This window comes from Peromyscus eremicus, chromosome X (assembly GCF_949786415.1).
Source record: "Peromyscus eremicus chromosome X, PerEre_H2_v1, whole genome shotgun sequence".
In the NCBI taxonomy this organism is placed as follows: domain Eukaryota; kingdom Metazoa; phylum Chordata; class Mammalia; order Rodentia; family Cricetidae; genus Peromyscus; species Peromyscus eremicus.
In genome coordinates this window covers 20,762,123-20,834,211 of record NC_081439.1, presented here as the reverse complement: position 1 = coordinate 20,834,211, position 72,089 = coordinate 20,762,123, and the positions used below count along the sequence as shown (strand labels likewise).

The window sequence follows — 72,089 nt, the reverse complement described above, 5'->3', positions numbered from 1 at the left end:
AATGGAGTGTGCTTGTGATTTCTCTCCCTTGCTAAGGAATTTTAAGATTTATCTACCAAATGAAATATGCCAGTGCCAGAAGCAGCCCTAGTAGAATAAAAATACAAATGTTACCATATTTAATGCAAAGTGGAGCCATAGTCAGTCATCTGTAGCTCATGTTGAGCTTGGGGAGATATTGTCCAATAGTTCCTTGAACTCTCATTTAAGAGATCCATTTTCTCATATTAGTTGCTATAAATACTGCAATCTAAGCAGGTGTTTATATATAACTCAGTGGAAGTGTCAATGGAAATTTTAGTCTGTAGTGAACTTTGAATTATGGAAATAAACATAAAATGCATTGTCACTTCAAATACAGTATCGATTTTATAATGGCTAAGTAGTCAGAGACTGTTTTTCTCTTTGTGTATATATGTGGATGTCAAAGATTGACATCAAGTGTCTTCCTTTATTGCTCTCCATCCACCTTTATTTTGAGGGACAGGGCCTTTCATCATTTGGAGCTCATGGAATAGGCTAGGCTGGCTAGCCAGTAAACCCCAGGGATTCTCCTGTCTTGCTTCCCCAAAGCTGAGAGTACAGGTATATGCACAGCCAGGTATTTGTGTTTATGAAGCTAGGACTTTAACAACTTAATCATTTTCCAGTCCCTATTATTAATTTTCTAGTAAGAAAATTTTCCAAGTTTCTGATCTCACTTTTCCTTTTCTATTAACTATACATAGAGGAACAACTCGGATCTGACATTAAAATTGACATCACGTGGTTGGCTCCATAGCTGAGGGGTTAGAGCACTGACCTTGTAAAATTGACATCACAAGAAAGAGAAATATTATAGCTTGAAATCTCCTTTATCATGGGGAAGAATATTACAATTTCAATAATCATAGTAATGATTTTGGCCCTGTAGATTTAATTCTCACTACTCTTTATAAAATGGTGTTTAAATACTGTAATTTTATGTAAATTGAAACAAAGGTCCTTCTGAAAGGTTGAAGTAATGAAAGAAAAATTGAAATACACTCAATTAGGAAAAGAAGATGCACTATTCAATCTCTTCCTATTTCCTAATACTTATCCTGATTTTTCTACAGGTAGCACGGTGTTTTATAATAGTAAATGCAGTTGAATTGCTTTTGGCAATTACAACTGACAAATGCATAGTATGGGCTGCATCCTTGGCCCATAGAATTTAATCTGGCTAAGAGATAATTAAACATCTGTGAACAGTCAGTTGTTTGTCACCAATTCTCAGGCAAAAGGCTTGCCCTTTTTTTGCCTATGGATCTGCCCCAAACTTGATGGCCATTTCTACACGTACCTAACACTTTACAGTTTAGCACATTCAAGTGCTATTTTAAGGTACATATCATAAGGTTTCTCTACTCACTTCTCTGTGGTGTTTATCTAAATAGGTACTCATTTACATTCAGCTTTAAAAAATGGGGAAATGGCAGGGATGTACTGGATCAAATGGGAAAGAGAACACAAAATGCACTCTGGCGATTAGGATAATGGCAATTTCAACTACCATCATTTAAAAAATTATTTACGGTGGATGGGGAAAGTAGTATTTTATATTTAGTATCTCATTTAATCCTTACATCATAAAATTGAGATAGATGTTTTTGTTTCGATTCCTTAAAGTTTGTACTGAAAATAACCGATGACATTAAGTTTTGACCTCAATGATGAGACTTCAAGTCACTTAGTGCTTGAGGGATAGTACATCATGATACGTGGGATCTAAGACATAGCTAAGTCAGAGAACATACCAGACACTACTCAATGTGTGGCCCCGAGACTAGCTGCAGCAGTTCTTCATTCCAGACCTGTTGAACAGAAAAGGAATTTCTCTTGGCACCATAAGCACACTGGGATTTAAAAAGCACAATTCTAGATTTCCTGGTAAGTCATCTGAAGAGACATAGAAATAGTTTTTCGTCATAAAGGAGACTGGGAAGCAAGATAAACAGGAACTATCACAATGCTCTACAGACAAGGAGGATTTCCCTACTCCTGAAATCCATATTTCAAACTTGGTGGAGAGATTTGGGCAGGAAGTGATAATGAAGTCCTATTTGGTGAAAATTTATCAAAGAACACGATTCAGTAGTCTTTAAAAAGTCTGAAAGTAGATAGATGGGAACTCAAAAGCTTACAAATTTTAAAGGGTGACAATTACATTTTGTTATTTTTGGGTTTTTTGTTTGTTTTTTAGGGGTTTTTTGGGGGTTTTTCAAGACAGGGTTTCTCTGTGTAGCTTTTGGAGCTTGTTCTGGGACTCATTTTGTAAAGCAGGCTGGCCTTGAACTCACAGAGATTCACCTGCCTCTGCCTCTCGAGTTCTGGGATTAAAGATGTGCACCACCACTTCCCGACAATATTTTGTTATTTTACTATGCAAATGTTTACTAAATCCTTTCCTTCTTTGCTATGTATTTTATAGGGTACAAGGACAGAGATAGACAGGATAGAATATAGGAGTATAAGTTCAAGCAAAGCAGGTTACACATGTCTTGTCTGATGGTATAGATTTCAGAAGTTTCCATATTTGGGAGTATTTGCATAGACTTTTTAAAGCCCAGAGCATTCTGTGATTTAAGATTTTCTGAATAGCAATGCCCAACATGTGTTAGGAAACATTATTACAGAATAGTAGTTAACCTAATGGAAACCATACATCATGTGAGCATCTGGGTTCTATTTGTATCCTGTGTCATTGGAAATGACATAATATTTTTAAATGTACAAACTTTTTGAAGTAAAGAATTCTGTCTATATTCCTTTGTATCACATTTTAATGTCTAAGACTTTAAGGAAGTCATTTGTTTCAAAATGTGTACACTTGAATTGAGAAATAGCTACTCAGTCTTTATTTTAAATTATAGAAATAATTCCATGATCAGTAGGTAGTACCACACTAATAAAAGCAAGGACAAAGAAAAAAATCTTATGGTTAATTTATATTATTGTAGGCAATTCACTTCTCATGGCTTTCCACTAGTGTGTAAAATATGTGTATGTTGTTGCTTTTAATATAACACTTTTAAAAAATAAGGCATAAAAAGCAATTTGTACATACAAGCTACAGAGAACTGTTTAATCCATGTGCTTCAGAGATATTTTTTAAAAAAGCTCAGAGACATCTACATGGGTAAAAATTCATAATGTAAAATAAAGTGTTGTATATAATATCTGTAAATGATTATGAAATTCATTATTTCAATTCAATAAATAAAATATTAACATACTTTGTTCTATAATTTCCAAAGAAATCCCAACATATTTAGCTTAAAACCAGAAATATTAAAGCCAGTGTTAAGAACCATGTTCTTAGAGTAACAACCTGATTGCACTTCTAGTAGAATGTAAAAACTTTAAGACGACGTTAAATGAATTCCTAGATGTATCCTAATATGGTAACAAGGCAAATTGAAAAGTTAATAATGAAGGGATGAGAATGTAAATTAGAAGCAATGTCACAATATACTTGTCCTCTCTTATATTGCACTTGGATCTTCTGACAGGTTTGGAAGCCTGAACCAAATGGGCATAGTAAAAATTGGAACACATGTTAGTTTGGGCACTCATCAGCCTTTGTGGATTTTAGAATGAAGTATTTATTCTGAGGCTTTGTTTCCTCTGAGCTGTACCTCGTAAATGAAAAGTACAACATGTGCATCTTCCATGCTGAGAAATAAACAGCAACCTCACCCTCTGTAAACAGTAATCCAATATGCTGAGCAAGATTTACAGATGCATCCGTTTAGATAAACAGTAAGAGGCCTTACTAATGATTAGTCCCGTGTAAGAACTGTGGCATTGGTACTACATGGAAAAGGTTTTCTGTCACTACTACACTTTCTTCAGAGCCCAGGCAGTGTCTAACACACAGGAGGAGGCCAGTTAAGGTTTGTGAGTGAATGAATCAGAGGGCATTCTGGAGGTTTAGAAAGAAGAACTCCCAACGGCTCCTGCTTTAGTTCTTTCTGCAGTGTGCAGAATCTCTACAAGTCAGGTCATGTAGCTCAGTCCAGGTCTCTGCAGGAAGCCAGGAAGGAGAGGCCAAGGCTTGACCTTGTGACTTTGCCAGCCGACCCTCTATTCTGGCTTTGTTTCCTTCATGTGGAGAAGCAGATGTGCCTGCTTGATAGGGCAGATGCCTGGCAGCCCCATGGTCCGGAGGAGGTAACATCCTGGTCTCTCATGTTTCCTGGGTGATTCATTAACCAGCCATGAGTACAAGATCTGTCAGTCACTTCCAGAAGCTCAGCCCTATCAATGCTCTTGTGATAATGAGTTCAAGATCCAGAGAGAGCAAAACTCATAACAAATTATAAATAATAATAATAATAATAATAATAATAATAATCTTAGTACATACATTTTTGTAAAGTTAAGGCAAGCTTATTTAAAGCCTTACTATAACATTCTTTTAGTTGCACATGAACATACGGGGTCAGCTTATTCTTTTGCTAAAATATTTATCATGCATGAATCAATTACAGGGACCATAGATCTCATTTCCTCCTATCTCAGAGGCAAACCTATCTTTTTTATCCAAATTTTAAATAGTACTCTTCATTTTGGGGCCACTACAGAGTACGTCATCCGACTACACCCATTGCTTTGAATTTGTTTTTCTGTACAGTTATCTCGTGTTAAGTTTCTGCCTTGGCAAAAACGCTTCTAAAAGCCATTCCTGTTTACAGCTAAAAATCCAATGAGGATGGGTCATTACTCACCTCTGTCTATTCCTCAACCCTCTGCCAAGTAGCGTCTATCCAATCACTCTTCCAAGTCTCTTTTTTCTATAGTTTACATGAGCCATCACCTCTAAATCCATAAGGTGAGTTCTGACTGCTTTTAACCTCTTTTAGATTTTTATCTCCACAGCTCCTTTGTATTTCTACTCTTGTCGGTGATTCTCACCCTTCCTAATGCTGTGACCCTTTAATGCAGTTCTTCATGTTGTGACTCCAACCATAAAATTATTTCATTGCTACTTTATAACTGTAATTTTACTACTGTTATGAATCGTAATGTAAATATCTGATATGTAGGATACCTGATATGCAACCCCCAGAGGTGCTGTAAACACTATATCTTGCTCTTCCCTGGAAGTCTTGAATCTCTCATCTGTTCCTTAAGCACATTTACATCACAAATCCCCTCTCTTGTCACTGTAGATTCATTCATTTCACCCTGTGATTGACTACAGCTTCAATACTATAGTCAAGCTTTCTTATTTAGGGCAGACCAACATCATTGTAAAAATTACAAGGGAAAGAATGTAAGAGGAAAATCACGTTTTAGCCTTTGTGAAAACTGAAATACCATTGCATGCAGTACTCCAAGGCACCAATAACTACAAAATAGAACTCTTTCACAGTACCTGGCTATAGACACAACTTTTTAAATCTCTCCCCTCCGACTTCACTCTAGACTACTTTTCCCCTTTCTTTCATGGTTTCTGTTCAGTTATGTCATCTGTTTTGTCTTGGTTTCTGCTTTATAGTTCCTTGGTATGTACCCTTTATTCTCTAGCTTAGAAACCTACTGTAGCTTTCATGTTGCCTTTAGTGGTTTTGAAATTAGGAGGCTTATGTATATATCTAACTGAAATGATGAACATTTCAGCCATATACTTTGACTTCTTCTTTGTGTTCTCAATGGTTGCTAGTAACACAACCACTGCCAGTTATTGAGTAAAATGCTGTAACTTCTACCATTACACAATTTACATAGTCTTTAACCTTGACATACCCCTTAGAAAAGATGATGTTAGGAGCTAAATTCTTGTGCATCTTCCTGGGTTTCTGTGTGGAATTCTGTCCCTGAATGTGATGGCATTTTAGATGGGGACTTGGGCAGGTGATTCAGTTTAGCTGAGGTAGGGAGGGTGGGACCATGATGAGTTGAGTGTTGTTAGAAGAAAGCAGGGTTTATTCTGCCATGTGAAGATACAGAGAAAAGGTAGCCATCTACAAATCAGGAAGTGTCTTCACTAGAACTAGACTATGCTGATATCTGATCTCAGGTTTCAAGTTTACAGAAAACATTGAGAAGTCAATGTCTGCTACTTAAGCCAAGCCAGTCATTCAATGTTATTTTGTTGTGGCAGCCTAAGAAGATTATGGCAAAGGGTATATCTCCTTCTTTATTATATTTCTACTTTTTCAATACTGTATTTTTAATTATGTGTAGGTGTGTCTATCTATGTGTAGGTATGTATATATGAGTGAATGTGTCCACAGAGGCCAGAAGCATCAGATCTTCCTGAGCTGACATTGCAGGTGGTTTTGAGCTACCCAGTATGGGTGCTGGGAACCAATCTTGAGTCTTCTACAACAGCAGTATATGCTCTCAACTACTGACTTATCTATCCAGCTTCTTGCTCCTAATATAAAAAGAAGCTGATTTGTTCAAAGTGAATTGCTTGCTTTATTTCACAGTTCCAGTGGGTGTCAAAACCAGGCATCAAAAACTATTGTTATCATTTATTTCGGATACTTAATGAACAAATGCAATGTGGGTTTCTGCATTCAATGTAAATGAACAATTGTCTTTTAGTGCTTGTGAGCCCAATATATACAATGAATTTTGTAATTATTTTTCTACTTTTTATTTGGGGATGGAGGATAACAATATATCACTTTAGTAATACCCATTGCTTAATATTCCAAAGACAGTCATTGAGATTTGTTTTGCGTAGAGTGAATAAAATAATAATTGGGAGCTAGTGAGGTGCTCCCATAGGTAAAAGTGCTTGCTGTGCAAGCCTAACAATCTGAGTTTGATCCCTGGAATCCATGGTGGAAGGAGAGAACTGACTCCAAAAAATTGTCCTGTGACCTCCAAGAGTATACAGTAGCCCACATGTACCCTGCACTTACACACACACACACACACACACACACACACACACACACGTTGGTCTTTCAGGATTCTAATAAAATTAACTTGTAGAAGCATATACCAAGGGGGAAATTTTTGGAAGGTTGATTAGATGGGTCAAATGAATTAGAAGCTATTTGGCTGCAAACAAGAGAACATTCCTCCCTCTTGGGAGATTAAGCAGCCTCATAATTGTAATGTAACATAAAAGAAAGTCCAGCATGTCGGAAGATCCATATATAGGCCTCGTTCCAGAATCCATCCTGTTCTGTGTGCTGTTCAATCTACTTTCTGGCTGGTGGCATGATGGGCTGTATTAGTTTCAAACAACCACACTGAGATGTGAGAGTGAACAGAGGAAGATGTACAGGTCATCCCTTCCTTTTTCTTTCTTTCCTTAGGAGAATTCTGCAAGCTTCTTTACCTTCCTTTGATTGTGGCTGGGAAATAGACTGTGGCAGTGACTGCTACTTGCCCTCTCTTCTCCATGCATACTTTTTACTGCCTTCTAGATAGCTTGAGACTAAATCTCCATCAGTGTGTAATTCCTGCTGCCTAAAGTACAGATAAGTCTGTCTGGAGCTTTAGCAATGGTTTTGGCACTGAGAGCCCCATCCCTCAAATGGAGGAAGCATAGGCTATTGGAAACTTCTTCTCTCATGCATCACAGTGTCTCAGATTGCAGAACACCTGGATTCTTTATCCAGCAGTGAATTTTACTTGTGTCTGATTTAAAAACTGTTGTTGTGTTTGATTTGTTGCCCTTTTCCTAAATGTCATGCAACCAACCTTAATCTGAAATGCATTTAAAGCATATTGAATGATATAACCACCAATTAAAAATGATGAAACTCTATTTTTGGAGCTAGGATGGATCATCTACTCTTGACGACAGGGGAAGACTGACTAGCCAGGCATCAGAAATCTGGAAGGAGGGTGGAAAGGCAAGTGCCTACAGTGGACAACAGACTGAGGCTATTCATAAAGTTAGTTTTTGTAGAGGTGACAGAGATATTCATGGGTGGAAAATTATTCCAAGTCAGGTTGTCTGGACAAATCTGTTCAGTGGACAAATCTTTGTAAGACTTAGTCAACAATTTGTTGATAAGAAAATTTATATATATATGAGTGTGTGTGTGTGTGTGTGTGTGTGTGTGTGTGTGTGTGTGTGTGTGATAATAATGGCAGTTGGACATGTATTGCTTCATTAAATCCTTCATCCCAACATGCAAATGACTAGTGGCTTCTTCTATTTGGCAAGAATCCTTTACATAAATGTTACCCTCACTTTGAATAAAGAGTGGAGAGAAAGCCATCTCAAAGTTATATATTTGGCTATGGGTAATGATGTGAGAAAATTTGCTTTGCTAATGTTTGTATGAGCTAAAAATTGAAATAGCATGCATTTGCCCCAACAAGGGCCAGTCTCTTAAACAAGCCGTAGTGCAGCATGCATGTGGGTTTTCTTGTTAATCATATGGGTGCTGACCCTAGAAGTTTCACTTCCCTTTACAGACTGTGGCTCCTTTAGAAGACAGGGCTCAGCATGTTGGCTTCAAAGTGCTTTGGTTCAAGCACTTTGATTGGCCTCATTATTGTAGAACTTAGTAGCTATCTCAGAAAAGCAAACAATGGGCTGCAGAGATGGCTCATTAATTAGTAGGACATACTACTCTTCCAAAGGACATGAGTTCAATTTCTAACACCCATATTGGGTAATTTATAATGGCCTATAACTCCAGCTCCAAGGGCTCCTCTCCTGCCCTCCATGGACACTGCCCTCAAATGCATATACCAAGACATATACATACCTACACATAACTTTAAAAAAATAATGAAAAAATCAAACTAACAAGAATGGAAAATTCTCTTTTATATGGTTTCAATTTTTCTTGTTTCACCAAGGTCTTTAAGTAAGATATCCAAGGGAAATGGTGACTCTATCATTCATATATATATATATATATATATATATATATATATATATATAATTGTATAGAATTCAATGGCAAATAATATCCATGTGTCTGAATGGTAAATAGCCAACTGAATTTCACAGAACAGTTTCACGGATGCTGAAGGAAGCAAGAGAAAGAAGACAAATTTGAGGCCTGTAAGATCCATGGAGGGCCATATTAGGGACAAGGAAGGGGATGTATTTTTAAGTGGGAAGCCAACACAATATAGAAATGCACGGTTTAACATAAATTGTGCTAATTTAATCAGAACTTCTGAATTGGGATATAGTGATAAGAAACTTGATACTGATATATATATGTTCATAAATCGTATTGTAGATTTAAAAAGATATTGACAAAATGTATAAGCTGCCGGGCTGAGGCAGGCAGATCTCTGTGAGTTCAAGGCCAGTGTGAAAACCACAGAATATTTGCCGGGCAGTGGTGGTGCACGCCTTTAATCCCAGCACTTGGGAGGCAGAGGCAGGTGGATCTTTGTGAGTTCAAGACCAGCCTAGTCTGCAGAGCAAGATCCAGGAAAGGCGCAAAGCTACACAGAGAAACCCTGTCTTGAAAAACCAAAAAAAAAAATGTATAAGCAAAGCAAAAACAGTTTGGGTTACCTTCAGTCTTTCTAAGACTGCAGTATAATTTACAGGATTAATATGCCAATTAAACATAATTTCCTTTTCCTCTTATGGTTTAATGAAATCTCTTCTTCTCTTGGGTAAACTGAGTAATTATACATTCCAAAATGGAAAAATGTTTTCTCAGAAATGTTTTTCTGACATCACTAATTTAGTCAGTCTCTTTGATGCAAGGTGGGGTTGAAATTACCACATTCTTACAATTATGTATAGATGATCCAGTCTTTCTATGTGTGGGTCTATATTTTATAGGCCAATTGAAAGATTATCCTCAGGCATTTATTTTAAGGAATCCCTTAAATCTTCTGTGACTTCATTTCAGGTTTCCTATGAGTCCTGAACTATTTTATACTTGGAAATAATTTAGTAAGAAAGCTAGAATACAAAGCTAAAGTGTCATCGATTCAGTACTCTGGGCTCTAGCGATTTTTGTGCTGTCTTTAAATTAATATGGGTGACTTTGTCCTGCTTCTGAAGAATGCACTGAAGGTTTCCTACATATGACTGATTCACTATGTCCATTGCTTGACTTGCCTTAATTAATTAACAGTGCTATTTTCAGTTTCCTACAGAATTATAATCTGCTACTGTAAAATTAGTATCATCTCTGACTTATTATTATTATTATTGTTTGTGCATGAAAACTATTGGAATCTGCAGTTCACCACCTTGTACTAAACAACCTATTTGCTATTGATGAGAACAATATTCTTTGTACACACTCATCCCATGCAATAAGGAAGACTTTTACATTAGATTAGTCTCTCGGCTGATTTAAATATTATGTTCCTGAGGCCCCAGACCAATGTTGGTTACAACTTTTTCACTTCCTGCCCCATGGCTGAACGCCTCCAAGTTTTATCAGGTTATTGCACAGATGTCTTTTGAGTCTGAGGAGAACCAATTGAGAATGTAGCTCAATGAGTATAAATCAACCTCCAGAAGAGAATAAAAGTTAAAGCACAGAAGTGGGGCCTAGGTCATAGTTGATCTTTTTTTTTTAACAACAAAAGAAAGCAATTCTCCATTAATGACAGCACATTTGCATGAGGCATCATATGATGAAGTGTTTGTTTGTGCATAGTGTGTGTGTGTGTGCACACATGTGTGTGTAGCCAATCTATTGATATATTAACGTCAGTAAAATATACCCATTCTTTGCCATGGAGCATATTGTTGCGTTGAGTTTCAGGTTGCTTTATGCTTGTCTGTGTTATTTTGCTGTAATGATTACCCAAACATTTCCAGAAAAGAAAGGTGAGGATTGATTTGTCAATGCCTGAGGCACTTCCCAACTTGTGGCTGAAAACCATGTTTGACAGTGAGTTGTTTGGGCCTTGAAAGGAATTTTCCCACAGAAAGGATGTTCTAACTGGCAGGCTCCCAGGACCGCCCACAAATCCATTTAACCATAACAGAGCTGACCAACACTGTCAGGGCTAGAGCTAGTTTCCAAGTGGGAAGTCTGCCTAGTATTAATAGCACAGTTCCAGCTGAACTGCGGGCCCAGTGGACTTCTGATGTGCCGGCCTGGGAACCAAGGCAGTCTTTGTAACACTTATGGGAAATAGATTCCTTGGTGAGAATGGTGGGAAGTGAGGACCATGACTTCCCATTTTTTGTTTTCACTCTAATCATGACCAACTCCAGTATCCAGTCGGAAGAGACCAGGATGGCTCCTAGGGGAATCCTTCTCTCAACCTGAAGTCTGATCTGATTGTGTTGGATTGACTGTTCCCATGTACAGGATATTTGTAAGTTGGGTGTTTCTAGGTCACTTGTATTTAATTATGTGATATGGATGTTTACTTTACAATAGTATCTCTTTGTTTAGGCAATATATATATATTAGAATTTAAGTCTGGTGTTGTTTTAGATTTTTAAAATTCATTTTGATTCATTTCAGCTTAAATTGCTCTTGTGATTCTTTAATGGTTTAACACTATTATTTTTGTGCAAATAGGAAGGGTGTGCACAGTTGCTGCAAAAGGTCCCATTCTCCTTATGTGGGAGGAACTTGGACAAGTGGGTGGTGTCTCTCTCTCTCTCTCTCTCTCTCTCTCTCTCTCTGTCTCTCTGTCTCTCTCTGTCTGTCTGTCTCTCTCTCTCTCTGTCTCTCTCTCTCTCTGTCTCTCTCTCTCTCTGTCTCTCTCTCTCTCTCTCCTCATTTTCTCTCGGAGATGTGCTGTTCACATCAAGATATGCTTTTAGAAATGAAAAATTATATTTGTACTTGGGAGGTAATTTCTTTTTACCTACTCATTTAGAAATATTTTAAACTATGTATAAAGGAGAATGAGAATGAAAAGATTTTTTTTTCAAGGAACTCATCATTTTTATTTTGACTTTAGTGGTGCTGGAGACTCACACATGCTAGGCAAGTATTCTACCACTATGCCACATCCCCAACCTCAGTAGGTCTTTTATTTGTCCTTAAAATTCTGTAAAAAATATTTTTTAAAGTGGCAACTAGCAAATTATTTTAGACTAATTACAAATAAATTCCTCTGTAATATAAGAGCTGCATTAAAGTTGCTTTATAGGGTGCATAATAATGAAATATTTTTCCTTTTTTCATGAGTTATGCATTATGGAATTAATCCTGTCTGGGGAAATAAAAATGCAGGAATTTATAAATGAATAATGAATTTAAAATATACAACATCACCTAAAGCGCTGACTTGTTTAGAGTTCTCTTCATGTTTCTAAAATACACTTTCTTTTCTAGGACTTTATTTTGGGACATAGTCATAAACACAAAAGGACCATCAGCATGAAATTAAATTTGTCTTTAAAACACTTTATTTCTTCAACTCTGCCTTCCACACCATTCTTTTGAGCCCTGTGTTATCCCTATTATACTAAACAAAACAGGAATACGAGGAGTTCCACGTGGATCTAAGGGCAATAAAGTGAAAGCACAAAACAATCAAAGCGCTTGGTCTATTGTTCCCAAATATTTCATCCACAGGAGGTGGTGGACTGTCAGTAATACTGAAATTACCACCCAGACCCACAGGCTTGTTATTTCATTGGTTCAGCAAATGATGTATTAAGTTCCTATGCTGAGTCAGGCTACTGAGGTGGATAGAAGAGATTCTGCAGAGCCTCCCATGACATGATTTCTGGTCTAGGAGCTTCCAGAAGAAACTGATACAGAATCTTTGAATCTAACTCAACATTTATTCCCCTACCCCATGCCTGGGAGTCTCCTCTCTTTTCCAGGATCTCAGAAGGAAGAGAATGTAGTTCTCATTTATGTTTATACTTCCCCTCTTCGTGCTTCACATTTAAATGGGGGCTACATGAGCTGGCCTGGGTACCCAAACCACCACATGTTGTTGTTTCTGTGGGAAAGTGTGCATGGACTCTCCACTATTGAACCATCTTTACATACTTTTAGAATTGAGGGGTTACTGAGTTAGCCAAAATCATTTAGGGCTCAGTGTGACTACCTTTCCTACCAATCTCCAAGATATTGACCAATTCCTGTGGTTGGGGGTAGGAGGGAAGTCCCTTCAGTCCTGCAGGTAGCATGAAATTATACAAATTATTGAAGAGACTTCTTCAAATGTGTATGGAAAATGATCTTTTCTTCAGGTCATAAATACTCACCATTTTATTCACAAAAATGATAGTTCATAGAGTGCCCATACTGAATTGTTCATTATTATTCTGAGGCCAAGGTCTTTATCAGAGGATTGCAGTCCATTTAACCTGTGTTTACTGCATGATCTCTGGGCAGAACTCATTAATGCTGTAGTTAACACAGTTGCCATAAAGGCAGATATCAATTTTTTTCCTTGAGCCTCTAGGCATTATTTCCCCATATCTCTTCCATAATCTGAATGTTGTAGGTGCTGTGGGTATCGTTCTGTATAAGTAAAACACTGATTGGCCAGTGGCCAGGCAGGAAGTATAGGCGGGACAAGGAGAGAGGAGAATTCTGGGAAGTGGAAGGCTGAGTCAGGGAGACACTGCCAGCCGCCACCATGACAAGCAGCATGTGAAGATGCCCGTAAGCCACGAGCCACGTGGCAAGGTATAGATTTATAGAAATGGATTAATTTAAGATGTAAGAATTAGATAGCTAGAAGCCTGAGCCATTAGGCCAAACAGTTTAAACAACATAAGTCTCTGTGTTTACTTGTTTGAGTCTGAGCAGCTGTGGGGCTGGCGGGTGACAGAGATTTGTCCTGACTGTGGGCCAGGCAGGAAAACTCTAGCTACATGTAGGTACTTTGTTTTCACCTCCATTTTCACCTGCTTGATAAGGGTGAAACTGGTGTGTACAATAAGGACGTTGAACATATATAAGCTTCCTAAGGAAACATGAACTTGAATTGAACTGCAGTAGCTGCTCTACCACAGTTTAAAGGAAATATGATTATGGTTACCTTAGCAACCATAGCTCCGCACTTGCTTTGTTTTATTACTTACTGTTTTCTTATTTTAGTATCATTTGGAAGAGAAACAAAGGGGAAAATATCATTAGAGTATCACTTTCAAATTATGATGTATTGAGGCAGCTGGGAATGACATAATTTTTTATAGTTAAAAAACCATCTCCTTTTCTTAAATTTTCCTGAAATACTGGAACACTCAGATATAAGAAGTGAAGTAAAATAGGCTAAATATTCTTGCTAACTATAGAGTTAGTTTTTAAAGATTACAAAAAGATATTTATTTATATTTATTTATTTATTTATATTTTCTTGGGCATACAAGTAAGGACTTTATTGTTCTTTAAAGTGGGAAAGACTTTTGGTCAATAAATTTTGTAAGTACTTTTGTTTATAATACAGTTATTCAGTACAGTTATTCAGTACAAATATATGTATACCCAAAATGGGTTCATTCTAGTAAAGTACTAGTTGATAGATTGTCAGTGATATTTAAATATTATTTTCTATGTTAGTTACTTGTTTCATCACTGGGACCAAAATAACTGATATAAATAACTTAAGGGAAGAAAGGTTTATTTTTATTTTTATTTATTTATTTATTTATTTATTTATTCATTCATTTATTTATTTATTTATTTATTTATTTATTTTGGTTTTTTGAGACCTGTGTAACAAGTCTGTGTAACAGCCTTGGCTATCCTGGAACCTGATCTGTAGACCAGACTGGCTTTGAACTCACAGAGAGCCACCTGCTTCTGCCTCCTGAGTGCTGGGATTAAAGGCCCAGAAAGAGTTATTTTGGCTCCTGGCTTCAGAAGGTCACAGTCCATCATGGCAAGGAGGGTGTGTAGTGGAAGAAACTCCGTCCATGGCAGTGTGGGTGTAAGGCAGATAGACAGCATGCTAAAAAAAAACAGGAGTGGATGTAATTTTCAAGTTTTTCCCTACTGACCTACTTCTATCGTCCAGCTCCCAACTCCTGAAGGCTTCACAGCCTTTAAAGTAATAGAAAAAAAGAAAACAAAATAAACAATCAAAAAACAAATTTGGAATTGAGTACTAAGAATACCATCTTTTAAAAAATTATTTTTAATTTTTTTCTTTTGTTAAAAACAGACTTTTTTTTCTCACATTTATCCTGATTATGGTTTCCCCGCCCTCTACTCCTCCCAGTTCCACTCCACCTGCCTTCCCATTGGGAACCACTCTCTTTCTGTTCTCATTAGAAACAAACAGGCAGCTGGGATGTAAAATAAATAAATAAAATTATTTTAAAAGAAAAAACAAATAGGCTTCTAAGGGATAATGAGCAAATATAATATAATATAATAGGATAAAATAAAAACTAACACATTGGAATTGGACAAAAGAAACAAGCAGAAGAGACAGAGCCCAAGAGAAGGCACAAGAGACCCACTCATTTGGTTTGCACACTCAGGAATCCCATAAAAACACTGAAGTAGAGGCCATAATATATATGCAGAGGAACTGGTGCAGACCTGTGCAGGGCCTGTGCATGCTGCTTCAGTCCCTCTGAATTCATATGAACTTTGCTCATTTAAATCATATGCTGATTTAAAGGGCCTTACTCTCCTGGTGTCCTCCATCTCCTCTGGCTCCTACTTTCTATTTCCTCTTCTGTCGGGTTCCTATAGTTCCTATAGTCCTGTAGTCCTATAGGGGAGGGATTCGATGGAGACAACCCCTTCAGAATTGAGTGTTCCACAGTCTCTCATTCTCTCCATACTGTCTGGCTGTGGGTCTCTGCATTTGTTCCCATCTGCTGCAGGAGGAAACTTCTCTGATGATGGCTGAATAAGCCACTGATTTATGAGTAGAGCAGAATATCATTAGGAGTAATTTTACTACTATATTGTTTTGTTTTGAAAGAACAGTGGCATTTTGTTTTACCTTAGGTCCCTGAGTATCTGGTATCAGGATTTTGGTCACCCAAACAGTGTTAGGTATGGGTTCTATCTGTGGAGTGGGCCTTAAGTCAAATCAGATATTTCTTCATTACTCCCACAAGTTTGTGCCACTATTGCCCTAGCATATCTTACAGGCTGGACACCATTATTGATCCAATAGTCTGTGGTTGGGTTGATGTTTACATTTCTCTTTTAAGAGCATGCAGAGTACCTTCCTGTACCAAAGACATGAGATCATAGGAGTGAAGGCTATTTGTACACACTGGCTCGATTTCTCCATGTCCAGTGAGTTGTGTAGATGTTGTCTTTAGCAATGGGGCCTTGCCATCAGTTTGTGGAAAGCAACCTATATTCTTTGAAACAGCCGGGGTTGTTTGGAGATTCCTAAGGGAACCTTTTGGCCAACAACTCAATTAGATGTAATCTAATCCTGGGGTTGGAAGCTTCATTTGGTGACAAGAGATGGCTAGTTGGGGCTAGATGATGGTAGTTGGTTTGCTTAATCTGCCCATACCCTTTTCCCCTCATAGAAGTGTAGAGTTATAAGCAAATGGATTTTTTGAAAACTTGTGCCTGAAAGACTATCTTCTCACATTGCCTTTAGTGGAAAATGTTCCATTTGATACCATAATGCTTTCTAATGGAGAAAAATGCAGGGGTTGTGCACTTGCTTGACTTATTAAGTAGAAAGGCAGTATTTCACAAGGTTCTTCATTTAAAAGCTGTTAGAATATATGAAAAATCTAGTTGTAAGATTTCCTTTAAAGAGGGGAAAGTTAGAACAGTTCTTGGGTGTCAGGGGCCCAGTGCCCTTCCTACATAAGCCCACAGCATAAATTGAAGAAAATATTATGGAATAGCTTTGCTCCTATGAACTCTTCATTCCTATAGGGACCAATGGTCACTTCAAACAAATGAGGATAATTACTTCTTCCTGTGGTATATTCTCTTGTGTTTTATTCAAGCTGATTTCAATATCCTAAGTTTTAATCAAATATTACAAGAGAAGAAAAATATAGGAAAACTAATATAAAAAAATCTATGCATTGGTTACTCAGACTGAATCATGATTAACATTTGCTATTGTTTGCCTTGGGTATTTTCATGCTTTTGTAAAAAAATATAAGTATATTATAGACACAGATGAAACCTTTGATATGTAAGAAGTTTTCCTATTATAATAATTTATTCAGTCTATTTCTTGTCTTTTCCACTTACTAGCATGAATTGTTGAGAACCAAAAGATAATAATTAATTATATTTCATATTTTTATATATCCAGAGTATTTTTGTTGTTTAGTGTAGCTGATTTGATATTATTTGTATGACTTTCTTTCATCAAGGTTTAAATATTACCATGACCTCACACTCAAGAGAGCCTTTGAAAATGCCCTGTATCTCCTCCATATTGGGATGGCATGTTCTTTTATGACAGAGTGAATACAAATCATCCTAATTCATAATAAAGGGCTAAATACAGCTTTTTAAAAATTTCCATGGCAACTTTAAAACGATGCATTCTTTTCTCTGCTACCTTTAACACAGTCATTAGTTTGTTATTCAGGTGCTTTCCAGAATGTTGTCTCTATTCATCCTGCATGGTGGTTAGAACAAGTGGTATTACAACTATCTCCCACGTAAGGAAATTAGAGGACTATGGTGTCAGTACATTTCTTGTCAATCTTAAATTCACCTTTGCACCTCCCAACGAGCTTCACAAAAGTACTATTCTTAAGCTCCACAGAGAGTTGATACAAATCAACTGTGCTGAGATAGACCGTGAGCATCAGTATTTTTAAATGATTCTACTGTGAAGCTAAGGTTGAAGACCTCCCAATGAATCAGTAGACCCTTGTCCAAATCACTCAACTGGAGGCTACTTGTCCCAGGAATAAAAAATTGGACATTTTGATTGTCCCAAATGATAGAAGGGAGCTACAGACATCTATTAGGGAGAAGCCAGGGATGCTGATAAGTACACTATTGTACCAGGCTTTTTGTTTTGGGCTACCAATCAGCTCCAAAATCATGACATAGAGACTTATTACTTTTGAATGCTCAGCCTAGCTTAGGCTCATTTCTAGATACCTCTTTTAAATTAACCTGTTTATCTACCTTTATCTACCTTTTACCTCAGGGTTTTTTACTTTTCTTTCCTTCTGTTTATCTTACTTTCACTGCTTCCTCCAGTGTGACTGCCTGGTTTCTGGCCTCGGGCATCTCTCTCTCTTTCCCCCTCATTCTCTTCTCTCGTTCTTTTTTTATTCTTCTAGATTCCTCCTTCTATTCATTCTCTCTGTCTGCCAGCCCTGCCTATCCTTTCTCCTGCCTAGCTACTAGCTGTTCAGCTCTTTATTAGACCAATCAGGTGCCTTAGGAGGCAAGGTGAAACAAATGCTACACATCTTTACATAATTAAACACACATTCTTACATCATTAAACAAATGCAGCATAAACAAATGCAACACACCTTTACACAGTTAAACATTTCCTAGCATAAACAAATGTAACACATCTTTGCCTAGTTAAAATAATATTCCACAACACCCTATGGCATCATTGAATTATCGGGACCCAAGACTCAAGGATACTGCAGCTGAGAAACTCTAATTTGGCTGATAAGTGATAGACTGAATTTTTCCAACAATATATGCAAATTAGTTGTGATCTTATTGATACTGCTAACGAAATGAATTTTAAGCAGGTTGCTCTTTAAATCTAAAATGTTTACAGTGACTGTTCAGTTTACCAGTACTCATGTGATATTATAACCATAGGATGATTACCAGACATTTGCATATTAAATATTTTTGTTACCCTTGTCCAACTATTAAAAGTAACACAAAACAACAAAACAAAGGCAGCAATATCAAGAAGAAAAGTTTTCATTTTCAACTTAAATATATATATATATATGTATATATATATGCGATTCTTTAAAAAAAAAAAACTCCATTGAAAGCTCCTGCAGGGCTTGTGGAAACCACTGCCTACTGGCCCCATCCTGAACATCCAGTCAGTGAACCTGGGTTGGAATTCAAGCATATGTATTTTTATACTTTCTAGATAGGTCCTGCCTTGGGGACCACACTTTGAGAATCAGTGATACAGAGAATGTATCCATGGTAGATTTTTAAGGTGATATTAACCCCAGGAAGCATTTGTGAACACTGCAAGTTAATAGAATACAAAACTTTATCATAGTACAGGAACAACTTGAAATATGATTCTTCAAAGGGGAGTACAAAGGTGGTGAAATGGTGGAATTGTAATCAGAAAACTCACTTGGTATCAAGCTTTTTGCTCTAATGTCTAAGAACAACTTGAGTTGCCACTTATAAGTTTTGTGAAGAACAAGTCCAGTATTGAAAATGGATGGCTTCCCTCCTCATCAGGAATGGGAAGATGCTAGTTTAATGAGACGCTTGCAGTTTAATGAGAAAGATGTTATTTTTTATAGTACTGAATAGGTATTATGCATACTATAAGTAGATACTCAATTAAGAAATGATCCACACAAAACCTGCCTAAGGTTTGAATTGATTAACATATGGCTGTCAAATGATAGATGGTATATCTAAATTTCAGTGAAATGCTTTACCTCTTTTAAACATATCAAATTTTCAATGAATTGAATTGTTGGCTACGGTGGAGGAATAATAGTAAAACATTAAGTCTGAAACTTGTGTACGGCATTTCAAAAACAAGTCAATTGACCAATGACAAGTAACAGACAATAGTGACTGTGATGGTGTTTTATGAAAGGGAGTTAGTGTCCTCATATTTTGGTCTTTGCACCAGTCACTTTTCTCATTGCTGTGACAAAGTACCTCGTAGAAGATAGTATACAAAGGAGTGGCTTTCTTTGGCTCATAGTTTGAGGGTACAGTCTCTCATAGTGGAGAGGTGATAAGTATGGCTCTAGGTGAGGTGGCAGCAGCATTAAGTAACTGATGGTATTTCTACTATTTGTTCAATCTGAGACTCCAGAATATGGCATGGTTCCACCTGCATCTTCCCTCCTCAGTTAAACGTTTCTGAAACAGACTTATAGACACAGCTAGGGGTATCTTCTAGGTGATTATCCAGTAAATTAGTACCCACCCATTATTCCTAAAGCAAGAAGAGTATGGGGGAAACTATAGTTTATTTTTATCTCTGATTCTGAAATGCTTTCAAAATACCCCAATAATAACAGTTTTGTCACTCCCTTCTACAACTTTACATTTCTTACTCAATATCAAATAATAATTGTATTTTGTCAGAACCTACTTAAATAACTGCTATGGTTTGAGTGTTATAAAAGTTCATGTTTTAGAAATTTAATTCTCACATTTATGTGTCAATGTTATTTGAAGCTGGAGTAACAGTGATAGCATTAGTGTCTTTACAAGAAGAAAATGAAAGATCTCAGCTGAACCAAAACTCTTGCAATGATAATCATGAGTGAAATAAATCTCATTCATTATAAATTACCCTGTTCTGGGTATCGTGTCATAGAAACAGAAAAGGCACTAACTAGAGATAAATACTAAGTCTATGTATTTCTACAGTCCATGAATTTGAAATCATATATTACATTCCCATTTAAAGTTAGGAGCAGGAGCTAGAGAGGTAGCTCTTGTTGCTTTTCCTGAGGACACGTATTTAAATCCCAGCACCCACATGTTAGTTCACAACCATCCTTAACTTCAGTTACAGAGTACCTAGCGCCATTTTTTACCTTCACAGGCATCAGGCACATACAGACATGCTGGTAAAACACTCATATATATAAAATAAATAAAAAGATCAGTAGGTCTCAAAGAACTACAGACAACTAAGGAATGCCAAAAGTGGGAAAAATAGTTTTCCCTAGGGAAGAGCACAGCAATTAGCCATCCAATACCAAATGTTCAGCCCTCAAAACACTGTGTGTGTGTGTGTGTGTGTGTGTGTGTGTGTGTGTGTGTGTGTGTGTGTGTGTGTGTATGCATTTTCAAATACTTACAGACCAAGTAGATTATATTTAGGAATGTATAGACATATACATATATACATGTAACAACAATTAGTGAAAAAAGAGGCCAAGAATTTGAAAGAGAGCAAGGAGAAGTATATAAGAGATTTGGGAGGGAAAAAAGGGAAGACATGTTGTAATTTTATTATATTCTCAAAATAAAAGAAGTAATAAAAAACACACAGAAATAAATATTTTGAAATTAATAAAAATAAAGTTAGCATCATTATAGAGATAATCCAAATTATACTGCCCACTGTGCAAACTTTTAGCTCTGAGTTTAGGGGTTGAGAATAAAGAAATAAACTACCAAGAGAATTTTGACACCTAACTAAGCCTTTCTGTTGTGTTGATGATATAGATGACAGTCATCAAGAAGTCTTCCAAAGAAGAACTAAATGACCCTGTATTGTAAAAATATGGTATAGAATTTAAACTGCTCAGAGAAGTTAAATCTTAGAATTAAAAAAAAATAAAACAAGTGCCTGTGAATGCAGTTCTACTACTGTGTGTTTAAGAGGAAGCCCAGAGGTTGCTATGGTATTACTTCTGCGTGCATGGCAACAGAGTGAACTTAGTGATTCAGCTTGATAAAAGAGGAAATTAGCTCACCATTTCCCTTTCCCTAAATCAGAGTCAGATATCCAAATATTTCATTTTGAAATGGTATATCCATCAACATGTTCTAATGGATGAAAGTCAGTGGTGGGGGTGGGTGGGGGAGAGTCATAAGATGAAATATGTATATCATGTGCTTACCAGAGACAATGCAACTTGTGTTTAAAGAATCTAATAATGTCTCTGCATCCTTCTTTCTCCTGATAGGATGGGGTTTCTCAGTGGCATATGTTGGGAGAATATACAGTGATGAGTAATACTTTGGCAAAGGACAGCAATTTATCAGCCCATATAACTTTGTTCTAATGAAAGCTGATCATGATGCATTTTGAGAAAAAAAAAAAAAACACTGTTAGGCTATGAAACTCTAATTCCCTATGTATAACAGCCCTCCAGGGAAGGGATAGATTTTGCCAGCATACTATGTGAAGTTTAGTCATTAGCAACCACACAAAGCAGAGGTCAGCTGTGGGTGTATCTGTGGGAGGCACCGTTATGAAATCAACCATCAGCCACTGCAGCAGTGAGGTGATCCAACACAAACAGAGCCAAATGTCACAAATAAATGCTGACATTTTATCACATGGCAATTTTCATTATTATTTTACCACTGTGTCTTTTCTTACGTTGTTTATCTTCCACATCTTTATTTTGTCTCCCATTTCCTTTCTTTTAACCGATAAATGAAAAATGGGGAAGTAAGGTTTGAGTCAGTACTTGACCACGAATACAGGAAGTTAACTGAATCCACCCCCACCCTGTCCTCCTCCCCCCAAAACATACAAAAGCTAAACCCATGAAGATAGATTCTACATTTATTTGGGGTTGACATGAGTTTCAGCACATAACAATTTTATTTATTTGTTTTTAAAATTGAGGCTTTTGAAGAGTACAATCCCATGATTTTGAAAGAAATTTTTACTACATTCATTTTTGTGTGTATATATGCATGTGTGTGTGCACATCATGGTGGATGTGAAAGGTTATAAAACAACTTGTGTGATATGGTTCTCTCCTACCAGTTTGTCTGGCTTGGCAGCAATTGCTGAAGCATCTTACTGTCTCCATTCTATGACTTTTTTTTTTTTTTTTTGGTTTTTCAAGACAGGGATTCTCTGTGTAGCTTTGCACCTTTCCTGGAACTTTCTTTGTAGACTAGGCTGGTCTCGAACTCACAGAGAACCGCCTGTCTCTGCCTCCTGAGTGCTGGGATTAAAAGCATGCACCACCACCGCCCGGCTCCATTCTATGATTTTTAATAAATACATAAAATTCGTACTACTCACCACCACGGGTCAGAAATAATAAGAGTTCTATCATAGACTCCAAATTCCCTCATGATGCCTTTTTATTGTCATCCCTCACTCCTTTTGGGCCCCTGGCAATCACTGAGCTGTTAGAATGATCTTAAAATAGCTTTAACTATTTTCTCCACTGAACTCATTCATGTAATTGCTAGTCATTGATACTCTGCTATATGCAGGTCTAGGGAGAAATGGTAAACAAAATGAAATGTGGCTTTCTATCAAGAAATAGGATAATAAACAAAATTAAATCAGTAGTTCCAAATTGTAGTAAAGGATATATAAAAATCAGGCAGTTTCCTGTGAGAACAGATATTAGAAGGCAAACTCTAATTTAGATGGTATTAGAAGTAGTTACTCTAGAGTGTCCTTTAATCAGAGAACAAAATGATGGTAAGGAACCAACATGAGAAGTTGACAGCATGAACAATCGTTGCAGGTAGAGGAAACAGAAGGCCAAACAGAGACAGAATTCTCTTGAGAGATGAGGAAAATGGCATTAGGTATTGTGGACAGATGGGCACAGAATATGTAAGGTGTGTACATAATTATGTTATTGCAGGAAGATCATTATGTTGAATTCAGATGAGCATTTAATTGGGATGACTTGATAGGTATTTTAGATATTTGTATAAATTAGTAATTTTGAAACATTGTCATAAAATACATGATACAGACTACTTAAAGTAGAGTTGCTTAATTTTTTTCATGGTTCTGGGAGTTCAAGTCCAGGATTGGATTCCCTATTTCTTTGGCCTACCAAGGCTGGCACACAATGACAGGAGTATGGTCATCTCCTGTCAATGTTACTGTATGTATTTACTATTTACAGTATAGTATGTATAGTAAAGCAAAGCAAAACTGCTCACATCTGGAACTGGAGCACAAAAGAAAGAGTTTTCAGTCTGGCAATCCAATCCCTCTTGAAGACATAGCCCCAATGACCAAATGACCTTCACCTCTTACAGGTTCACTGCACTCATTAATACTGCCTCTCCAACTAGGATCTAAATATTTCCTTCACAGGTTTTGGGGAACAGTATCCATACCCAATCCATATCAGTGTAGAAAACTCCAATATAGGGAGCCCAGAATAAATGCAAATCATTGAATTCAGTATTAACGGAGGATTGGGTTTGGACAACAACTGTGGAGCTGGAGAAGAAATAAATTTTAAATGTTATATTAGAAGTAGAAAACACAAGCCAAGCACAATGGATAATCTTTCCCTATAGAAACACACACCCTGAAAGGTTTATCCAACAGGGATAAGGACTTCCCAGTAGCACAAATGGAGTACCAGCCCTAGTCTTCCCTTGCCTATATGTACCCTAGCTCCTCCCCCAGGCTGTGTGCAGTTGCCAGGTGGTAAGGAGCAGCTGGATACTCAGATAAGAATATTATGCCTTAGTCCATCCTTCTATGTGAGGAATAAACTGTAAACAACCCCAGCTAGGTTGATCTTTTGAAAGGGAGCACAACCCTAAGATGGCAATTGCTTGGCTAGGCTGAGGACAGTCACTCCTGACAATCATTGTTGCAGCTCAAATGAATGCTTCCTGGCTGGAAACTGGAATAAGGAAATGGAAACAGACTACCCCAAGTTTTCTCCCTAATCCTCTTGGGTGGAATCATTTTAGGTTACCATTTTTTTTTTTATCTGTTCAGAATGGTCATAGTAAGCGTTTCAACTCAGTTCAAAAATAAAAAGTGTGGTCGCCTATCTGCCTTTACAGATGAATGGCTGATGGAAGAGTTTCCTGGTGCTTGCAACTTGAAAAATCTGCAAGTATGGGGATATCCTTTAAGCCTTCTTAATTTTGTGATAGATCAAAATATTCCTATTTCTGTCTGTGTTTGAACAGTATCTTGGACAAGAGAGTGCCAACATCATCTAATTTTCATGTCCCATGCACATTTACTATTGAAAGAGAAAGGAAAAGACCTTTGAAGCTGGGGTAATTGTCTAGACAGTCCCAAAATATCTACTCCCAGGTGCAGAGGAAGCTGTGAAATGCAGACAAAGCATTAGGGTCCTTTGCCAAAAATTCAGTTTGTTTGAATTCTTACACAAATTTCAAGGGAGGTAATATCCAGAAGATATAATTCTAACAATTATGATCAGTGGTTACATTCAATTATCATTACTTTCTTCACATGGAGGTATTTTGTGTTCTAAACAAAACTGTAAAATTATTTTCTTAGATAATTGTCATGTTAATTTGGAGTTTAAATAGCCCAGGGTTGAATATTTAGGTGAATGACACACTCATAAGGAGGTACAAGGATGGAAAACACTGTCAGTGTTGCCATAAGCCCAACCACATAGACTGTCAGTGGCTTTCTGCTGTTGGTCCACTCATGAGCTTCTTACAGCATAATTCCACACTATCTACATTTTGTTCCCTTGCCTTATGTTTGTTAGCAGCAGGAAAATGTTGCAAATGGAGATGAATAAATATATCCTTACATCTAAGACTCATGAGTACTAAAATAAATGTCATGGGAAGCTGTGAATGGAATATACAAAAAAGAGAACTGGATAATTCGAGTTTATTCAAAGAAGGCATGTTTCTAAGAGACAGCCCTGAGAGGAACATTTTATTTTATTTTATTTTATTTTGGTTTTTTGAGACAGGGTTTCTCTGTGTAGCTTCGCACTTTTCCTGGATCTTGCTCTGTAGACTAGGCTGGCCTTGAACTCACAAAGATCCGCCTGCCTCTGCCTCCCAAGTGCTGGGATTAAAGGCATGCGCCACCACCGCGCAGTTGAGAGGAACATTTTCATGAGAATGGAAGTAGCATAATAAGGGTAACTGAGTTTGAGCAAGGAGTTTCATTCTTGAAAAACACTGTAGCTAAGTTTTTAAACTTTAATAAAGGAAGTGAAGTGAAGAGATTAGGGTGAGACAGTAAATGCATTACTTGAAAATACTCTCATTTTTAGATACTCCCCTTCCTTAGGTTGAGCAATTGGCTCAGTTTGGTTAGCTGTTTACACATAGCTTCATGGGCAATTTTTAAATATGCAGAGAAGGTTAAGGCTATGATTTCTCTATTCAGTTGTACTTACCCAGGGAACCCAAATCAACAAATAATTTACGAGCTTTCTTACCCATGGCAGCACTGAAGTGAGATGCCAGCATTAGACAGAAATAGCCTCCTTAGGCTAACTTCAGGTCTTCCAAGATAACATAGCAGAAGAGTAATATATAGTAAATGCATACAGTAACATACAGTTAATCAATAACAGAAATACTAACTTCTCATGGAGGATTTTAGTGAGCCCTTATGCCATATGCCATCATTGTAACAAAATGCTGGGCAAGAAGTAACTTTTTTTATGGGAAGAGGAATTCATTTTGGCTCATGATTTGAAGAGATATTGTTCTTTATGGCTGGGAAGGCATAGTATCTAGGGAGGCTTGTGGCTATGACAGGAGCAGTATGTAGCTACCTGCTCACATCTAGGTGGATCAGGAAACAAAATAGATAGGTGAATGTAGGTGCTCATTAGCTTTCTCCTTTTCCCCGTTTTATTCATTCTAGGACCTCTGCTCATTCAAGGTTGGCCTTCTCCCTTCAGTTAATGCTCTACACACACACACACAGACACACACACAGAAAGAGAAAGAGAGAGAGAGAGAGAGAGAGAGAGAGAGAGAGAGAGAGAGAGAGAGAGAGAGAGGTCTATCTCAGTCTAATCAAGTTGTCCATGAAAATTAACCATCATAGTACCTGACTAGATGCCATGATGTTGCAGCTTGTAGAGTCATGGATTTCTTTTGCATATCTTAAGCACAGATTTACTCATTTATTCTGACCAATCAGTTAATTTCTTTTACTTGTTTTATTTAACCACTTTATAAATGCAGAACAAGTACCAGGAATTATTCCAAGAGCTGCATATTGGAACTTTAGTGTTAGCTCAATTTTATCCTCAGAACAAACCTGTATTGATTATAGTTTACAGGTCAGGAAGCCAAGATTCAGAAAGGATGTGCTCCTTTCCCAAAGTCCTTTCAAGATCAGTTTTCAGTCAGCAGTTTTTCTGACCATATATTCCATTGTGTTAGGCTAGGGCCCTAAGGAGAGACCTACTTGACGAAGCTGAGTCAGAAAACAAAGGGGGTGCATCTGACATAGTGACACTATTTACTGGCTTCATGCCTTCCCTACATCCTGTTAGCAAAAATTTTTAAGTGGAAACCATGCTTAACACATCATGACAGAAGACACAAATACTCAAGTAAGTAAAATACACAGTACGGGAAAGACGAGAGCTGTACACAAAGGAGGCAAATGTGCCCAAAGAGGCACAGATAAAACATTTAGGGAAGAGCAAACAAAGGAGGGCTTTTCTCCAGTCAGGGAAAGGACAAGAGTACTGGGGGAATGATGCCTTCAAGGGATGGTATTGAAATAGACTCAAGAGAGGCAGTGCTGAGATGTGGGAGGAAGTCACAGCTAGTTGGCCTAATTGGTTCCTATTCCTGTAAGAGTATGTGATCTAAAATGGGAGAGTAGGGCAGTGGATCAGATGGGAACAAAGGCAGAGAGGAAGAAAGAGTCTTGGGGAAAGAGATGTATCCTCAGGGAGATCACACTAAATCCATGGAGCTCTGTGAAACCCTGTGGAGTGTTTTGTTTCTGTTGTTGTTTGTTTGTTTGTTTGTTTGTTTGTTTGTTTTAGAGTCCTTATGCACACCAAGGAACTACTACAAGTTTATAGCTAGTGAAATGGCATCATGAAAATTCTGGTTAAAAAAGATGATCTTGGCAGGGTATAGTAGTGAATGGAGAAGGGAAGATTTGGGGCAGGAAATCAACTTAACACATGGGTCTTTGCAAAACCTTACAAAGATTTTCTCAGAAAACTAAGTATATGTTTAGAGGTGTAAATCAGTGGTCGAGTGTTTCCCTGCTGTGCATGAGGTCCTGGATTTTATCTGTCACCCCACACAAAAAAAGTGAAGCAAGATGTTATCACATGGCCCCAAAATCTCACTGCTCAGCATATACTTAAAAGAAACAATTTTTCTTCAAAAGCACCTGAAAACAAGTAATCAGAAAGTGCTTCTATGTGAATGCTAATTTCTGGCTTTTGTTGGTTATAAGCTAGAAATTGAAAGCAGCCTACATGTCCACCAATGGAATAATGCCTAATCAAAATATGATCTGCCCATACAGTGGAATACTACTTGACAATAGTATACCAATATATCTTGCACAGACCCCCGAAAACATTCTGCTAACTGAAGGAAGTCAGACACTAAAATTCACTTATTCCATTTGTAAGAAACACCCAGAACAGGCAAATTTGTAGAGACAAAAAGTAAGTTGGTGATTACCAGGAACTAGGGGCAGAGACTAACTGGGAAAAGATTGATTAATGGGATCTAGGATCCCTTTTAAGATGATAGACTATTCTGGAATTAGATAGAAGCAGTGATTGTGTAGCAGTGCGGTTGAACTAAACACCACTGACTTGCCCTTCTTAAAATGGTTAGTTTTGTGTTAGGTGAATTTGATTCATTCAATGTATTGTTAAAGCTTGTGTGGGTTTAGGCCAAGGCAAGGCTATGAGAATAGAAAAAAAAATAAGGAAAAATCCCTTCAAGAGAGCTGGACAGCACTGCAAAGAGAACCAAAGAGAAGGTAGGCTTCTGTAGCTTTCTGGTTAGATGCCTGGATGGTGCCATTGTTCTTTGCATGAATCAGAATGATTGCCTAAGTCTCAAGTCTCCATTTTTAACCTGCCATCTTGCTACGGGTCTGTAGGCAGATTTCTCCACCTTCTTCATTATCAAATGGAAATGACAGTGCTGCTATGAAGATATAATGAGTAGGTACATATAGAGCACAGAACTCTGTACCTGATACCAAGAAGACCTCCTCATTAGTATTTGGAGATTGCATAAAGAAACAGGTTTATTTGATTTTCAATTTGAGGTCACCCATTTCAGAAATGTGAAAAGGGCAAGCATTCTAAGACTCATAAGGCATCTCTTTAACCATTAAGAAATATGGTAGTTGTTCTGTAATGCTTAATTATTATTGTCATCTGGACTGGATTGAGGATCACCTAGGAGATCGGGGTGCACCTCTCAGAGTGTCATAAGGGCACTTCAGAGAGAACTGACTGAGAAGAAAGAGCCACCTTGAATGTGACATCATTGCATGGACATGGTACTTGGATTGAATGTGAGCCTAGTGTCAGCATTCCTCTCTCTCTGCTTCCTGATCTACTGAAATGTCAGCAAGCCACCACATGCTCCTGAATTCATTCAGTCACCCACTGCAGTGCCTCCCCTACTATGATGGGCCTTATCCCTTTACACTGTGAGCCAAAATACTGCCATCCTCTGCCACAAATTGCTTCTTCATAGATATTTGGAGCATGAAGATGAGAAAAGTAGCTAATATATTCACTAGGAGGTTTTCTAAAAATCACACTTTGGCAAATTATAGTTGGATACATGTGTAGTGCACAAGTTGATGGGACAAGTTTGAAAACAATGGGGAATGATGAAATTAAGGTAGTGAACATACTGATCACCTCAAATATTTAACCTTTTGTGATGAAAACGCTGAAATTTTCTTTTCCTGGTTTTGGAATACACACTACTTAGTCACTAGCTATATTTACTACGCTGGGCTACAGATCTGTATAAAACTCCGAGGCTCTGCTGTTTGGCTGCACCATCCTCATCCTCTAGCCCCACTTTAACCAGAGCAATGGAGCACTCTGGGATGTACGCAGAGCAATAGCTGGCACTTAACAAGTTCTGAATAATTGTTGCCTTTCATTTTGGAGGCTGTGGTTGAGGTTGTACTGCTACTATAAAATGATGGTCAGGGTCTGCTTGTAAATACTCTTTAACAGAAACGTGGTTCTTGAACAACTTGTTGGAAGGAGTTGGGGGTTGGTGACAAACTTAGAGTTGGCTAGTTTAATTAATCACTAGAGTTAACTTACTGAAGCAGCTACCATGTTTTTACTTCTTAATTTTATCTCATTGAGGGGGAAATTGACTTGAAATTTTGTAGCTTTCTTTCTTATGTATTTTTCTGCACTAAAAAAAGTAGTTCCTGCTACTCATAATGTTTAATTATGCAATACTCGATTCAAACATTCCAAATATCAAAAGATGACTATGTTAGGGTCAACCCATACAATTTTTATCATCTTTCAGAGAGCCAATGAATCACTCCTCATCATTAGCTCCAGGAACTTGCCGTAATGATCTCATAATCCTGGGGCTCACATGTCCCAGGTTTCTCAGCCTCCATGAAGTTCATTACTTATTAAAGTTTGGGATCTGTTCCCACGTAGGTGTAATGGGATCAGCAGAATGATAAAGATGATGGAACTGGCATTTAGAGGGAAAGCTCATTTCTAACAACTGCCTCTTCTAATGAGTCACTGCAATGCCTCTATGATTATAAAATTTGCTATTTCATAGCACTGGAAATTTTAAATCTTTACACTTAGCTCTTGAATAATCAGCCTATGGCAGACATTATTCTTAGGACTCAGTGTGTTGAAAATTGAATTGAAGTTAGGATTTCACACCCCAATGTCTCAGGTGACTTTTAGTAACTTTGGGGCATTAATATACCTCTAGACCAGCAGTTCTCAACCTGTGGATCATGACTCTTTTGGGGACTGAAAGACCCTTTCATAGGGCTTGTATATCAGATATACTGCATATCAGATTTTTACATCATAATTCATAACAGTAGCAAAATGACAGTTATGAAGTAACAATGAAATAATTTTATGGTTGGGGATTACCATACATGAGGAAATATATTAAAGGGTCACAGTGTTAGGAAGGTTGAGAACCACTGCTGTAGACCTAGAAATAAGTTTGTGAAAATTCTTTAGAAGTAAAGAAATAAAATATCACAAAACAAATTATAGAAATGAAGATTTTTCTCAAAAAATACTCAAGAATAGTGGAGAGACTAGGAGTTCTATGGATCAGGCACTTGCATATCATTAACCACTGACTAAAATGTTGAGCATCCATTAGATTTTAGCCAATTGGGCAGAACACCATGGCACTTGATAGAAAAGAGTGGTGGTTCCCAGACACTGGCATCCAGTTATGCACTGTTATTTGTTTCTAAGAACTCTGCATGCATTCACATAGAACTTAGTCCTCATAAAAGTCAGAGCTATAGTCAGAATTTTACTTTTACCAAACAGATAGCTTGCTCCCACACATTGTTTAATAAATAATGTAACAAGATTAGAATTTGAGTTTTGGTCAGGTGCCCATGCCTTAATTAATCCATGCACTCAGGAGGCCGAAGCAGGCAGATCTTTGAGAATTCCATGTTAGCCAGGGCTACATAGTAAGGGCCATCTCAAAAAAAATGGAAGGAAGGAAGGAAAGAAGGAAGGAAGGGAAGGAGGGAGGGAGGGAGGGAGGGAGGGAGGGAGGGAGGAAAGAAGGAAGAAAGGGCCAGTCTGAGTCTGGCTTTCCCACCAGCACATCTGTAAGTGTGTTCCACTCTAGAAACTTGATGTTTCTCTTCTGAAATGTTGATAGTATATAATGTAAAGAAAATCATGGATAGACAATCAGAGAATCAAATACACAGGAAACAGTTTTTTTTTTCTTTCCTGGCATGAAGTTTTCAAGTTTACTTTCAGGTTTAATAAAACATGAGTAATTTGCACAGTGCTAGTCCCTTGTAAAAAAAATATAATGCAATTTATATTAAGTAATGTGGGTTTTGCCTGATGTGTAATTACCATATGATCCACATGTTATTTGTGTCAAGCATGTTACCTGACTACAATGATTTTAAATAAATAAAGTGATGTATTATGGCTTTATTTAATAAAATACATAAAAAGCCATACTTGGAAAAGATACTGGAAGTCATTGAAGAGAAATCTAATCCAAGTTTAACAACTCTGTTAATTGAAAAAAAAAAAAGGCATTTGCAGTTGCAAGTGATCATTACCCTGCCGTGACTTAGTTTTATGGAAAATGAATGTGTTTACTTACTTCCCTTTAAAACTCTGATTTTAATAGTGACTCCTAAGCAATACAGAACATCCTTTGTGTTTGACATCAAAGGGAAAAAGAAGACTTAGTCAACCTTGTTGCTCTAACTTTAGCTGTATTGATTCCTATGATGGGTTTTTCATAGCATGTCAAGTGATTGCTGTTTTGCAGTGAAGGTGTTACTTTGATTCAATATCAAAGCAACGCATTATGCCTCAGCCTTCCATTGTATTTCTTGTTCAGTGAACTGCCAAAAAGAACAAGAAGGAGTACTTTTAAATTCCACTTGCCATGGAAAGAGAAACATCACTCAGATAAAATGTCTGCTTTCTAAATGGATGATTTTTCTGTACTATTTGGAATTGGATGTTTCTTGTTATACCTATTTAACTAGGGTGCATCTTTTTAACCTACAAGAAGTTTTCTCAGCATCATCTCTATTGACATTTGGATCCTGATCACTCTTCTGTCCTGGAGATTGCAGGACTATTAACCACGGTTCTAGTACTAGTCATAATCACCGACTCAATGCCAGTAATGACAACTGAAAATATCTCCAGGTATCTTTAAGTTTCCCACTAGGTGCAGAGTCACCCCTAGTTGTGAACAAGTAATCTGTCAAGAAAAGCATAACTTTTACAAAGGACTTTGATATAGAATACATTTCTCTTTCAAAAGATGCATATTTGAGATCATTAAAATTTCAATAGTAAATGTCAAATAATTTGCAGAAGCCAACAATCTTAGTTCTCATGTAGTTATCTGCATAGGAGTGTAAATAACATAGTGGCATTATTTTTTGAAACAATGATTTGTATCATTTATAGATTAACAAATTTTTTTGTGGTTTGTGCATTTACTTCTATGAAATGTCTCTTAGTGATGTAATAATATGATTATATTTAGTGATAAATGAATCATCTTTATCAGACAATTGTATAAAAGAGTGAACAATTCAGAAAAATAATAATAGTTTTCATATTGGACTCTATTATTTAAGAAGAATGCTGCTCCCATTTGACTTGCTCAATAATTAGTCTTAAAATTTTCCAACATTTCTTGGGTAATTTAAGTAATTCCTCTGTATTGTCAGTAAACACACTGTAATTTTCATAGTTATTTGTAAGCACTTGAGCCCCAGTTTTATTATCATTAAACAATGTAGTCATATTTCAAAACAAACAACAGATAAAATGTGCCTATTTTCCTTTTTTGGAGTTTTAATATTTTAGATATTAAAATTGTAGGTGTTCCCACATGAAGGTGTATACCTGTTATACCACCAGACCAGAGTCTGAGTCAGCTGAATGGTGAATTCTTGCTCTGTAGACCAGGCTGGCCTCCAGCTCAGAGAACTCCCTGCCTCTGCTTCCTGAGTGCTGGGATTAAAGGCATGCCCCACCACTGTCCATGGATGGTGAGTTCTAAATCACCTTGGAACAGAAAGGGAACTGTCTCAAAAATCCAAAATTGTAAGACCAGTCATCCACCTTTGTGCTTTACACACTTTATCTTTGTTATGTTTACTAGCAATTTCTCCTAAATTGTAAGGGCAATAATTTCACTTAATTGTATTTGGTGATATTACTATTGTAATTGGTGCTTTGTAATATTTTATATTATTATCAGTTCTCCTCATGTGATAGTTTTCAGTGTCAATTTGCCATAATTTAGAATCATGTGGAAAGAGAGACTCCATAAGAGATTATCTACATCAGGTGGCCTAGGCTTGCCTATGAGAGATTTTTCTTAATGATTAATTGAGATGGAAAGATCCACCTTGAATGTGGGCAGCACTATTTCCTGGGCTGGTTCCTGAATGGTATAAGAATGGGAAAAGTAAGCTAGGTAATAGTAGGTATGCATATATTCCTTCTTTTTGCCCTTGACAGAGGATATGATGTGACTAGCTGCTTCAAGTTCCTGGCTTTGACTTCCCCTCAGTGATGGAGTTGGAAACTAAAGTAAACTTTTTCCCATAAGTGGCCTTTTGTCAAAGCATTTTATCACAAAAAATGATAAGAAACTAGAATACCCACAAAGAAGTTTTTTTTTCCAGTTACTTCCTGAGTCATTAATATAAAATGCCAATATTTAACTAGATAATTCAGATAACTAATATCATACTTCAGAATTTGGGGGCATACTACACTTAGCAATATTATGCAAAGATTGCATTTAAATAACATGAATAGGTTGTTCTTGTCCATTTAAAATATAATGTACGTAACATCATGGAAAGCAGTGATAACAATTTAAGTTACAAATCATAAATTATATAAAGGGAGGAATGATGGATTTCTGGGCCCTTTCTGTGTGTCTCTTGCAGTCTGACCTCATGGTAATCTCTTTCCTTCTTGTGGCTCTGTGTCCTCCTCTCAGTAAGGACTTCCAAAAATGGGGGACATGCTATAAAATTATGTGAAACTCTGCAGAGTGAATTCCAGGACAGCTAAGGCTACATAGCGAAACCTTGTCTCGGAAAAAAAAAATACCTAGGAAGCAGTCATTCAGATTTCTCAAAATGTTGGGCTTAGACATAAGAATTGTATGAAAAATTTTGACAAAGTTCACAGAATCAACTCTGTATGGGCATAAATGTAGGCAGTTTGGTGATGTTTATCACATCAAATGATATGTAATTGTGTGTTGTCTATGTTTTCATACCAATTGACATATGACAATACTAGAAAGGTGTACATGGTCACAAATTTAAAGAAGGTGCCTTGTTACTGGCATCTAGTTAATAGAGGCCAGGGATGATGTTAAATATCCTATAGAGTGCAGCACAAACCCTGCAACCAAGAATGTTCTTACTCCAAATACCAAGATTGCCAAGGCTGAGATATCCTTTACTATAGAGAAGATTCATTAAAATATTTTCTTTATTCTGCTGTTCTGTTCTTGAGATGTTTCTTGGACCTAGGCCATTTTGCAACTGTTGTGTTATGTGATATGTCATGTCAGTTCTATGTCAACCATCTTACTCACTTATATGTCTTACCATAGCACAAAGAAAAATATGGTCTCTTAATTGGCCCCTTATCTCAGTTCAGGTACAGTTTATTTTTAAAAATTTCTCTGGGATATTAGGACATTGAATGTTTATGGTCAATTTTGATTGACAATGAAAGTAAAAAGGTAGACTTCATTACTGTGGTATTCCTGTTTCTGAATTTTATGCAAATATTTTCAAATGACTGCTGCTGCCTTTATTTGTGCCTTTAATTTATGATGAGCCCTATGGAAAGTACTATTCTGGGTATAGTTAAACTATCCACTTTAGGCATGATAGAGTGCTATGACCTCTTTTAACAGGATTGTGTTGAATTTGAAAATGCACATGTGGATTTATGTATGTACATGCATGTAGTGTCCATTCAAATTCTAGCAGCTAACAGATTTAAGTATATTCTTTTGTTTAGTCATTTTATTAAGAAGCTACTTGTGAGTTGACTTTTGTTTTTAACATTTTTTTTTTTTTTTTGGTTTTTCGAGACAGGGTTTCTCTGTGTAGCTTAGCGCCTTTCCTGGAACTCACTTGGTAGTCCAGGCTGGCCTCGAACTCACAGAGATCCGCCTGGCTCTGCCTCCCGAGTGCTGGGATTAAAGGCGTGCGCCACCACCGCCCGGCCTTAACATTTTTTTAAAAAGTAAAGATACTTATTTTGAGTTTACTTTTCTTACATTTATACTACTTTACATCAGATTTCAGTTTTGCAGTTGAATCTGTGCCCAACTGAACATTTTCCTGTTATTCCTCCTCCTCCTCCTCCTCCTCCTCCTCCTCCTCCTCCTCCTCCTCCACTTCTTTAGACATGGTCTCACTCTTCATCCCAGGCTGGCTTGGAAATTACTATGTAGCTCAGCAGGCCTCAAACTCACAGTGGTGGCCATGCCTTATCTTCCTGGTATTTAAGATTACTGGTTTGAGACACCACACCTAGCTCTAATTAAAGAAAACCTTAAACTGCTTAAAATCTCAAGCCAAAGTGTTGATTTACCCTATCACATTGCTTTACAATAAGTTCTCTTTGTGGCACAATTTGAAAAACACTTGATAAATATTAGATGCATGCTTAATACACAAAAAACACTGCATGCTATGACCATATGCATATATTTAAATATTAATTATTGAAATATCTATAGATATTTAAATGTTGTTGTTTTTAAATGATGGCAACATATTTTTCCATTCTGTGAATCTTTAAAGGGAAAGCCTTATTTCAATATTTGCTGACTTTATCATTCATTCAATGTCATTAGCTGAAATGTTTGCACTTAGTATTTTTTTAATTTTGCTATGAACAAGAGGAGCTTATATATAAATTGAAATTATTACAAAAATTCATCCATGTTCTCTGTGAATGTGGAGTACATACTAAAGGAGGAAGGAGATATTTTCTTTGAATTGATCAAAGCATACAGTTTCCCTTTCTCCAGCAGTAGGGTTGTTTGTTGTTGTTTGTTTTGTTTTGCTTTTGTTCTTTCCATAGCCCTCCCTCTTCCATTCTGATACAATGAAAGCAATTTGCTTCACAATGGGGTTGCAGGAAGCTGTAATTTATAATCCATCTCAGTAGTGCAGTTGATCATCCGTGAACATCATTCCTTTTCTAGTTATATATCAAAGTTCCAAATAGTCTTTGTTTTCACCTCATTTGAAAACATATATCTTTGATTTCAGTATATATTCTTTGCTTTCTAGAGAAACGATATTAGTTCTTTAAGATTTGAACAAATTGACTATGACGTTTTCTCCAATTGCACCATGCAAACTTTTTTATCCCCTACCCAGTAGTCTAGCTGTTTATTCATTAAAATCATTGATAACATCCCCTTGTGTTCATGTCTTGTCTGTTAAAGATTGGAGCTCACTGAGGTCTGAGACAGTGCAGCCCATATTTGTTAATTTGACTCTAGGTTTTATTTAGGTTAAAGTCGCCATCTGTGGAACTGTATTCCTATTACACACTGCAAATATGAACCAGCACAGCCTTTAAATCAAGTGCTGTCAAACTAACATGAGAAAACAAGCCACAGAGCTGTCTCTGAGAAGCTTTGTTCTCTGACCTGGATTCCCCAGATGGGTAATGTGGTTGAAACATAGAAAAACTAACATTCACATGAAGTGATGCAGTGAATGCAGTGCTGTAGACAATAATTGTAGACCCCCAAGCATAGATGTTAGAAGACTAACATCTGCTTTGCTGTGTGATATCCCCCACAGCTGTTTAGAGAATCATAAATTGCTCTGTCAAAAGCTTGTTTACAAAAGCCTAGCCAATTTCAAAATGAAGCTGCCTTTGAGTTGTCCCTGTTTCATGTTAGTGTTTGGAAAATAAATCTGAGTGGTTGAAACATAAATGCATCAACTCAAAAGCAAATGGCAATGAAAACCAAGGAAAATCAAAAGATGCTCCAAATTTTAACTTATTGTCCTGAATGAAAAATACATGATTACAATTTTTCATCTTTTTATTATTAAGAGAGGAGAAAATTCAAAGGGTTGTAATATTGATTTTCTGTACCATGTAACTCTGTGGTATATAATACTACCAATAGATGATGTGATGGAAGCTTGTCTTATTCAAAGAGAAATGGAAGCTAATGATGAATTTGCAGGTACAGGTATAAGCAACGATTTTCAAAGTGTAATTCCTGAATGAGCAGCATCTGTATCACTTGCAAATACATTTAAAATGCTTGTGTCTTTTGAGGAACCTATTGAATTAGAAATTCTGGGATAGGTCTTAGGTTTTAAAAAGCCCTCTAGGGGATTTGGATGCACATTCCTATTTGAGAATCACTTCAATGTGAATGAATGGATGAACAGTTGAATAGGTGAGAGAGTGGGTGAAGGGATGGATGGTCAGGTAGAGGTGGATATGTAGGAACAGTTACATGTATAAATACAGATGTAAATGTAGATACAGACATGTAGCTAGATAGATATTTGGAATTGCTACTGCAGGACTTTTGTAGAGGAGCAAATTATGACATAAACTGAGAAGACAGGCTTAGGATTTATTTGATGATTGCCTCCCAATTAAGCTCATCTAAAGTGTTTGCTCATCAAGTTTACTACTGAGATAGTTCCTGTCACCAAAAGACTGGTCGTTTTGACTTTTGTCCCAGTCAGCAATGCTGTCCCGTGTCTTTGTCCCATCTTTTGGTCAGTCTGGCGGTTTTGATGACTGGATATATAGGATTTGGAAACAATGTCTTACTGCTTGGCTCATGCTGTTTGAATGCCTTTGTATTGGTGTCTCCCACCCCTTCAATGTCCACATTCACAGAGATCCATCTGCCTCTGCCTCCTGAGTGCTGGGATTAAAGGCATGTGCCACCACTGCCTGGTACAATGTTAATTTTTAAACATGTATAATTTATTTTCATCCTATCACTCAAATGCAGCATTATTTACAATGGAGATGAATTAGACACTGCTAAATACCTAATGTGAGGCACATTTAAATACAACATGTTATAGTACATCACAAAGTAATATGACACTATTTGGAAAGAAATTTCAAAACTCAAGAAAATTTTCAGTTTGATTCTGAGATTAAGGCTGATAGATCATTTTGCTTGCATGGCCCTTGCAATAAACAAAGACAGTACAAACTAAGAACTATGAAATGATAAAGACATAAAATAAATGGATTATAAGTTATTTTCTATATTTTCACACTGTGTCCCAAATTTCCTTGTCTACCTGTTACGATGACTCTCTTTTCACCAGTTTTCACATGAAAAACACTATTTCTTGGTGATAAAATTAAAGGTGACCCTCTCCTTTAGGGGGGAGAGCAAGCCTACTGCAAATAGATGATTGACATTAGACCACATAGAATTCCTTTTTAGGGAAGAGGGACTTAGTTTATAGCTTTAAGGAAATATTTCTCTTTATTTTAAGCCAAGATTATGGTAATTTATCACCCTCAGGAAGTGTTTAGGGGTGGATAATGGCAGTTTCCCTAATATTTAGAGGCATGAGGCTTGAAACTCTTTTGAAGACCTCTTTGTTTTTGAAGATAAACATAGCCAGTGGCTTCATTTTTTTCTATACAATTACTTTTGGCTCTAAAATTCTGAAAATGTTAAATAAACGTGGATCAATAATTATCAAATGAAAAAGAACTACTTTTTTTAGTATCTTCACCAAAAACTTTCCTTAAGATGGTCTTCCTTCATCATTTCTCTCTAAGCTCTGGATGCTCACATGTTGTGAGTTGTGATGGTATGACCTGTATCACTTGGATGCCCCTGGCTGATAATAACAAAAATAAAAAGTGAAACTAGCTTAATTAGGGGTTTAGAGGCTTATGCTATTGAAAACACATAACTTTTCCCATTTTTTTCCTTTTTTTAAAATATTCTCCTAAATGTTGTCTCTAGGCTAGTAGCAAGAGAAGACAAGACAATTTGAATATAAATATGTCCATGTCCGGATCAGCAATTGTGAAGTGGAGGTAATTCTAACATGAGATATCTAGCAAATACTGGGAGATACTTTTCATTTCGCAGCTAATGGAGATGTTAATGTAATCTGGTGTTTGAGCACTGAGATGCTTGTAAACATTCTACAGTGCATAGGAGAACCGTCAATCTGCAAACACGCATAGTAGTGAGGTTGGAGAATACCGACAGAGAAAAAGAAATGTGTCATTTTCTCTATTTATTGCTTAGGTTTAAGGAAACATTTTTGAGAAACCTCCAACCATCATTTCCCTGTGAGCTGCTCGCTCCAAGTGACTCAAGGAGGTCTGATGGCATTTTGCCTGGGTTTGAGGATTAGTTGTGGGCAAAAGAGGCAGTATTTCCAAGATTAGCTTACTTAGTTCCCAAATGCCTGGGGTGTAGCTACTCTATACTCTGTCAACAAGAACAGCAAATGACCATTGTATACTCATACTACTTTCTTTATGAGTGAGAAAGGAGAATTCAGGCATCATTAGCAGTGTTGTTAACCACTGAAGAATAAACACTCTGTTGATTAGCGTTTTAGTCCTTCCTGTGGGATTTTGAGTAGCCCTTCTGCTCCTGTATTTTTCTGTTTTATCTGCCTCAAGACTTTCACAGATTAAAAAAAAAGTTACTCAAGTGGCTTATTAATAATCAGAATATTCTTTCACAAAGAAAATCATATTCAAACAGGAGAAACAGCAACTTTTAAACAAAGCATTAATAGACAGGAACACAACAACAAACAATAGAAGAACTTGTCTTAGTGACTCAGAGTGAAAGTTCTACAGATGCTAGGGAGGCTAAGAGAGCATACAGAAAAGGTGGAAACACAGCAAGTTCTCATTAGATTGCTTTGCTCTTTGGGCAGGAGCATGGCTAAGTGATACATTTATTTACTTGACTTCAGAAAGATGGATGCTGCTTTTCTTGTTGCTTTGCTTTTAATTTAAGCGCTTCTTTCATATTCAGGAATGGGGATTACTTCCCTAAAAGAGAAAACAAAAACAAAACAGTGCCTTTTTATCAAGCTGGGAAGGTACTTCTTGTCTTCACTTTTAATTGATGTAAATGTGTACCTATGTATTTAAAATCATAGTATGTATCAATTTCACTGTTGCTAGTATTTTAAAAATCTATTAATAATGTACATTCTGTTCTACTAGCCAGTATTCCTGCACATGCACATTGGCTACTTAAAAGCTATAACTAATCTAGAATCCTACAAATTACGTTTTGCCAAATCATCTCAAAACTAAAATTGTAAAAATATTTGAGGAGACAAAGTGATAGGCTTCAAAAATAATTGCATAGCTCAGAGGTAATGATCTTTACCCAGCTGACTGAGTCTGATGCTGTGTCTACCCTTGCAGAACCTTGAGTCTATGTGGATATTTCCCATCACCAAACTATTCTTCTCTTCATTCAGCTGCTTCTCAAAATTCTCAGCACCAACTCTTTGCAAAGTGGGGTGTTACAGGGTAGAAATACAGTGAGATGAGACTCTTTTTCACTGTGAAGCTTCCAAGCCAATGGGATAGCAATAAACAAACGCACAATCATAAAAAGCAATTACAAGTTGAGATAAGTGCTAGGAAGAAATGAACAGAAGGTTGAGATCAAAAAGCCAGGGAGCATTGACTTCAGATTGGGAAGGTCAGGGAATGCTTTCTTGAGTGAATGAGATTTAAGCAGAGACCTAATGAAGGAGGAGCCAGCCATGGGAAAATGCCCTGGAAGAGCAGCAGCTCAGGCACAGGAAACAAGGCAAGAGGAAATCCCTAAGCAGGCCAGAGCTTGCCTTGGCCCTATGTGTGTGAAGAATAAGGGGAAAAGATGAGCAGGAGAGAGGATAAGTTGAGGAGGTTGGCCAGATGTTTTGCTACAGGGAGGCCCTGTATGGATGAATTTTGTTCTAAGTACAATGGAAACTCATTGACACTTTTCTTGCTTGCCTGTTGTTATGTTATAAAAGCTTGGAAATAGCATATTCCTTTATGTAGCAGTTGAACACAGCTCTGAACCCAGATGAATGGGATGTGGGTTATGTTAGAATGATCTTGAACATGTTCCAACCTTGCTTTGCTTAGTTACTCACCTAGAAAATGGAAGTGTACCTCCTAGTAATGTGCTTTAGCGTATTTAATATAAACACCACACATAAAGTGTATATCATAAAAGGAAGGCTTGTCCTTGAGAACATTCTGATTTCTCCTCTGAAAACTTAGTTAAACAAGAGCAAGAATAGATTGTTACGTTGGCTTAATGGAGGCTAGAAATGGGGTGATGGTGAAAGTGGACCTAGAGAGGAGAGTCAGGTTCCCGAATTGTTTTAGAGATAGAGTCAACAGAACTCTAGAATAGACTAAATATGGGACTCAAGTTCAAGAAGTGCTATTTAGTTTCTGGCTGGACAAACTCCGTGGAGAAGATCATCATGCTTTTATCTTCCATGATCTTCATAATCATCAACAACAATAACAGTTCTTGAGAGGGTACTGCAAGCCAGACATAATGACAAATGCTTTATCAACAATCAACACTTCTCAAGATGTAGGAGGGTGGGGTACAAAGACATTTGCCAGAATGAAAAGCAACGAGTTTGATATTGGATAAGTGAAGTTTGCTATGACCTGAGATAGCAGGTGAGAGGGTCAAAAAGGCAGATGGATAAAAAACACCATAAAAAAAAATCAGAGACGATTGGCTTAGAAATGATAATATTTGAGAGTCATGAACTTTGCAGTGGAATTCATCATCATGTTCTTTTATATAATGGCTTGGGATGTTACAATAATATTTTTATCTCTTTTGGTTTAATCTTTTCTTCTGAGTTCAAGACCTGCTTCCTAACAACCTAAGTATCAATGGAATTTCCAGCTAGTTCTCCACAATGTAAAATAAAGTACTCTATCAACATTTTTGGCTTTGAATTGAACTCTGTTGAACCTGATGGATCTATGTCTGTGGTGTCTATGAAACACCATCTCCTAATCAAAGTTCAAAGAAGCTTAGTTCAAGTTATGCTTTGAAATCAACAGAATTTCATTAATTTAGATGGATAAAGAAAATTGTTTATTGACAGTGTTTAAATGGACATTTAAACAATATTTTTCCAATCCCACACAGTTAGTGGCATAAGGTCTTGAGAAGCATGAAACATTTTTATCAGTCTCATATTTCGTGAAGCTTGCCAAACCCAGCTCATTTTCCATAGAAACTTGCAAACCCAAGTACTGGCCAAATTTCAGAGTCGCTGAATGTATGCCAATGAATAAAATTGTTAAACCCTTTGATTTCCCCCTATTTTTCCCTTAAAAAGTAAGATAGCATGTGCCTCAGAGTTCCATTGTTCAGTATCTATTATATAGCACCCTGGCTTGCTTGAAAAGAAGCCTATATGGTTGCTTCAGGAAAAACATTGTTTGATAGCCTTCCTCAGGAACAACCTACTTCTCACACCAACCAATATCTTTTAGAAGGCGATGGCATCGTCTTTAAAAAGTCAGATAATACCAAGTGCCTTTATGGTAGAAACATTTAGCACAAACCCAGAATAGATGAAAGTTCTATATTAGTGCTATTGCATGAATATAATAAATGGTAGAAGCTGTGCCTTGTAGTTAACTGAAGTGTGTAGCTAGAGTTTTCCTGCCTGGCCCACAGTCAGGGCAAATCTCTCTCACCTGCCAGTCCCACAGCAGCTCAGACCCGACCAAGTAAACACAGAGACTTACATTGATTACAACTGTATGGCCGTGGCAGGCTTCGTACTAACTATTCTTACAGCTTAAGTTAATCCATTTCCATTAATCTATACCTTGCCACATGGCTCGTGGCTTACCGGCATCTTCGCATGCTGTTTCTCATCATGGCGGCTGGCAGTGTCTCTCTGACTCAGCCTTCCACTTCCCAGCTTTATTCTCCTCCTTGTCCCGCCTACACTTCCTACCTAGCCAATGGCCAATCAGTGTTTTATTTATTGACTAATCAGCAACACATTTGCCATACAGAACATGCCACAGCAGAAGTGACTAGCAAATCATTCCTTGGAAGCACTAGCCCTATTAGCATAAGGCACTATTTTAAACCAAAATCTTAAGTACAAGGTAGAATGCACATAGTAGCACTAATCAACTCATATTTAATAAACTCTGTGATCCTGTGTACCCAAGAATCATTTGAAGAGATGAAGAATAGAAAGCAAACAAGTAATATTAATGAACATAATGAAATTAATATAATTTTAATAAATGTGTCATAAGCTCAACTGCAGTTATTCTAGTGGATGACAGATAAAAACGCTGGGGGTTTTCTGAATTCAGTGACCACTCTTCATTGTCACCTCTTGCTAGTTTCGTTTCTATTTATACTTGTGAAAATAGGCTCTGGCTCCTAGGGCCCATGGTCTAACTTTAAACAGTGCTTGAAAGAGTAGATTCTTGGGGTTTGTGAGATAGCTCAGCAGATAAAGGTGCTTACTTGCAGGCCTGATGATCTGAGTTTGAGCCAAGGGACCCATGTAATGGAAGGAAAGAATTGACTTCCACAAGGTGTCCACTCACCTACATGTGCTCGCACATGTATATAACAATTTTTAAGTAGATTCTTTCCTCTCTAATAAATGAATAAATAAAATGTAAAGGGCAACAATGAGTTGCTAAATTTCAACTAGGAGGAATACACTGAGCTGTTCTGCTAGAACTAAATGGCATTTAATTCATAGATTCAGTACAATTCAAGAGTGATTTTATGTTCTAAAGGGATGTCATAGATGAAGCTGTGAGCATGCAGAGATGGGAGCTGCTGTTCAGCGTTTGAGGCATTTAGGGAGGAGCAGGGCTGCATCACGGTGCTTGAGCAGAATCCTTACTCTCTGTGACTGAGAAGAAGGTCCCCAAGTCCTACTTCTGGGGGACAGTGGTCCTAGTTCTATTCTCAAATAGAAGCCTGATTACATTGTGGTCCTTAAATTTGCAGGAGTAATGGAAAATTCAGAAGAGCCTTCCGTCATTAGGCAAGGGTTCTTGTGAGGGAATAAGAATCAGTATTTCATTCTTGTTTTTTTTTTTTTTTTTTAATGAAGCAGCTCTATCAAAATAAAATTTACACATCACACAATTTACCCATTTAGACTGAATAACTCAATGGTATATCCATGGGGGCACTCTCACACTCTGTTGTAGAACCATTTCATCACTCCTAAAACAGAGTGGCCTCTCTTCATCATTGCAGTCTCCTGCCCATTCCCTGAATCCCTGGAAACCACCGACCTGTCACTATAAATATGCCTTTCTTGAACATTTCTTGGAAATGGTATCAAACAATCTGGTCTTTGGGGCCTGCCACCTTTCAGTCAACATCATGTTGTCTGTTCATGCACCTGCAAATTTTGATACAAATCTACACTCTCAGTTCTGTTGAGTTTATATCCTAGAGCTGAACTGTTGAGTCATAGAACTCTGCTGAACATTTTGAGAAAGCACCAAACTGTTTTCTAAAGCATTTTCCATTTCCACTAAGCAGTGCAGTATGACGGGGCCTCATCCTCACCACTGCTTTTGTAAGTTAGTTCAATATGTGATGCTTAGCTCCCATGATTTTGATTTGCATATCCCAATAGCTGGCGATGCTGAACACCTCTTCTTAAGCTCATTGGCTACTCATGTATTTTCTTCAGAGGAATGCAGGTTCAGATCCTTCACCCATTTTTCTTGAGCTCTTTTACTCTTTATCATTGAGTTGGAAGAGTGATTTTATATATTGTGGATAGGAATCCCTTAACAGGTATGTGTGCGAGTGTTTCTTCTAAATGGTTGGTTCCTTGTCCAGCATTCATATTGCTTTTCTAGTGTTTTCTCCAAACAGGCATATGTCTATAGAATCACTTAGCTCAAGATTTTAACTTTTAGATGTTCTTCCCTAAAAGAGTACTCTAGATCTCTTGACTTGCTATTGCTATGAAGGCCTTTCAGAGTGGAGAGTTCCCCAGGGTTTCTGACTCAGAGGATCACAGTGACCCAAGGCCTTCTCCCTCCCAGGGCCTCTTGCCATGCATTCCAGCTGGGGAGCCTGGCTGACTGGTTCCTTTAGCACTGAGCAGTACCCTTGCTTCCTGTTTTCTTCTCTGTATCCACACTGAGCAGGAGGTATGGGGGGTCAGTTTTGTCTGGAGCTGCTGTTGCTGCTGAGATGTAAGGGCCCCAGAGAGTTAAGAAGATATTATATGTGTGTTTCAGGATCTGTGTGTTGTAACTCTTGTGAGCAGCAGACTAAGACCAGAGTCAGCATGATATGGCTTCAGAAATTAAGGATCCCATGGAAGGAAGGGGACACAGTGGAGAAGGAGAGATGCAAACATACTAAAAGGGTTGTCTTCACTCAGTTCACGCCATACTGCATTTGCATCTCCTTCAAATTCTAAGTTCAGAAGGTTTGGATGGCTGTTAAGATGTCTCTCCTCCTGTTATTCTAGAACAGTGTTTCTCAACCTTCCTAACGCTGCAACTTTTAATACAGTTCCTCATGTTGTGGTGACCCCAATCATAAAATTATTTTCATTGCTGCTTCATAACTGTAATTTTGCTACTGTTAGAAATCATAATGTAAATATCTGATAGGCAGCCCCTGTGAAAGGATCGCTTGACCTCCCTCAAAGGGAGTCTTGACCCACAGGTTGAGAACTTTTGCTCTTGAAGGTTTGGGACCTTCAAGGCAGGCTAACTGGAATGCAATGTCATTGCCAATACCCTGCATGTTTTTGTTGAAAACTAGAAGGAAGTCTTAAGAAGGACCCACCACCTCTCCTCTGAGTTATTTCTTCAGCATTTGAAACTTGACTTTCAAATACACATGGCTTCATAATGTTATGAATGCCCCAGTAGTCTTCTAGTTTAACATTTTTGTGTCACACTTAAGGAAACAGAGTCTCGGTGGATAAGACTTTGACAGTGTTACCTGAATAGTCCATAACAGAAGTGACACTAAGTATCATTGCTGCTGAGGCATTTTTGAGTTTCATGCTTTGAGTACTATATAATGACAACAGGCGACAAGAGAGAGTGTTGCCACAGACGCTGTTGATTTGGCAACATCATGAGCTTTCCTTATATACTGGTGCAGAACCACAAAATGAGGCCTGTCACCTTCCTTGTGGCTACTCCACGAAGGAAAGCAGATGATTGGTTCAGAAAACCTTGCATTTGTTGTTTGCAGATGAGAAAGGCAGCCTTTGGAACATACCTTACTATTCTTCATTTTCATATGTCTTATTTTTCTGACTTCATAGAAAATCTCAAAAATTAATATTTTCTTAATTTTGAATATTACCCAAATATTCACAAAGCTAAGCTGTTATCACATATCTATATGTAAAAGTTTCTTCGACTCTCCTGAAGTAACAGTAAATATTAGTTTGTTTGGTGAATTTTTTTAAATACCATCATGGTGAAATCACAAGGTTTTCTAAATATTGACTATGTAAGATTTCAAAGAATGTGAGCATTTCATTTCAATTGATTTTTATAGAATTCTCTTTCTCTATCATGTGCACAGGCCACTATGCTATATGCATACTTTAAATATGTACAAAACAGAGTATTACGTGACAAGCTGTTTCTGAAGAAAATTTACTGCTCTTAGATTATGATCTTTTGCAATTTATTGAATGATTCCATCTGCCAGGGAAGGTTTTCTATGTTTCTGATTAACAACCATCAACTGAATCAACTCGTCAATTCAGTTCCTGCTTACCTATTATTATTCATTGGAAACATTTGTTTTCTACCTGAATGAGCCACAAAGGCAAAAAATGTTTTTTTTTCTAACATTTCTGTGGACAGAAACTGCACCTTTTAGGAGCAATATTTTATAAGTATGTGAAAACTAAGTGCTGTCTTCACAAAAAAAAAAAAGGAAATAGATTTTGAAGTTTTCTGTTGTACCTATTTTTGGATGTGAAAAATCATTTGTAGAAACCAGGTTGAGGCCAAGTTCCTCATCACAGGCCAAAAATGGGATTTTGTAAACCTGTAGAGCCTGGATTTGTTATTGCATGCAGCTGTGCAAATTTGCAAACATTTCCTCTTCCCTTCTCCAGTCAGAACCTTGTAGAAGCAGCCAGTTTGGACTGCTGCCTCAGTAGCTAACATTTGTAGAGGCTGCAAAGCAGGAAGCAAGATCTAAGCCTCTGTGTGTGTGTGTGTGTGTGTGTGTGTGTGTGTGTGTGTGTGTGTGTGTGTGTTTCTTAAATCTTTGAACCTTTTCATTTGTTTTTATCTAGCACTTAAATTCCAGGGAGAGAGAGAGTATATAAACCAATTAGTTACGATTCAATATCATGCTAGGGACATTTCAATGGTATTTTCATTATGGTCATCCGAGTGAATTTCAGATAATCACTTAAAAGCCTCTAAGTATGTGTTTCACATGCCCGCAGAAGGAAGACTGGGAGGAGAAAGGATATATTTTCAAAATGGCATAACGATTTCACACTGTAGCTTTCGCAGAACTAACCAATGAGAGAAAGACCATTCCTTACACTTCCTCTGAGAATTGTTCTTGCATTTGTTTTCAGTTTAACCACTGGAACCAAAAAAGACAGGGGCCTGTCCATAACTAAAGATACTCCTGAGAGTGAATTTAACACCCTATCTACTTGTCTCCATGTACCCTGTATCACGAGAGCAGCCATCATTGTACATCAGCTCATGTGATCTTTTCTAGGGGCCCTCTCTCATTCATCCATGTGAGCTTCAGTTCTCTGCTGAGAGGCTTTCCCAAGATGTGTTGTGAATATTTCTATATCAACCAAATACTATGGTCTTCCCACTACATGATAAGTTTCTTTGGGTAAACATAGAAAAATACTCAGAATTTGGCCACTGCACAATGGTGAATTTATACCCCTGGTATCCCTAGGGTGGGGAACAGAGAGTGAGGTTGGTATTGGGGGTAGACATTTTATAGCATCTGGAATATCAGGTGGGAAGTGGTAGAGATCATACAGGATCATAGTGCGTAAGGAAACTGTTTTAGATGGCAATATGTCAGAAATTACAGATTGATAAATACTAACCATGCTCCACGTTGGAGCCTTTGGCGTCAAACACTTTTGTGTTATACAAAAAAAAAAAAAAACTTAAAGTCAATTTTACTTCAAACTGTGTAGCATTCCCCTTGAGTTATACAATGAGAAGACCCCCATTTGTGAATATAAAAATTGTATCTTGGGTCTGGAGTCATGGCTCAGTTTACCAAGTGCTTGCCAGGTACCATTAGAATCTGAATTTAGATACACAATACCCACATAAAAAGATATGAGAGTGTGTATCTGGAATCTCTAGTACTGGGGAGGTGGAGACAGGTGGATCACTGGACCTTTCTGGCCAGCTAGTCTTTAAGAATTGGTGAGGAACCTTGTCTCAAAGAAAAACAATGTGGAAAGCAGTATATGAAGACATCAGTTTCTGGCCTATGCACACACATGTATCTAAATTGTACACATTCAAACATGTACATGCAACACACACACACACACACACACACACACACACACATCTACAAATAATTGCATCCAGCAGGGATTAAATTTAGGGGCCATTATGGCTGTTAGCTCGGCGTTTTTGTGGGACTCCAAATAGTGGGAACAGGCATGTCTCTGACTTTTGCCTGCTCTTGGGACTCTTTTCCTCCTATTGGGTTGCCTTGTCTAGCCTAGATAAGGGAGCATTTTCCTTGTCTTCTTGCATCTTGTTTTGTCATGTTGGTTGTTGTCTCTTAGAGGCCTGCTCTTTTCTGAAGAGAAATGGAGGGGGAGTGGATGGGAGTTGGGGGATAGGGGAGGTTGGAGGGGCAGCAGAGAGTAGTAGAGTGAGGGGAAACTGTGGTCAAGACATATTGTATGAGAGAAGACTCTGTTTTCAATTTGAAAAAGGACTCAAAAAAAGATGTCACTACATTTTATAGGTGAGAAAATTGGGACATAGGCAGGATGAGAAATGTGTAGAAATTTCCACACCTGTGGTCATGATTATGAACCAGAGGTTCTGTTTGTAAAAGTCTGAATACCCCCAACTATACTCACAACACAGGAAATCATCTTTGAAGTTGTGTGGACACTTGGGGACACTCGACTGGCCTCAGTGCACCCACATTCCACACCCAAATATACAATTTGGATGCTTTATGGTATTGAGGTAATTTAATGTTGTTTGAAGTATTTTTAACTCATAAGAAAAAGGTAAATATTTAACCCTGTGGTATTTTCTTCCCTCTCTCACAATCTCTCCATTCCCTCATTTCCTTTTTCTTTTCCATTAAGGGACAGGGTTATCTGTAAGACAGATTTATTAACTGTGATTTTGTAAATAAAAGAGACAGCTACTATTTACTGTGGTGAATGTTTGGGGGCCAAAATGACTGTTGTTTTCATTTTCTTTACCCCTTACCACTTCCCTCCCACAGTTCGCAATTATTGTTTATTTTTTATAATTGTCAGGTGTTTCATATTGTGGAATCTTCCCAGAAAGCATTTTTGAATAACTAAATTTGAGCCAATGATCCCTACTGATAAAGAACAGGGTTAGCAAACAAATTTCCCCAAATGAAAAACTACAAGTAACAAGAACTTTGCAACAGATGTAAGCCGATGAGAATTTTATTAAAGCAATATTGAACACTACTACATGCCATTATGTTCTGGAAAGGTAGGAGACTGGTTGAAATCATTTTTCTGGTGTGCTTTCCATGTTAAGCTGTTAAGATAAGTAGAACGCCATATTATTTTAAAAGTCAACACAATTATTTGCTATTTCACATAACTTTCTACGTTTGGTGCTTAAACTCATTGTTGGTATTTTCTGCTCCTGTTTACTACCAAGGAGCAAACATCAGGTTTCAGGGAAAGTCTATAGTTTATTTTGTATGGTTTAGGAAAGGAGGTATATGCATGTTTCTTGAAAAGAAAATGAGCAAAATTAACCTATTTTTCTTGAATTTTTATTGGATAAACTGTGATGTCCCTTCGTAGTAATGGCTAATATATTCTCTAGGTGGTTGGAATGGGGAGAAGGCTTATTTAAAATTTTAAGTTGCTCAAATGGTACATGTCTTCACATGTGTCCTTTTACTATAGGTCAATCTAATGCACATGTGTATGTACATACATGTGTGTGCCCTAATAACACTGTAATTTTTGAGTCATAAAACAGAAGAGAATGCAAAATTTTCTGGTGTTCACAGTCAATAAATTTTTTTTAATCAAAATCCTTTTCTTGGTTTCAGTTTTCAATCAGCTTAAACTTTCACCTCTTCCCAGTGAAGCTCTAGGTCAAGGGCAGACCTAACCTACGTCCAGTCCAGATCTGGCTGGTTCAAGGCCTGAAACACCATTCCTTTGTGCCAAAATAATTCTATTACAAGTAGGGAAATGAATTTATTTCAATTCCAGTTTTGTCTGTTTTGAAAGGAAACTAGAGGAGAAACCATCATGGTGTATATGGTTTGACAAAAGAAAGAAAAAGAATCCTCTAGTTTTTAGAAAATCCTCTTTAAAGATTATGATCACTGATATGCTTAGGAAATAGCTTCTTAGGGAGAACTGCAACTCTTCCATTTTAACCAGTCAATCTGTTTTGTATCATCTTTTGTTTCAAATCTTGGAATTAATAAATATGCTTCTTCTGCCTCAGAAAGTAGTGAATAGAGGAACACTGATAAAATTGTCAGTTCTATTAGCAGTGTCTTAGATCTGGGTTTCCCAATATGGTAGTCATTTGCCCAGTGTGGGTGCTAAGCATTTAGAATGTATCAACTATGGCCAAGAAACTATGTTTTAAATTTTATTCCTTTTTAATTCATTTATATGCAAATGCCCACATATGACTAATGTGTTGTATAGCAAGGCATAAAATGTAATTACCATATATGTGTGTGTGTGTGTGTGTGTGTGTGTGTGTGTGTGTGTGATACATATGATTACAATGCAATGGAATGTTTCAAACTATAGTTTTTCATCCCATTGCATTGTAATCCTATGTATCTATCTTTTGATTTGGGTAGTATGGCAACCATTATTTTCTTTGATAATTGATAATTACTTCCAAGTTTTTTTTTAAACATCCATCCTCAGTATTTGCTACTAAGATGGATATTTGTAGACATACAGGCTGAAATTATATTGTTACATTATATTTCTCATGTTCTCTTCTAATATGTGAACTATGAGCATTTTACTAATTATAGTCATTATTTATTGAAGTTGAACTCTTCAATATGGTACAAACACAATATTATAAAACATTCAAGAAAAAAAGTACATAGGGGCCCAAAAGTAAAGTTTGTGAGGTTCATGTGAGCAATAGATTAGGCATTTATTAAAACTGGGATGTTATCTAGTATAAAAATTATTGTAAAAACCTCAAGTTTTAAAGGTTTATCATCACATAAACATTGTAATATGCCTGTGACCTCCATGTCCTTTGAAGCCAGTTAACCTCCAACACAATTTCATCAGTGTTAGCCCTAAATGTATACATCAGAGTGCATATATTTGAATGAAGAAGATTTAAAAGCACATGCCTGTTAACTTAAAGTAATAAACAAAATGTCTACATACCGGATGCCTTGTCATGCTCTGGTACCACTTCATAGGAGAATACACCTTAAGAAAAGGAGACATTAGAATGCAGTTGATTTAATTTAGTTTCATATAAACTAAATACTAAACTCACTAATTCAGTATGAAATATATACTCACTAATGCAGTCCTGTCAGTATTGATAGCCTGAGAATGTGACTTCTACAAAAGAAAGAAGCTAAATACATGTCCAGTGCTCCTATGTCAAGTATTATGTTACTAACAATCCAGCACATTCTGCAAGTTGTTGTCCATGATCTGGGGCAAGTATGATCACCCTCATCTTTTAGAGATAGTCATGAAGAGTTAGAGTCAATTTATACAACAGGGCTACCAAAGTGTTAATTTTGTTTAAGCTCCATGGCTCATGCTCGTCATTGAAATAGCAAAGCATGTAGCTGTAGGTGGTCCTAGGGAAGGGCAATTTCAGGACACAATGATGCCACAAATATCCTCAGGAAATTTTGTTTTTCTCCTTCCAACTTTTGATTACAAGACAGCAGACACAGCTCATGAATCACAACTTCAAACAAATGATCAAAAGAAAAGCACCTTTTTTTCCTAGAGTGTATCTATACATTCTTTAATAAAAGGGAAAGCTAATCCCTAAGAGTTCTTTCTTTCCCAGGACACTTGCCCTTTGCCCTCATTATATACTCATGGTCCACCACAACCTATCCCTCAACTAAGAAGAGACAAGCCATATAAAACTATGGTAACTGAATTCATAGTTGGTGTGGATGAATGGACCTTCTCTCCCTGGGCAGTAAGAGAGGACACATCTCTCTCCTGAGTAGGTGGAAGGCCATATTCTGGGATCAGTTCCAGCTCTGCCAATGAGAAATGAGTTGTGAGCAAGCTGATGAACAGCTTCTAATTGTGACTGCTATGTGCCATAGAATTTTGACTGTATTTCTGCCATAGGATTAATGCCATTTGGGCATCCTTTACTGTTGACAATAGTTTATTGCATCCCTTTCGTAGATTCTAGAGCCCTAAGGATAGGGAATTACTGTTTTCACTATTACATACAGTAGTGCCTAGTCTACTGAGTGCTTGAAAAATATTTACTCAGTTGATTAAAAGTAGCCTATGCTAATTGACTAAGTGCTTTCTTACCTTTCTTATTGCATTTCAGTTCTTTAAAATCAGCTTATTTATTTGCATATTGATACCTTCCCAGTAAAGCTATGTTTATTCATTCCAGAAAATGATTAAGGGACCTTAATCATGAAGGTACTGGAATAAAGTTACTGAGGGTGCTGTGTAATATAAACCCTGCAAAGACTGTTTACAATTTTGTGTGGGTGTAAGAGGAAAAAATGATTCAAATATAAATATGAGTGGGAAAGAAAACTTGTTTTGAGTCCATTTTATGCATCTGTTAACATTTTGAAGACCATGCGGTAGACTTCATCAGCTTAAAGATTATGAAGTGAAAGAAATGACTTGTGTATAAAATCACTGCAATTCTCTGCTTGAAGCTCCATTATTAATTTTTTCTTAGGCAAAATAATTGCTTCGATAATTTCAAATTCAGTGAATTACTCTACATATCACATAATTTCACTGAAAATATTTTTTGCTGTAGAATGAGTTCAAAAGACCAGATTTTGATTAGTAATGTGGTGTGAAGAATAAAGCTAGAGTTCCAAGTCTTAATTTGATTTAGAATATAAACATTTCTTAAAGTTTATCTTTTTCAATGTAAAGAATTTTTCTTCTAAACTTGCTTTCATTTGGATCAGGTTCAGTGACTATCCATGCTGAACATTTTTTAAACTTTCCCAGCTATTCTTAATGATGTACAAAATTCTATTTTAAGAAAAGATTTGAGATGGTTCTCTAAGAAGACATATAGTCATTATTTGCCTGCTAAATGGTCAATCTGTAGGAGCAAATGACCAGTCCTTATGTTATTCACAAATATTCACTTATGAGTTCTCTCAAGTGATAGGAAATTTTAAATTTAATTCAACACAAAGACATGAATGATTTTTAAAACATTTTATTATCTGCTAATGATACTTATTTTTAGTTACAGAATTTACTAAGTGATTGTAGGCACAAATCATTGTGTTCTTGAGTTATTCCTAAAAACAACCGAAGTATCCACTTCGGTTCTCTCATTTTCTGAATTTTTTAATCCTGAAAAAATATAGCAAAAGGAACAATTAACATAATTTACAAACATTCCTAGTGAATACTATTTACAATAATAAGTTATGGCTTCTGTTTTGTCAAAACAATGTACAACCATTGAGTTTTATTCTGTAATCTCTGAAGTTTCTTATCTTATCATTAAATAGAAGTTCCCTATTCAAGGCACTAAGACATATTATTTAATGATATCATAGTAGCTGCCACCTTGTACCAAGTGTTACCTGCTGTAATATCATTACTTTACTTCATTTTCCAAAAGGCAACTCTAGGCAATCCTCAGTATTTTTACTCTAATTTTAAACAGGGGAGTACTGAGTTAAAAAAGTTCAAAATACCTCCCCAAAGTCACCTTTCCACAAATAGTTTGGGCAAGATAAAAACACATGATCAAATCCACAGTGTTAATCATTAATAAAGACAGAAATAAACTCACTTTGCACGCAAACAGAGAGCGTGTACCTTAGTCTAGGATAATCAGTGATAGCTACCAGGTTATTCAATTCCAGTCAGTTTCTATAAGTTCTACCTCATTTCTATAAACAGGCTTACAATTGTGAAGACATGAATGACATTATTTTATAAGGAAACTGTAGCATTAATATTTAGAGTTAAAAGTTATCTGTTTTTTTTCCTTTCCTGTTTTAAAGAGGTGAAACACCCCCAAAATGGAAGTAACTTGGTACCCTACCACCTCTTCTTTTGAGGGAAAAGCTAGGGCTAGAATCCAGGTGTCCTGGCTCCCAGTCTAGGTCACTCCTGCCTTGCTCCTCCTTGATTCTTAGTAGCAAATCATTCATAGCATTTATGAGTTGGAATCACATTTGGATCCATGTGCATAGTATAATCACATCATTTAGTGTATGTAACTTATGTATGTGCATAAAGATCATTTTATTAACTATTCTGATTGTTTGTAAGAGCTTTCTGTAACACAGGAATATTTAATGCTAAATTGTGACAACCTCTTGTCAAACGCTTAGTCTGTGGAGTCCTAGTACTGAAGAAGAACCTAACAGTCTCATTAATTTAGTCACTTTCAAGTTGAATGATCACTTTAGACTGACAATTTTCCTATATGTCCTGAAAGATAATTCCTATCTACCTCTTTCAACTTGTTCAAATATTTGCCCTCCTCATTCTCAAAAATTGCTCCTTTTTATATTCTTCCTGAAGTTTAACCCATTCAAACTAGTCAAACCTTTGAAATATTAAAAAAAATGATATTCACCTGTTATGTTACTCTTAAAATGGGTACATTTCAGTAATACGTATTCTAGTGAAAATTCAATAATTTGAATTTAAATACACCATAAAACCCATGGTGTTAATTACCAAGCCATGTCAACAAATTCATTTGTAAAAAAGAAAAAAAAAAGATACCATATATGCTTGGACTAAACAGAAGCAAAGACCTATAGTGTCTGCAACTCTGGGCTCTGATTTGTTTTGAAACTTGCAACACTGGGGCCAGTTCTGTTAAATCGCTTTTCTAGGATTTGTCTTTTTCTGGCTTCAAGGTATACTCACCACTTCTTCCCGCTTGGTCTTGTCTGTCGCTGGCCAAGCTTCCAGAGGCAGCTCAGGAAGAATGGGGGACAGGGGCTGCATGGAGAACAGTGGAGGCAGAGGTGGCTGTGGTGCCAGGGGCTGCATGGGGTGCAGAGGTGACTGGGGCTGCATGGGCTGATGAGACTGGGGTGGAATGGCCTGGGGCTGGAAGGGCTGCTGGAAGGGCTGCTGGGCAGATGGAGGGATGTTTGGCTGGTGGTGTTGGGTTGGAGTCATGGAGTGGTGGCCAGGAACTGGCATCATTGGCTGCTGGGGGGCCACTGGCTGTTGAGCTGGCACCACTGGGAGGTGGTGATGAGGCTGAAGGGTGTGACTCGGGGGATGCTGTTGAGACAGCACAGGGATGATTTGGTGGTGCAGCCATCCACCCATGGGTTCGTAACCATAGGAAGGATACTGGTGAGAAACAAAGAGTCAGGTTTACCATTGGCTCAGTTGACCTCTAACTGGAGAAGTAGCAGTAGTGTTTGTTATTATGACCTTATGAATATTTTAGTCATTTTTTTCCTTTGCAAGAATTTCTAACAGTGTAAAGATATGACCTTTTACAAACTAAAATTCCCATTAGTGTTTGTAGGTGGAGTAGACATGATATTTCAGTTAAAAAGGGAATTTCCATGCATGCCTATTCTCTTAAGGGAATGAAGAACAAAATGTCTACATACCGGCTGCCTTATCATGCTCTGGTACCACTTCAAAGGGGTAAGCACCTTAAGAGAAAGAGATATTAGAATGCATTTGATTAAGTTTAATTACATATGAACTAAATACTAAACTCACTAATGCAGTATGAAATATAGACTCACTAATGCAGTCCTGTCAGTATTGATAGCCTGAGAATGTGACTTCTACAAAAGAAAGAAGAAGGTAAACATTTGTTGGATGTTTCCTATGTGTCAGGTACTGTGTTACATCCATCCCATCCACTTTTCATGTTTTCTTCCATGACCTGAGGCAGGTATCACCCTCACTTTTATAGGTAATGTTATGAAAACTCAGGTTGATTCATTCACTCAGCTGAAGTTACAAAAGTAGTAATTCGATTTAATTCCACAGTTCCTGCTCTTCATTGAAAGAGCAAAACAAACAATTAAAAACTTATGACCCAACAATGTGATATAATATTCATTTAGTTCTTTCTTATTTGATATCACAATGGAGAGAGGAGGTGTAAACATTGTCTTTCATCCTTAAGACATAGGTTTCTTGGTCAAATATATCAACATTTTAAGATAAAACAGTAAAATTTGCCTCAGATTCCTATTAGCATTTTTCTTCGGTTTATATGACTAAACAGACTTTATCTGAAGCAGTGAGATAAATAGAATTTCATCCCTTTCTGGACAGTATAGTCTTATTAATTAGACTCAGATTTATAGCTCTTTCATGTAGTACACCATTTAATCAATACAACAAAAAAAACTATTAACCTCCCTCAAGTTATGAGTGACATAGCACTTTTCATGCCTTTTATTACTCTCTGAATAATATTTTTGAAATGCAGTTATCATTGTTTCCCTTCTCTAGATGAGGAAAACAAAGTTCCAGAAGTAAAAATAGATCTTCCCAAGGTTATATAGTTTGCATGTGGTTGAGGAGAACCCCAAACCCTGTTTCTAGAACTCTTCTGCTTTCCATCACTCCAAAGAGACTCTTATAAACCACTTTTCATTGATAACTTAGCATAGCCAATGAGAAACGCAAACTGTGTGTGGATATCTTTGAACAGCAATTTTTTCCAGCTAGAAAAGATTTTAACATCTTACTTACTCCTCGAATTTTATAGGCTGGCATAGAACAAGACTGTTGAAGCCGAGTTCAGTTTCTGCCCTATCATGGAGCCTTCCTGAGTGGTAGTTCATGGTGGAAAACATTTATAATTAGGTTTAAAAGTAGAGGCTGAGTCAGAGTGACCAGGTAGGAGGGTGCTGGGAAATGCAGGCTTGAGGCCATCAGTCGGGGCTTCAAGCTGCTGGTGGGAACTGAAAAAGTGTGACCATTTGAGAAACATCTTGAATGAAGAATCAATACAGCACTCTTTACAGATCTCAGGACATCTTTAACTCAGATAATGGTCAAAATTAGTAAATAGAAAAATTACCTCATAGCTTAAGTTGATATAACCAGGGCTCCCAGGATGAGGTGGTAGCTTTTTCAGAAAAGGGAGAAGGCAAATTGAAAGAAAAAAGGAGGGAGAAACAAAGGGGGAGGGAGAAAGAGGAAGAGAAAGAAAGAAATTAAGTCAATACACAATTGTTCACATTAAGGGTGTCTAAAGCTACATTTTAAAAAAAATATATGCATAATACAGAATGTATTTGAGGGCTACTTTTAGTCTGAGTGTGTATGCTGTGGAGGAGGAGCCTTCTCACTTTAAAGAGGCTCTAACTAGCTGAATGACTTTCCCAGGGGAGACCTGGAAGCAGAATGCAGAATACATTTGTCCTCCAGGGATCTTTGGATTAAACCCATCAACCATCAAAGAATCCTACCCCCTTCCACCCACCCATTTACTGGTTGATCAAACTCCCTCTGTGTTAGGAACAGAAGTAGGTTTCTGTTACACAATTTAAAAACAACAAGAAGCAAGGAATTGTTTCACAAAGGGTCCCTTTATATATCAGTTGATTAAGTGTTCAAATATCAATGGGATTCCTAGTAATTAACATGCAAAGTAAATAAATAACACACCAACTCTGTTGTTCAATGTGAGAACAAGATGAGAATAATAAACTATAAACATTCTAAATATATCCCCTGAACAAGAAAATAATTGATTTATTGAAGTTCAAGGCCAACCCTTTTTATTATTGTGTCAATGATTTATGACAGAAATTTAGAAGTTCCAAATAAAAAGCAACCTGAACAATTTTCTAGACCAGAACTCTCTGTGCTTCCCAAAGTGGGGGCCATCTGACTAGTACCTGACTTATGGAGTTCTGGATGGCCCAGGGCGGTGGGGGCAGGAGACAGAAAGGTGTGAGTATAAAGCAGAAAACCTCCCTCAGATATAAAGCTACTTAAGGGTCAGTTCATATCTACTCTTCCAAAATGCATGTGTTTTGCAATTGGATTTATTCACTCTCATCTGAATGTAAATAAACTTTAGTTAGGTAGCTGTCTTCCCTATATTGTCTTGATAGAAGCTCTCTGAGACTAAGGTGTTATAAAGTGCTGAATTTGTAAATGTCAGAGCTCCTCAGAGGATAAGGAATCATCAAAATGCAGGATTTCAAGAATAAAGAGCACAAAGTCTTGGTCTTACATGTGAGAGAAGAGAGGCAGGTATATAAACTTCCTGGCTTCTATAGTATCAAATGTTCTTTTTATCACCAAAATCTTTGCTGGCTTGTGGCCGTAACTTTCTGCCATTATGTACCTGTGTCTAGAGAGTGGGCCAGACTTCCTGATCTTTGGGACATTTGAATGGTACAGAACAGACCGTGTACTATATATTTTTGCTTTCAAAGCATTTGGCATAGGCAGGATTCCAGAACTTTGCTAATGCTGAGTCCTACCTAAGGAGTAAGGGGGAGGGCTTTTAACAGTGAGGTGGTGCAAGAAGGAATTTCTAATGTAGAAGTATTACCTCCTTAAGGGTAACAGCAGTGGTATTTGGAGGGCAAGAAGAAATTTTGATACTTGTGAGGAATTGAGTCTTAGAGATTGTTTGGATGCTTCATTTGCCTAAGGCTGAGTAAACACTTTCTCTGGAAGCCTTTCAAGAATTCCTTCAAATAGATAACTCCTCGTAGAGATGGGCAGTGGTGTTTACAAGCTAATTGTTATGGCAGGGTCTTCTGGGGGTAAAACACTTGTTAAAATGCTGAGTGCTTGACCACCCTTCAACTGTACTGAATCACAATCTGTGGTAGAGACATTCATGATTTTCTATTTAACAAGCTCCTAAAGGGTTTCTTCAACACTTAGACACTCGGGGATATCAGATCTTGTGCTGTATTAAATCCTGAAATTTACCAACCAGGGGGACAGATTTATATTTCTAAGCTTATGAAACTGGATACAGTCAATAAAAGGAGTGTTTTACTCACAGGCATAGCAAAAGCTGCTCCCAGGAGGCAGGCAAACAAAATCCAGGTCCCCATTTCTTGATGGTTCTGAAATGTAAATCAACACCAGCCATGTTTAAAAATATTTTTGTAGGCATGAACATAATTACGTTTCATATATATATATATATATATATATATATATATATATAGAGAGAGAGAGAGAGAGAGAGAGAGAGAGAGACCACATTGCTAATAAAAAAAAGATGGAGTCCTTCTTGGCAAAGGACTTCATTTATGTGTGATTCCCATTTTTCAACTCATATTCTGAAGTTATAAAAATGATAAAGGGGCTTTTCAACCTAGCTGAAGGTTAACAAGTTATAGGAACACAAGTGATCTACCAAAATGATTTTGTATACCATTTTTCTGTACCTATACAGCTTGTAGACTCATGGATGCTAAATGGGATCTATAAATAATGATTAAAAGAATAGAGTAAAAAAGAAGGGTTCAGTAGATAATCAAGTGAATGTAATTTTATAGTTTTGTAAGAGACAGAAATGTTCTTTTTGGGTACAGCCCACTTGAGCATTGCTACTGTTAAAAGCATAAACTAATTATTTGAGAATTGAATAATTTTTCAGGATGGAGGAGTGGGTTTAGGTCCAGATGTTACCATCTGTATTTAGGTAAGAATCTCTCATAACACCTTTGAGCTCCAGGTGTGAAGCAAAAGATATGATTAAACCAAAGAGAGGGAACAGTGCTAACATTCGATGCTTCTTTAACGGTTCTGGAATGAATTCTACCTAAAAAATTCTATCTTCAGCCAGTAGCATCCTCTTTTTGCATGTCAACTACACTGTAATTCTTCTACATATTAAGGTCCTTAAAACATGAAGCAAGCACTGGCCATCCCAAAACATGCACATTGTTTTATGACAACACCTTGAAGTATATGTAGGATATGAATGTAACATGTAATGGTGCTGGCTATGAAAAGTACTTTGAGATTTTCTACCTTCTAAGTCTATTTTTTCAGAGATTACCTTAATAAGAAAAAGCACTTATACTTGATATAATTAAAGTTTTGTAAAGAAGTAGGTCATAGCCTATAAAAGCACTATCTTAATTAAAAAGCAAATAAACATTTTGGTGTGAAATCTGGCTCCCAAAAAGCTTTGGAATGCTTGACCTGAGTCTTATAGACATGCACACAAACCCATTACTGTACTATAAAGTTAAAGATTCATTTCAATGATCAGAGACTAAAATTTAATCATAGTAAAACTGAAGAAGCACATATGGTGCGATGGCACAGAGTCATAAAAATGTGCAATATATTCACACCTTCGAAACATGAAATTTAGAGAAAGAAATGACCACAATAAAGATGGTAAATTATGAATGAAATCCACATACCTTTGAATGTGTTCTGAGTGACTTCTGTCTGAAGCTCAGGGATGCTTGATCCTTTGACTTCTTCCAACTCTGAGCCTGAATTTATACCATGCAGAGCATCTAGAACAGCCAATCAGGTTTCTGAATGAAAAATGTGTTGAGTCTAAAGAAAAATCCCTGTATCATGATTTTTGAGATGCTTTGAGCACTGTTAAGGTTGCATGTTGTGATTAGTGCATATAGTCTTTCATTACAGGCAATAGTAGGTTTGGGAGACTGTCTTCAAGTCAGCAAATTAGTTTACTGCATATGCTGATACATTCAAATTCATTTTTAAGAAAGTTCTATTCCACTGTCTACTTCTCAGTTCTTGCAGTTAACATTATCCTTTTTTAGAGAACTGAATGGTCAAGGTTCTCCAGTGTACTCAAAATAGCCACTTAAGGTTCTCCAGACTTTTCATATTAGGATGCATAGATTCAAATCCCATTCTGGTAAGAAATCCAAAGCTCTTCCAGAATTCCACAATTGCCAGTGTTCTTTCTCTGCTTCTATTAAAAGTATCCGCTCTGTCCCCTGTGTCCCTTATCACCATTCTGATGGCCACCAAAAGAAGAGACCAAGGCCTTTTTTCTTGGCTTTTTCCAGAAAACCACCTGCCATGCAAACTTACCATGACCTCAGGACTATTACAGCCACAACACTTATTCTAATGCCCGGCCTGAGGGACAAAGTAGGCACATATCATGTACCAATGTATTTGGAAATCTACTGGAGTACTTACAAACTTGTGTAACAGGAGATATTGCCCTGGTTCTACTACAGAGCCAGTTGGCAACTCTGTTCCAGTGGTTCTCAACCTGTGGGTCATGATCCCTTTGTGATTGAAATGATCCTTTCACAGGGGTTGCCTAAGACCTTTGGAAAACATGGATATTTGCATTATGATTTGTAACAGTAGCAAAAATACATTTATGAAGCAGCAACGAAAAAAAATTGCGGTTGAGGGATCACCACAACTGTATTAAAAGGTCACAGCATTGGGAAGGATGAAAACCACTGCTCTAGTCTTTTCCAGCCCTTACCAAGCCCAATTCTTCGTATTGGAAACTGAAGTTGCTATCTATCTCTTTTTCAGCATTTATTAACTGTCCCTCTACTGGCATTGCCTCCACGGTTTCAACACTCTCTCCTTTACTTAAACAGCATTAACTAAGTCCGTTCACTTTGGAAGAGGACTTCTGATTTAGCCATCAAATTTACATTTATTTCACTTCTCTGCCTTAATAAAACATGGCTTGGTTTTACTTTATTCTACAATCTGACCATTTAAGAAATAAATTTATAACTAATGACAGGAACTAATGGGGTTTGCATCAGTATTAAATCATGTCCAATACAATTACTGTTGGAGTTAGATCTTTCAAATACTTCAACAGAGTTTTTAAACTTTCACACATATACGCATTTTTCTATAGCTACAAATATACCTAAGTTCTACAGATTCAGATTCTTCAAATTGATAAATTAGTACAAGGATAAAATAGTCATAAAAGTATGTAATGTATAGTATTCATGACAATATTGAATTTAGGCAATGTTAATCCTGACTCCTGCTTCACCACAGATTGAGGGAACATTGAGAAATGACTCACAGATTGTTTGAGTCACAGGTTCCTCATATGTAGGATGGGTACAATAATACAATCTACCTAAGAATATTGGTGTAAAAAAATGGGTGAGAGACAGACACAGGGAAACAGTGGAATGTGCCCATTCCACTCCTATGGCCTGGAAAATGGTGAGTGTTGAAAGGATGCTAATAATACCTAAGATTGAAGGTGTTCAAAGATCTAAGTTTATCTTTGAGAATGAATTAATAAGGACAATTGCACATCATGATGAAAAGTGATTATTCAATTTGGAAGAGAAAGATGGCAGCACAGGAAGTGGAAGGACATAGGAAGCCAAATGTATACAAGAAAATGAACACAGAATAGGGCTCTAAAACAATATGTCCAAAATTTGCGCTTATTTATGAATGTTTATTGCTGAATCATATATATATATCAGAAGCAAGATGTCTCTCTGAAGGAAGTTGTAAAAAGGATTTTAGGATTTGGTAGAGGTGTACCCCATTGTAGTAAAGAAGAGAGGAAGGAAAATGTGGATCATATATTTTCCTTCAGTCTTTTACTCATTTTATTTATGTGTATTAGGATGCCTGAAAGGATTTGGGACATATTTTCTTCTACAAAACTGTGGATAATAATACCTAATTAATAAAACCACTGCTGAATTGCTTTTGGCCTTACAGCTGCATGCAGTGTATCTCATTACTGTTTTTTATCTTTCAAGAATGAAAGAGTGATGATAGATTTAGTCACAGTGATCAACAGATGTGTTCTTATTATAAAACTTATTTTTCTAGGACTGAAATAATTACTGTGTATTCACTGTGAACATCAATTGATCAGACACTGATGGCCTGTTCCATAGAAATATTTTAGTTATTTATATTTTCCCTCTATTGCATGTCCTGAATTATTGGATATTAAAATATAGATCTTTTATCTGGAATTTCTTCCACTAATTTAGCTACCACTTACATGATTTTAAAAAATGGTGACTCATACTTGTATTCTCAGCATTCTAGAGGTTGAGGCAAGAGAATCATCACTGTTTGAAAAGAGGACAGCTGGGCTACAGAGTAAGAAATTGTCACCAAAGAAATTACCAAGTCCAGTTAAAAATGGAGAATGATCTACATAGACATTTGTCAAAAAGAAGGAATACAAATGATCAACAAATACATGGAAAATGGTCAATGTCATTAACTATTGGAAAAATACAAATCAAAATTATGATTAGATATCTTACTGCAGCCAGGAAAAAAGATAAGAAGTAACAAAGGCTGTCAAGGATGTAAAGCAAAGAAAGTGTTAAACACCTTGGTAAAGATATAAATTCTCAATACTCAGCCATCAGAACACTAAAAAAATAGATCTTTACTATGATCCAGATATCCCCATCTGTGTATATATATCCAAAGAAAATTAATTTATTACTTCAAAGATACATCTGTATTCCCACTTTATTGTAGCACTGTTTACAATACCTAAGATACAGAGTCAACATAGATGCTCATCGACAGATGAATGGATAAATAAAGTGTATATGTACACAATCTTGTTTTATTGTACTATAATGAAGAGTGAAATCTTGTCATTTCCAGCAAAAAAAAAGAAGATAGAACTAGAGACAATTGAGTGAAATCATGTGAAGCAAAATTAGCCTACTACAGTAGAAGCTATAAATGCCAAATTAAATGTAGAATAGTGATTCCCAGAAGCTGAGCAGGGATGAGGAAGTTGGATAACAGATACCAAAACACAATTTGATAGAGGAAATAAAATCCCGGTGTTTCACAGTACAGTGGGATTGTTATAGTTCACATTACCTATTATATGTGCTGTGGACTTGGAGAGAGGAGCTCAAAGACTACAGACATAAAGATATTATTAGGAGAAGAAATTGCTAATTAACTTGATATGATCAGTGGATACTGAATATAGTACTGAATATTATACTATACTCCAATAATATGCATAATAACACAGGTTATTCAAAATACATAAAAATTACTGAGTGTTTTAGGAAAAAAGAAAATTTCAATTGATACTTTGCCTATATGTAATTATTTTATTTTTGTATAAGTTAACTTTGGAAAACACACTTAATTAATAATTTTTTAAAATCTTGTTATATGTGTTCTATAACATTTCCAGAATATTTTTGTTTCTCTTGCTTTTTGAAGGTATTCCTTTATTCTTTTAAATTAGTATTTAAAACAATTTTAAGCATAAAATATTTTATGTATTGTGATATCTCTAAGACAAGTGTAATGATATGGATCCCAAATATGTCTTTATCTGCTCCTACTTTTATCTCAAATATCTGTGTGTGCATGTATGTGTACTGACTACATTAAGAACTGCAGGCTACTCTTGTTATTATACAACAAAAAAATGTGAATTTATTACTACTTCTAAACACTGTCCTTGAAAGTGATAGGTGAATAAATGTAAATACCCTTCTGAATTGTAATAATTCTTTTGTTATTCTCAGTAGTCGTTACTCTTTTATTTGACTTGCAAACCCTCACATTTTGCTGTTCCCGGGATGCTTATGCTAGCAAGTTTCTCCCTTTTAATTAGCTGATTTTGATTTATGGTTTGCTGCGAAGCCATACATATAAGTTAGTGAGAGATGTGTGTCAACTTTAAGCAAAGGAACACTCTCAGCCAACATGGTCTGCTCATGGGGTGGGGCGGGGGGGGGGTCACCTGTGAGAACTGCTCAAGATATTCAGTTCTATAGCATTTGATGATGGCTTCTGATGGGGGGATGTTTTCTATTGTTGCTTTGCAATTCAGTCTTCTAGCTTACTTCTTGAGCCTCAGGCACTTTTGATTTATGAGAGTGGTCATTGGAAAAGTGGGGATTATGAATACTGCCGCCCTTTCATATCAGCTATATAGTACTTCAATTCTCATGCCTTCTCTTAAAGCAGACGGAGAATTGTCTAATATTCTAGAATCACTCCAAGATTAACTACTTTTGTGTAATTAAAACTAAAGTTAGCTTTTAAATTCTCTGGTTGTAGACATTGACTCATAAGAAAATGCAATTCCCACATGGATAGAGGAAAATTTCACAAGATCCCACCCCTAAGTGAAGAGCTACAGTCATTACAATAGCTGTTAAAGGAAGTAAACCAGTTTTCTTCTCCTTTTGAAAAAAAGGCATAACCCCAATCCTAAGGAGTCAGCCTTAAACTCATGAAAATACTGGATTAATATAGTCATGAACTGAAGAGCATGTTACTGGGGGAACACAAGTTGGGAGAGGGATGGGGTGGAAAAGATCTAAATACAATGCACACATGTAAAAAAGTCTTCAAAAAATTATTTTCCAAGAAAATAGAGAAATATCATTTGCTAGGATGAATATTTTCTGGAATATAGTTGGAGTAGTGTCCTTGTCAGAACTTAGACATGTCATCCCTTACTGATTCTGACAAACATTGGTTACTTTTGCCCGGTTGAAACCTTTGGAATGTATTGTGTCTTATAGTTCCTTTGAGGTATGTTTGGCAATGTATACAAAGTAGTTGCTAGATGGCTGATTGGTGAAAATGTCAAAATTATCCATGATATTGCGAAAATATATAAAAAAGACTACAGTAATTTAGATGAGGTGCTTGACTACCTAGGAAAGATCTCCTGTCTCCAAAGCCCTTCCTCTCTTCCTCCCTTCCTCTCTCCCTTCCTTTTTAATCTCAATTTGTGCAGATGTTTACCAAAATAAACAGTTATGTAAGGAACTCATTTCTGAACACCTCTGAGTAGCCAGTATTTCATTTCACCCTTTAAAGTAATCTATAATTCAATAAACCCAGGAGAAATATAGGACATTTGGGGCACAGTATTTTTTCATTCATGTTCTGCAGGATTGATGAGTACAAGATATGCCCAAATTTTCATAGACCCCGGGTTTATTCAATGTTCCCTTGGAGTGGGGGAAGGTTGAATAAAAAATTCAGATAAAAGCACAGTACTTTTAAAGTGAGAAAGGCCTTTGTGATTACATATAGATAATACCTTAATAATATAAGTATTCACAGAAAGAATTCATATAGCTTGTAATTTGGAAAGTCTGCAGGCATTTGCTAAGTATCTGGTGGAACAACTTTCAATGAAGGAAATTATATGCACATGGCAATGTGTTGTTTGGGTTATAATTAGCTGGTAATTGTCAGGAGTGAAAATGTTATACCTGTGTTAACAGAGGTAACATAGTAATGTAAAAACAAGTGATTTTATTTCTGTTTGTTGGACAGAATAAACCAAAATACCTTTTACTTTCCTACTTGTGTACACACACACACACACACACACACACACACACACACACACACTGACCAGTAGTTTCTATGCTGTCAAAGGAAGTGAGAACTTTGCTCTTTGGCAGAGGACAGACTAGGGCAAAATTATACTTGGGTCATTGATCCCTTGTGTCTGACCTTGCCCCATGTATTTGACTCCTTTGCACATTTGCCATAATACTGGGAAAATGGGCATTCTAATAATATTCCATCTTAAATATGTTTTGCAAAAGTAAGAGTGACATTTTTTTCTTTGTTTTCTTGAGATGCGGTCTTACTATGTAGTACCTACTGGATAGACTGACACTTGATACATAGTTATAGTTAGCCTTGGACCTTTACCTCAGCCTTTACCTCTCTGATGCTAGGATTAAAAGCCTGCACCATCATGACCTGTTCTAGAATGACAATTTTAGTAATCTCAGGTGAAGGAGAAAATTCAATAAAACAAAGGGAAAAATAGTCAAAAAGTTGGATGTTATCACTCATATTTTAATATATAGGGTTTTCCTCCATTGTTCTTGGACAGAAATGATATATCATATGCACTTTGCATATCTCAGGGTCCTAGCCAAATTGATAACATATGTTTAAAAAGTAAAGGACTTAGTTAATGACTTGCCTGTGAAATATAGGGCTACATATGAGATCTGTTGCCAGAGATTATTGTTCAAAGTCAACTAGATATTACTCTATAAAATGAGTTCTTGTTTAGTAAGGAACAAAATCAAATGAAACTTATAAAAATTATTGAAATTGTTTTATTCATATATAATTTACATACCATGAAATTCCCCTCAGAATGTGCAATTGAATGGTTTCTAATAGTCTTTGTATCTTGACACAGTTTCTAACCATCAACATAATCTAATTTTCAAACATTTTCATTACCTGGAAATAGTGATTAGCAGTCACTCTTAGGTGTCTCCACTCCTGACCCCAGACAACTACGTATTTTCAGTCTCTGTGGATTTTCAGCCTCTATAGATTTTTGGATTTTCCTGTTTTTAATATTTCTTATGGAGTCATACAATGCATGTTTGAGAAACAGATCTCTGACAACCTCTGACACACTGACATTTGGGGATAGCCAATCTTTTGCTGTGGTACGTTCAGTATCCCCGGCCTCTTCTCCCTATATTCCAGAAGCAACACCCCACCTCATCCCACTCCCTGCCACCAAAATATGACAAGTAAAACTATCTCCAGACATGTCACATGCCCAAAAGAGGATAATTGTCCTGAGTAAGGAGTTGTGGCCCTATGGTACCTATGAACTGAGCTGGTGTGAAGTTAGCTAGAGTCCTAGGAAGAGAGGGAAAAGGGATTATATGAGGAAGGGGGGTTAAGATCATGATGGGGAAAACCACAGAGACAACCAAACCAAACTGGTGGGAGCTCACAGACTCTGGACTGACAGCTGGAGACCTGCATGGGACTGAACTAGGCCCTCTGAATGTGAGTAACAGTTGTGTGGCTTAATCTGTTTGTGGGACCCCTGGCAGTGGGACCAGGACTTATCCCAGGTGCATGAAATGGCTTTTTGGAGCCCATTCCCTATGGTGGGATACATTGCTCAGCCTTGGATGCAGCAGGGAGGGGCTTGATCCGGCCTCAATTTGGTATGACAGCCTATGTTGACTTCCTAGAGGAGGCCTTACCCCCTCTGAGGAGTGGATGGCAGGTGGGGTGGGGAGAAAGAGGGAGGGAGAAGAAGAAGGAGAGGGAGGGGGAACTGTGGTTGGCATGTAAAATGAAAAAAAAAATAATTATAAAAAAAAGAACAAAGAGACCAATATCTCAGGATCCTGGAAACTCCACACTTTCCACCTTCATTTTCAAAATTGTGATTCCTTTTTTTAAAATAATGGATCAATAGTTCCCATGTATGAAATTGTAAAAAAAATAAATAAAAGATTCTCTATTATTTAAAATAGAAATGAAAAGGTGAATGGGGAAAATCAATTAAAGAATTATTTAAATGAAAACTGCCTGGGAGATAAAAGTTCAAAACTACCTGGAAGTTAAAATCATCTAATATTCAATTTGCTAAAAAAATAGAGAAATTGTTAGGCAGAGGGTTTAGGGATTAGTAGGGATGGGGGGATATAAGAAAGGTTGAGACATGAATGTGATCAGATTGCATTATGTGTGTATGAAATTGTCAAATATTAATTAATGTTTTTAAAAGTTATAAACAGGGAAAAAGTAAAAATGTCAATTAAAATGAATAAATTGGGGCTGGTAAGATGGCTGATCAGGTAAAAGCACTTGACCAATTCTGATGACCTGGGTTGCATCCCCAAGACCCACATGTTGGGAAGCAGAACTAACTTCCACAAGTTGTCCTTTGACCTTACCCATGTACTGTGACACACACTTCATCCATGCACACACAAAATCAAACAATAAACAAAAGTCTTATGCAATTTTAAATGAATAAATTATACAAATAAATTGTTGTTTTAAAATAAAATTAAGTTGTGATCTGTGCCAGTGGTTTTTAATCTTCATTTAAATGGCTGGCACTGTGGTGTCAATAACATAAAAAAAAAAAAATCTCTAAATTTGAATTTGAGCCTTCCCGTGCTACAGCTGTAAGAATATGTTGATAGTTCTCTTATGTTCTCATCCCCTACCCCTTACCCTCCATTGCCAACCCCTCATCTGCAGTTTACTCATGGAGATCTCATCTATTTCCCCTTCCCAGGGCATTCCATGCGTCCCTCCTTGGGTCCTTCTTGTTAGCTAGCTTCTCTGGAGCTGTGGATTGTAGTCTGGTTATCCTTTGCTTTACATCTAGTATCCACTTATGAGTGAATACATACCATGTTTGTCTTTCTGAATCTGGGTTACCTCACTCAGGATGACATTTTCTAGTTCCATCCATTTGCCTACAAATTTCATGACGCCATTATTTTTTTTTTTTTACCACGGAATAGTACTCCATTGTGTATACGTGCCACTTTTTCTTTATCCATTCTTCGGTTCAGGGGAATCTAGGTTGTTTCTAGGTTCTGGCTATATGAATGATGCTGCTATGAACACACAGTTGAGCATGTGTCCTTGTGGTATGATTGAGCATTCCTTGGGTATGTGCCCAAGAGTGGCATAGCTAACTCTTGAGGAAGATTGATTCCTAATTTTCTGAGATTTTCAAATATTGATTTCCAAAGTGGCTGTACAATTTCTCAAGGAACTTAACTTGAGTCAGCTTTAAAATCATTCTCTGGCCTATAAACACTCCTTGAATAGCAAAAGGAAGCATGAGATTTGATTTATACCGTGGCTAATGAAAACAAGTGGGCAATCACTGTTGATCATATCCTAGTAATCTAACTTAGTTTCAGGAATGGAAGCAAGACAGGAAGTACTTGGGCCATAGATACTTCAGAAAGTCCACGTGTGAACATGCCTCATTTTTTTGTTGCCTTACCCTCCCCCTCCTCTTCTCTCCCCTCTACTCCTCACCCACTACCCTACTATTCCCTCCATCCCTTTCCTTTTTTTACCCTTTTCTTTTGCTCCATTTCCCTTCATTTCTTCTTCTCCTTTTTCTTTTTCTGTCACAGTGCTAGAGACAGAACTTAGGGCCTCAAACATGCTATATAAGAGCTCTATCACTGAACAGCTCCAGTAGTTATACATACCCTTAAAATCATGCAACAAGAATAAAATGAGCTAGTAGTTTTCAGCTACAGATGATGTTTAAAACATGTTTAAAGTAGGATGGCCTAGGCTATTTTATAGGTTATGTGTATCAAATGTTTTTATTTATGATACTTTCATGCTATGATAAGCTTAAGAGAATATAACCCCATTTTAGGTTGAAGAACATCCATATGTAATATGCATAATACATGAAATTATAGCATGGTTGAATATCTAGCAAAACTGGACACAGAGGAATAGTTGGGTATCACTGGGTCTCTACAAAGCACTTCTTAAAGGATAACGTTTGACTTCTAATATAATTTAGAAGTAGTGATCTTCAATGCTCATTACATTTAAGAACCATTTGGTGAGTTTTTGAAGACATTTATGTCTTGGTTTCATTCCACCCAATTTCTCATTTAATTAGACCAAGCAAAGCTTTCATCTGTTATTGTGATTTTCAGTAACCAGAGAAGCTTGAAAAAAATATTGATGACTAGGTGCTATTTCTGGAACTTTTGTTTCTGTTGAATATTGTGTGCAGTCAGAGTTGAGATACATAAAGGCAACTTATTGTGAACAAGCTGTTCTATTTATCTGTTAAACCTTTACTTTGTGTGGGAAGCTATGCTTTTATCAATTTTGCCCAAGCCAATGTAGATTATCATTCAATGCAATAGGTTATATTAAGAGCACCTAACAAAAACATCATTGATGATTATGAAAGTAGTATCTTATCTTCAGACCATAAACACAATGACAGATCCTCAAGGAACACTCAGAGAGCATTTGCTGATGATGGGGAATGTGTTTCTTTCATAGCCTCTAGGTTTATTACAAGTATTTCATTTGAAACTGGGTTTCTCAGGGTCCATGAGAGGCTGCTAACATGTTGATTCAATGAAATGGTGCATTTGGTGAACCACCCATCTGACTGGGTTACTTTGGGTGTAGCTGTTTTGATTTTTGTTCCCTCCCTCTGAGTATATGGTTTTGTTCATTTAATCAAACAAATCCAGTTGTTTTGCCATTTTGTAGACACATTCTTTGTGTGGCCAGGAATCCTGTTTGCGGTGACCACACCACAACTAGATTTGAATGTAGAGCAAACAAGTGCTAATTTGAATCAATTGTTAAGATTGCCAGCAACCAACCAAAGTGACCTCTATCCCTGGGTTCACTTAGCAACCCTGAAGGCAAGGCACTGTGTTTATTCCATTATCATTTCCTCCATCCATCAAAAGCCCCAATCCTCACAAATGAGACAATAAGAAACTCAAACTTTGGACATTTTTTGTTCTTAATTTTTGTATGGTTTTATTTCTTAGTACAAACATGATTCATGCTTGTAAATAGACTCTCCATAATACAGAAAAGCATTAGGCATAATGCCCTAAAGAATCTCTCTCTCAAGTCATAGCCACTGTTAATATCTGGGAAGATAA

The 72,089-nt window shown here is 36.9% G+C and overlaps 1 protein-coding gene across 2 annotated transcripts; it reads right to left on the bottom strand.

The window, feature by feature from the left end:
- Nucleotides 1-49,984: 49,984 nt before the first annotated feature.
- Nucleotides 49,985-59,735, bottom strand: Amelx (amelogenin X-linked). 2 transcript variants are annotated; one of them, XM_059250727.1, is made up of 6 exons: nucleotides 59,682-59,735; nucleotides 57,731-57,778; nucleotides 56,295-56,339; nucleotides 55,588-56,025; nucleotides 51,877-51,921; nucleotides 49,985-50,014 (listed from the first exon to the last, which is right to left on the bottom strand). In XM_059250727.1, exons 1-6 carry the CDS (start codon nucleotides 59,733-59,735, stop codon nucleotides 49,985-49,987), a joined length of 660 nt encoding a protein of 219 aa, XP_059106710.1. The 2 variants fall into 2 exon arrangements, with proteins under 2 accessions (XP_059106710.1, XP_059106711.1); XM_059250728.1 differs by having other exon boundaries at nucleotides 55,588-55,953.
- Nucleotides 59,736-72,089: the final 12,354 nt, after the last annotated feature.

Excerpts from the sequence above, each read along its gene's own strand:
- Amelx (XM_059250727.1), bottom strand. The coding sequence starts at position 59,735 with ATGGGGACCTGGATTTTGTTTGCCTGCCTCCTGGGAGCAGCTTTTGCT. Across the intron at positions 57,779-59,681 it reads GAGCAGCTTTTGCTATGCCT|CTACCACCTCATCCTGGGAG; the intron begins GTGAGTAAAACA and ends TTTCTGAAAAAG. Across the intron at positions 56,026-56,294 it reads AGAGCATGATAAGGCAGCCG|TATCCTTCCTATGGTTACGA; the intron begins GTATGTAGACAT and ends GTTTCTCACCAG.